This window comes from Cryptomeria japonica, chromosome 3 (assembly GCF_030272615.1).
Source record: "Cryptomeria japonica chromosome 3, Sugi_1.0, whole genome shotgun sequence".
Taxonomy (NCBI): Eukaryota; Viridiplantae; Streptophyta; class Pinopsida; order Cupressales; family Cupressaceae; genus Cryptomeria; species Cryptomeria japonica.
The window spans coordinates 263,308,015-263,380,103 of record NC_081407.1 but is presented as its reverse complement, the minus strand read 5'-3'; the positions used below and the strand labels follow the sequence as shown (position 1 = coordinate 263,380,103).

The 72,089-nt window shown below is 33.3% G+C and overlaps 1 protein-coding gene across 6 annotated transcripts; it reads right to left on the bottom strand.

The window, feature by feature from the left end:
- Positions 1-19,624: 19,624 nt before the first annotated feature.
- Positions 19,625-48,246, bottom strand: LOC131066809 (protein CURLY FLAG LEAF 1). Of its 6 annotated transcripts, none has more exons than XM_058001660.2 (3): positions 20,697-21,123; positions 20,320-20,434; positions 19,625-20,238 (listed from the first exon to the last, which is right to left on the bottom strand). In XM_058001660.2, the coding sequence occupies exons 1-3, from the start codon at positions 21,006-21,008 to the stop codon at positions 20,111-20,113; spliced, it is 555 nt and encodes a 184-aa protein (XP_057857643.1). In that variant the 5' UTR covers positions 21,009-21,123; the 3' UTR covers positions 19,625-20,110. The 6 variants fall into 6 exon arrangements, with proteins under 6 accessions (XP_057857643.1, XP_057857642.1, XP_059074203.1 ...); XM_058001658.2 differs by lacking the exons at positions 19,625-20,238; positions 20,320-20,434; positions 20,697-21,123 and adding exons at positions 46,970-47,284; positions 47,369-47,483; positions 47,748-48,196; XM_058001657.2 differs by lacking the exons at positions 19,625-20,238; positions 20,320-20,434; positions 20,697-21,123 and adding exons at positions 46,970-47,287; positions 47,369-47,483; positions 47,748-48,181.
- Positions 48,247-72,089: the final 23,843 nt, after the last annotated feature.

Genomic DNA, 72,089 nt, shown 5'->3' with positions numbered 1-72,089 from the left:
TTAGCTGGTATTCTAACTCTATATATAGGTAATTGTTGCCATATACATAGTGTGGTTGCGAGCTATCATAAGCATTATGGGAGACTATGTTTATTGGTTTTATTTCGAGAGTGGCAGCAAGCTTTATCATTACCTTTGCTCTCTCACGTGGGATATGGAATACACACTTTGATTAATTGTGATGTGCCTTGGCTTTCAATATATGATTACTACTATACTGTTTATCGACTTTAGTGGAGATAGTATGGTATTTCTCATAGAGGTGATTATGAGGTTTAATGTCTTTTTGGCTCACCCGAGATGCATTTCTTACAATGATTTTTTGGAGACTTGTTTTTTCGCATGAGCGGATCATTCATTATTATGAAAGGTGGCAACATTATTATAGGCCTTTGTTGTTATTTGATCAATCAGGATGCATTCCTTGGCATACTTTTTCTTGGCTCCTCACATGGATGTCATTCATTACAATGTATGGTGGCCAATTAATTTAGTTTTCTTTCGGCTATTTATTAACTCTACTACAGAATGTCTTTGTTTTCCCTCATCGACGGTATCTAAAGGATTTCTTCTCTCTAAGGTAAAGGTAAATAATCCTCATGTCTTTTATTCTTCCGACTTATTGTGTTATAGTATCTATTCCTAAGGAAGACATTGTTGACAACTATGGTTATGTTTCTGAAAAGCTTGGGAGAGTTTTTGTTTTGCATAATCTGGAGTTGGAGTCTGAAATTCGCAGGGTGGTGGGTAATTGTTGGTTGCTCTCTCCTTCTTTTATCTCTTTTTTAGAAGTTTTGTCTCATTTTTTTACTATATGTTATGATCTTCTATGGGATAAAACTCCAGTCCAGCTTATTGCATCAAAATTTGTGGTGCCTCCAATGATCATCTTGGGTCAGCTTTGGATAGTTATATTTTTGATATGGGTACTCTTCCTTATGGGGGTTTTCTTTCTCTTCAAAATCTTTTGGAAGATGGGCACTATGGGCATTTGCTCTCTGAAATTAGAATGGGCCTGATCTGTGATACTATTGATGAAGCTCTAAAATCTGTGGAAAGTTTGTCTAGTTTTATATCTCCCCAGGTTTTGGTCAGAGCACAGGAAGTGTTAGTTGGTCTTCATGCTCTAATTAATTTATGTTTTGCTTCATTTTCAACTCCTCTCCCCATGATCCCTATATAGGCATTGGTTCCTTAGAATGCCTGACCTTCTCCTCCAGAGGAAAGCTCGAGTAATTGGTTTTTGGACTAACTGTTCCTACCTTTGCAGATATCTCATATTTTTTGCAGGATGTTTTTTGAGATGGATTTTGGATAGTTCTCATTTTCTCAATTCTATGGAGTTGGAGATTTCCGGTCTGTTCCAGTCTAAGTCCTCCTTGGTTTCACTTCTTGGTATCTCGGCATGCTCCTCTTCTTTTTATATATGACTGCTGTTATCAGTTGATGGGCTCTTGGTTCTTCTTGTTGTAAACCTTTTGGCAATTCAACCCCACTTTTGTAACCAACTAAGTTTTTTAATCAATTGAGATATACGCCCTATGGGGTCTATATACATAGGGCTTCTATATGGGTATGGGTGAGTTTTTGGGTCATCAAGATCCTCATATTTTGTAAGGGTAGTATAGTTTCTTTCTCAAGGTGACAACCAGAGGTTTTCTTGTGGGTTCTTTCCTGTCGGTATGCCTTTTTTTGAACCCATTGTAAAATCTTTTTAAAAAATAATATAATAAAGTTTAGTGGCTATGCCACTTTTATTGAAAAAAAATAAAAATTAATTTATAGACGCAAGATTTAATCAAGTTATAAAGGTAGGGGGTATTATCACAAATGGAGGAAACTCATCAGGAGATAAATAATTATTTTTGAATCAAGTAATTATATTAATGACTATTAGTAGAAGTTGATCTAATTAAGAATTATAAATTGTAACTGTAATAAAAGGGACATTCTATGTGAATATATTATTGTCCTTATAAATTCATTTTGTTTCGTTTGTTTATAGGAGTTATCATAATTTGTTATGTTAGGAATATCCCAACTTTGTCGTCTAGGAGTTTTATAGAAACCTAAGGCTTCTAGATAAATTTGTTCTATTCATCGCTCATGTTAGAAAAACATTTTATTATAAATTAAGGTTCCACTTGGAGCAACTTGTTAAGTTGTCACATCTAATTAGCATAGGTTGCATGTAATTAAGTGTTCAAACAAAATTTGTTGTGTGTGTTTTTTGCCCAAAAGTTTGGGCTTGACACTTAGGGATGTGACAATAATTGGGGAGGGTAATTAGGCTAATTAGGAATGGTTAGAAGAATTTAGAAAGTGGTTAGAAGAGTCTAGAAGGGGATTTAGGATTGCAAGTGGGTTTGGTGGGTGAGGGAAAATAGGATTTTCATTAAAAGAAAATTAATTTATTTCAATTGTGGTTGCAACCTGCATTTGTAGGAGAATGCAAGTGGGGGGTATCTTAGGGATTTAAATAAATATTTAATTATTTATTTAAAAGAGGAAAGGCGGTTAAATTAAATAAATATGCACTTTTTTTATTTAATTGATTTTGAGTTTAATTTTTTAAATAAATTGAATAATTTATTTAATCAATAGGAGAAGGCATTGATGATGAATTGATTAAATATTAATTTAATTAACTGATTATTGATGGTTAAATAATCAAATAAATAATAAATATTCATTTAATTAAGTGGACATATTTATGTGACTACACTTAGATTGATTGAAAAGTTGGGAAATGAATTAATTTATCACATCATTGTATTTTTAGGGCTTTGTCACATGATTATCTCAAAAAATCTCCAACTATGTTTCACTTTGGTCTAGATTTTGATTACATAAATAATCTTGTTTGTAGACCTGAACCTATACTTATTGGAATGAAATGGAAAAATGATTTAAAATTTATTCAACTTGGTCTTTTGATATCTATATTTAAGTAATAATTATTGGTGTTTGCAAAAACCTTGAGTAAATCAACTAAATCATGAAGATCATGTTCTCCTTAGCAAGACTTCTATTTTTCTTTATTCAACTACTTTTAAATAAGGATCCAATATAATAAAAATCATGTAATTGATCTAAAGTGATGTAGGTTGATACAATGCTCAAATAATGTTATGATGATTCTCTCATAAATTCATTTCAATGATTCCTTGTTTTGTTTGAAAATTATATGTTTATTATTTAAAACAATGAATGGATACATTTAAATACATTAATAAAATACATAAATCAACACATACATGTATTTGATTGGATCACAATTTATTGTGTAAAGGTTGGCAAGGTGTTACATTTAAATTCAAAATTCAAAATTTTAAGCTTTCAATTTTTGAGTATAAATTTGGTTGGGTCAAGTCTACACCTATTGATACTAGCTAGGGCGATGACTTATGATTGAAGGATATATTGAGTCAATGTTTAGGGATGAGTGATAATGGGATCAATATTGGATGATGTCATGAGATAAGTTCATCCAAGAATATGTCACATATTTATTAATCATTGTATTAATGTACACTCTAGTTAAATTAGGTTGAAAATAAGGGAAATAGACATGAGTATGTAATTTCAGCATTACAAGTTTTATCTCCTAATATTTAAACTAGGGTGATAGATTGATGTATAAAATAAATATTATAAAGTTATTTAATTCCTTTAGAGAATTGAATATAGTTATCTCCTAATAGAAAAGGAAAACCAATTACATAAAACTTTCATGACATTTGTGTGCATCAAATAATCTTAGCTAATAACATAAAGAGAGAAAATATCTAAGCTTCAAAGTACATTACCTAAAAAAGTGAAAAATTGATCATCCTTCCAAATCCACTACCTACCAATTACCATTACCTACTAATTACCATTATACTCATGAGTACATATTATATAATGAAAATGGAAGGATGTGAAGGGAAAAACCTTAGGTAGTGTTAAAAATGTTTTATTCATAAAAAATAGGAAATAAACATCAATATAAAATTTAGAACTATTTGATTAAATGATAAATTAATCAATGAATAATCAAACCTTATAAACAATGAGTTGGGATTGATAGCTTCAAAAAGAGGGTATATAACGATGAGTAGAAAGTAAACATAAAGTAGTAAATATTTCTTGTCCTAGACATATTTAGGTATTCAATACATTCCTTATGGTAGGATTTATTCTTATTTGCATGATCATGTCCTATGTGGAAGGACCATCTTTATTGATAAGTTGAAGGATAACAAATGTGGGTGATAGGAATTGAGATCAACTTAAATATAAAATAAAATAGTTTTAAGTATAATGTAAAATCATGCATAAAAAGGGTAAACATTAAAAGGATAGGGCATACACTTTTCTCTTACACATTTAAAATAAAATAAAATAAAATAATTTAAAATAAAAAAAAATTAAAAGGATAGGGCATACACTTTTCTCTTACACATTTCTATTCTTCTATATAATCTTATATGTGTTATAAGAACTATTATAATTATGTAAGTGGAGAGATCACCCTCTACAATTCCCTTAACTGAAATAATAATATTTTGGTAGTTGAATTTTTTATGGCTAAAACTAAGTTACATAGATATTAGCATCTATGTTTTAAGTAGTTGATTACAATATGTTGAATAACCAGATACCTATGTCAAATGTTTCCTTCAACTAAACTATCAAAACTAAATAGATCCACAACCACAACATAACTATTAAAATTTATACCTTGATTCATGTCATGAATCATCATCATCCTCATGTATTGAGTTACAATTGCTTCAACTAAAAAATATAATTACATAACTACAAATATCCATACATTCATAAGAAAATAAACTCCTCATAACAAAAGGCCCTTGTTTAATTTATATAAAATTATTAACATATATTTTTTCAATATATCTACTATACTTATTCAATTAGTCTAATAAAATAAAATGTATTCGGTATGAATATGGTTGTTTCTTATCCATTTCCCCTTTTGTAGTGTGAACATGGTACATTATCTAACTAGTTCCTAGTTAGGACCTTTTCACACATGTTCACATGTTAAGTTTAGTTGCTGATGTAGGAATCTTTCTAGAAGGTCTTATGTGTCATGTGATCTTTTAATATCTTATTACTAGTTGTCATGTGACATACAATTAAGGTACTTGTCATCATCCGAGTTAAATTCCTATCTCTCAATCTATCTTTAACGAGGTACTGTATGTACATTTCATTGTATTGCATATATTGTATATGAATATCATTCATCATATTGATCTAATATATTTTGCATCCATTATAGAACATGTATTCTCTTACTTTTATCTTACATAAAAGGTTAATTTGGTTTTTGTAGGTGATATTTGGGAGCTTGAGTACTTCAATGACTTTAATATGGTATCAAAGATTTAGATATGCAATCCAATTCTTAGATCTACGTGGTAATCATGCATGATCTATTACTAGGGGGAAAATCTTGGTGGATATTAAATATTTGATTCTGCTCTTCTCTTGGATCATATGATAACCCAGGGCATCCTAAAAAACTTGATAGAAATACAAAATTTGAATTTTATTCTTTGTGGGTTTGTATTGGAGTTTAATTTCTACATATTTGAGATAAAAATAGACCCTTCCCTTGAATTTATAAGGCCAAGGAAACCTTATTTTCATATTTTCACGGAAAAAATTCTTTTTAGCATTTTTCACATGCTATCTTAACTTTGATAGCAAAATGACTACCAATAGGACACTATCTTAAATTTTATGGACACATTAATTTCAAAATAAACCATGTTAAATTTTATGTCCAAATGACCATCAGTGGGTCACTCCAATCTACTATCTTCTCCATCAATAGTTTTGATTTTGCAATCCAACTTCAAATGGTCATATCTCAATCATCTAGACTCTTTTGTCAAGGAATATCTATAATGGTGCAATTAAATATCAATTTTTATATGATATTTTTAGATTTTGTAGATTATCATAGTTGTTGCTGAATAGTTCTCATTTTGGGAACTTTGAAGGCAACATTCTAGCTCCTAAGATAACATTTTTAGTTCTCATTTTTTTAAGTGCATTATTTTTATTATAGTTTTAAATGGTGTGATAAAATTCACCTCATTCTATGTAAAGAATAAAATTTAATATAATGGCCAAATTTAGCATTCACATGTACAAAGACCAATTCTAGTTTGTTGTTTTTGGCATCTAGCATCTATAACCGAATTGAATATAAAGGATCATGATTTCATATTTCTAGGGGAGATCTTTGATTGGGTGAATTTTGTGGGATTTCCTTGCAATTTTGGTTTCATCCCTCTTGATTTATGTCTTTCTTTTTTTTCATCATGGAGAAATCTCCAATTCCACTTCTAACACCTTAGAAATATCCTAAATGGAAATAAAAAATGAAAAAAATACTAAGAGTAAAAATATTGTATAGGATATTTTTGTTATACTTGTGTGAATAATGTTGTCATTGATGTAAAACCAAACATTCGATTCTCTATCGGACATTGTATGCAGCTCCGAATATCAGTTCAACCATCATGGATGCTATGGATCTTATATGGATATATTTATGCAAGGACTATATGCAGTCAGTATGTATATGCAGTTCAGGTGTTACAGTTTCAGTATGAATGAGCAGTTTAGGTGTTGTGGTTTTTGGTTAGAAGTTATTATGCAGCATGGACAACTTTGGATGCATCCCGATGTTAAGAATTTTTGTTGGTTTGGTAATTATCAGAAGTATCTCTTTGTGTTTTGTGATTGCAGTTTGCTTGGTATGTGTGGAGTCTATATTTTGGAGATATTGGACTTAATCTTGAGACAATAGGTTCATTCTTTTGGGTCCAGATGACCCTTGCCCTTTTTTCGGCAATCTCGGTATATGCATTGGTAATTGAAAGTATGTAAAGGAATTGTTTAAAAGTATTGTGGAGGCCAATATGAGATTATTGATAATGTGTTGGTCTTAGCCGACACACTATTCTATAATTGTATCCTCTGGTATATATAAATGTACATGAATGGTAAAAGAGATATCAATCAAGAGAGAGTGTGTGTGATGTGTGAAGATAGTTGGCAAGAAAAGAAGCTGTGTATGTGAGATTTGAAGACATTGAAGATAATCAGTGTCTCAGTAGTGTAGTAGTCCTTTACGAAACCTGCTGCAAAATAGTGGTGCAGAGATCTCTTACATGATCTTCTATAAAATCTAAGATTTGTAGTTTGAGCTTAAAATTGGATAGGATATCATGCAATTGGAGATGTAAATATTCTTAATTCAACCTTTTTCAGTTGTAGTGAGCATTCCTATAGTTAGCCGTTTCTTTTGTATCTGCATTGAGTAGTCTGATAGTAAGCCATTTTTTTAATCTGGCAGTGAGCCACCCAACAGTGAGCCACCTATTTGTAAAATCAACTATAACTAGTTATATTTTCCTAAGAGTTAATACTCTCCGTGGTTTTCCCATTTGGGTTTTCCACATACAAATTTTGTTGTTTATCTTGTGATTGTGTTCTTCTTTATTCTGCATTAACTATTTTACTTCAATCAAGTTTGTTTGATATTTTTTAGGACAAATTCAATTGGAAAAAAGTTTATTATTTTAAATAATTTGGAATACTAATTCACCCCCCACCCCACCCCTCTGAGTATTTCAGTGCTTTCAACCTAATCAACAATTTCATGAGCTTGATGGTGACTAAAAGGATGATGAAGATAAGAAGATCAAGTGTTTAAATAGTTGTGAAGTTGGCTATTTGTGCTTGCATGTTTCTCTTGAGGAGTTATTTTAAATTGAGAGACTAGATACACCTTTGACTCCATGCAACAAAATATATAATTTGTTGGGGAAATTAAAAGAAATTCAAGGAAATTTGTCAAAGGATGAATTAATAAATATCAATCCATGTACTTTTGACAACATGTAGGACTGCGTAACCAAATTCAATTCACTAATAACACAATCGAAGGAGTGTAAAATTCAAAAAATAGATATATAATTACAAAAATGTGTTCTTTCAAATCTAGGACTTGAATATTCAATATTTATGTCTACTTTCTATGCTATGGAGAATGCCTTTGGGAGTAAGTTTGATATGCCTTCTTTTGAGGATTTTTCTATGAAACTCACTAGGCGGAATATAAGCTTATTGAAATGGGCGTTTTAAAGTCATTAAAATTATAAGCCTTTATTGTAAAGAATGAGAAGTATTCTAGTGAAAAAGAGCAAGCCTAAGAAGAACACACAATCCACATGTAATTCTATAGAAGAACATGTAAAAATTCCTCTCCTAAGAGGGAATCATCTAAAATGGAGAAGCCTTCTTGCACATAGTATATTTAAAGAAGACAAGACATGAAGAACACTATTTTTTATAAGAAGGATATTGATGAATTGAAATATCTTCTTAAGAAGAATAGAATCAATTTTCCTTCTAAAATGTCTGCTTCAACTTCTTCTTTCAATTCCTAACAAATATAATTTTAGAAGAAAAAGAGACACCTTTTTGGGACAAGTAAGAACAAATGAAAATCTCTTTGTGCCTCCATAGTTTATGCGTCAAGGAGATGATATCTATATTTTATAGCATCTCATCATATGTATATAAATATAGTATATTTAATTTCATTTGATCCTTGTAATTTGACATTCATATAAATGTCTTATATGAATGGGCCTGGGAGGGTATCTATTGATATTGTAGATGGCACTTTCAATAATGTTTTGTACATGTACATCACTTGAGAAACAATCTTCTTTCCATCTATCAAATCACTCATGGTGGAGCAAGAAAGACTATAGAATTCACTCCTAATTTTTTTATCATTAGGGAATTAGAGATTAGAGAGGTCATTTCTCTTGGGATGTTGGATCATGTATAATTATTATACTCTTTTAAAAATCCTGTTCCTAATGATAGATTTGATCCTTTTCATGATGATCACACTTCTAGTGTGGACTTTTATTTTGGGGAGAAGTTTTAATACTTGAACTTGGATATTCACACATATGATCTAGTTCTTGAGCCTTCAAATTTCATCTCCTCCATATATTGTTATGTATTTGATTATGCTTGTTATGTGACAATCATGTCTACTTGTGATATAGTATAGTAAGATATACTTCCAAATGTGGCAACTTAGTAGAACAACTTGATAGACATTACAAGTTTATTTGTGGAGTCTCACATTAAAAATTGAGACACCATTGATGATACTCATATTCTCTTTGATAGAGATTATTCATTTTGACCCTCTTGTTCATTCTCAACACAATAATTCCTCATAGTTGACATGAGTGTACATATTTTGGCACAACATTTGAACGAGGCTTCTTTATCTTAAAAGGAAACACTGGATTCATTAGCCATTGTTGTTTATTCATCTTCACTAGATCTTGAATTATCTTTCTCAACAATGTAGCTTAGAATGCCTGATATGGAAATGGTAACTTTCACCATGAATATGAGAACACTTGAGAAATTGTCAAAAGTCTTCATACATTTTGATATTTCTTCCAACACTTTTCTTTTAATATTGACAATACATCATACATACACTTTTGGTTTTATTTCCTCCTAAGGGAAGGAATGTTGTTCAATAATTATGGATCATCTTTTACATCCAGTTTTAAACTTCTACCATTGGTAGATTTTCTACATTGAGGGGGGGGTTTGGGGGGCTTTACATAATCTCTCTCTTTTCCTCTTACAGTGGGCTATCAATTGTATCTGTAGTCACATAAATCTGTCCATTTTAATCAAATAAATATTTACTATTTATTTAATTAATAAACCCACTAGCCAACAGTTAATTAAATTAACATTTAATTAATTCATCTTCAAACATTCTCCTATTAATTAAATAAATTATTCAGTTTATTTTAATTAATTCATTAAACCAAATTCACAATCAATTAAATGAATAAATCATATTTATTTAATTTAATTCTCTTTCCTCTTTTAAATAAATAAATAAAAAAATTATTTAAATCATTAAACTCCCCCCCTACTTGCATTCTCCTACAAATGCAAGTTGCAACCACAATTGAAATAAATTAATTTTATTTTAATTTAAATCCTATTTTCCTTCACCCACCAAATCCACTTGCAATCCTAAATCCACTTCTAGACCCTTCTAACCACTTTCTAATAACTCCTAATTAGCCTAATCCATCCCCTAAATATTGTCACATTCCTAAGAAACTTGAAGTCACTTCTCAAAGACTCCAAAGTCTTTGAAAAGCATTTAATAATTTATGTGTTCAACAAGCTAACCCCTAAAGTCTTCCAAACCACTAATGGCTCTTACATGACCATTATTGCCTCTTACATAACCATTTATGGTTAAATCCACTTGCTCCCATGGTTAGAGACTTTACCTCTAACTCAACACTTATTTAACCCATGGGTCTCTTCAAGCATTTATTGCTTTGACCATGGTTATCCTCACTAACGCTTGCACAAGATTTTATCCATTCGATAAAGTCATTATTCCTTGAATAATGAATTTATTCACTCAACTCAACATTAACCTTACCTCCCAAGTTAACCCTCAAGTCATGTCAATCATTTAATGCTTATTCCCTCTCCTCTCAGCCCATCTCTTGTTGACATTTGTAATCTTGGGATTGGATTGAAATCCCTCACATGGACCAGAAACCCATCAATCTTGACCCTTGTTGAGATTACTCAATCTCAACCATCCATTTCTCCATTTTACCTATAAATAGAGCTCATTTCTTGATAATCCAGATCCTAAAAACTTGTATGCATCTAACTTATAGTGAATTTTAGAGAGCATTTAGCATAATCATTTACATTTACTCTTTTGGACTAAAATCAACACTAGATTAGATAATATCTCATTTTTAGCTTGTTCATGTTTGCATTTTCATGAGCTTTTATTCACAATCTTGAACCTCCATAAGACATCCAAAAAATAGTGCAAAAAGCTATTGAGAGCTACACTCATTTGGGAACTTGGAGAGGAGAGGAACAAGGGAGGAGCCACTATGAATGTTTTGGTCAGAATTTGGAGGAGTTTAGTTTACCTCTTTTGTATTTGAATTCTTTTCATTTCTTATTTAGCATCTCACTTGATATGCTTGATTAGGCTATTGTTTAAATTGTGACTTCTAACACTAACGCCTGGTTTTGTTGCTTGTTGTTTGTGTTCGACTTTACATTGTCCTAACAATAATCCTTTTTGCAAAGCATCAGTATCTTTAAGATGGATGAAATCCTTAGTGGTATTAATGTGTCCTCCATTCATTAATTCTTCTATCACTTGTACATGACTACTTTTTTTATCTTATTGAGCTCTTTTGGGAAGGGTTTTAGTCCCACTTGGTTTTCTCCTTTTCTTTGTTCGTGAGAGATTGTTCACAAGAGACACTATTATGATGAATATTGATGCATGAGAGATGTTTAGGAGTTGTCATTGATGACAACTCAGTTCATAAATCATATCTAGTATACACGTATTTGATTTACCGAAAGTTGCATTATTCATTAAGCATAAGTCTAGAAGGTGGAATACAGTATCTAGCAGAGTGTGAGTATGTTGTATAGAACTTGATTTTGTCTGTAGTAATAGAGGAAAATGATTCAAGGTTAGAGAAAAATTATTTTTTAATCCTAGTATCCAATGCTGATTCATGAGCGAGATTAAAGGTCTGGTATCCAATAATTCAGACAGAACATAGTCATTTTGATGTTGAGTGATGCAATGTGTGATCCAAAATCTTTGGGATGATTTAGATAGTTGTTGTTAAGTTTGAGGATATTGTGTCGACATGTGAAAATCTTGTTATCATCTTTTTTAGGTCCTCATATGAATTTATGGAAGAATTGAGTCGACTTGTTGGTGCAGATTTCATGTTGTGTGTTATGTGATTTTTGGAAGCTGACATATTGGAGATTTATTTTGGTGGTGCAGATATATAAGATCGACTTGTATGATCATTTTGTATGGTAGATATATGATACATATGAAAATGTTAATATGTGATGAGCGAATGAGCATTAGTATGTAGATTATGTGCTTCGGTATATGACTGTGTAGTAGAACAGAGGAGGACAGACAGATTGTGCTTAACCAAAATTGCTTTTTGGCATATATGTAGACGCTACTATTCAATTTGGACACTATTGTAATCAATTGTAATCATTTGTAAGGCAATGAGCCTTCCTCAAGGTTGTAGCCCTCTTTATATTTAAGCAGTGAGCTCTAGGCAATGTGCCTGACTGCAAGTGCATTCCCCTCTTGTAATATTATCATACTCCTGATCACAGTATAATAATATTATGGGTCTCAATTCCATCATGGTTTTTCCCTTTTACAGGTTTCCACGTAAAATTTTTGGTAGTATGGTTTTGTGGTTGATTGGTTTATGTTTTTGAACTTTACTTTCATTCTTATGCATTCAGTGGTTTAAGAATTACTTTAATAAATTTGTGAATTGTAGAACACCGATTCACCCCCCTCTCAGTGCTCATTGATTCCAATAATTGGTATTAGATCTTAGTTCCTTGAAAGGTGCCTAACAACTTGAGGAAGATCCAAAAGATTGAATCATTGGACTCCAGTTTGTAGAAGTAACTTACTGTGACACTTGAAGATCTTGATGCAGTGATGAAAGAAAAAAGTAGCCTGAGGAGAAGTATGTATTCTGCTGAAAATTTCATTGAATCTATAAAATAACAATTGAACACATCTAGAGAGAAGAGAAAGGAACTAATGAATAAACTCAAGGAGAAAGAAGAACAAAGAAATGCCAATCAAGCCTTATAAGACAAGAAAAATGAATGTGAGAAGCTTGCTAGAGATAATGCAGTCCTAAAGAATGAGATGCAATCCATTGTGATGAAGTTGACAAAGGAGATTGTCGATAGGAATAAGAATGAGGAAAATCTGACTCGGTCATTAAAGGATAGATTTGATGAATGTTGTAGGTTGAACTATGAGAATGATCAGTTGAGACTTGAATTGGTTCAATCCAAGAATGATGGGCAAGAATTTGAAAGGCAAACATAATTCTGAGAGATGAAATTTCCAATGGTAATGAGTAAAAATAAAAATTCAAAGCTAGCTCAGCCAGGATAGATGAGATGCTAGAAAGTCAGGGAAGTGGGAAAGGCATGCGAGGACTTGGATATGAGAAAGGAGAATCTTTCGGTTCAAGACAAAGAAATCATAAAAAAAATAAGACCTTCGGTAAGATAACCTAATGCTTATAAATTCAATGGTAAATGTTTTGTTTGCAATAAATTTTGTCATATGGCAACTCAATGCAGAGATAGGATGATTAATAATGGTCCTACCTTTACCGCTCAATGTTTCAAATGCAACAAATTTGGTCATAAGTCAAACATGTGTAGAGCAGTGGTGAACAATTTGTCCAAAATAAGAGATTATATGCTTGTGGAATGTTTGGACACATTTCTAACCAATGCAGGATGACACCAAATTAGATGAACTTTAGGCCTATGCAAGGAAATGTTATTTTATATGCATGCAATAAATCTGGTCACATTACAAAATATTACAGAAGCAAGAATGTGAGAAAGAATTCTCCCATAGACAAGAACAAATCAGATGAAAAGGGAAAAGCAAAGGTTGAAGAGGTTAGAGAGCAGCATAAGAAGATGTGGGTTAAGAAGGAAGATTCAAATTCACAGAATGGCTCCACACCTGATTTTGGTGCTGGAACCTCATCCAGTAACTAAGGTATTTGACCTTAGGGGAAAGCTTTTCATGCAAATCCTTAAACCCCCTTTCAGAGATCTGTAACCAGCTGAGGAAGGTGGCAGATGATTGAGATTAGTTGTGTAGTTGATATCTAGAAAATTACATGCCTATCTCAGAAAACGGTGATGAATTCTTGGGAAACAGGGTATCCGAAAAGCCTTTAGGGTTGTGCATGTATTACAACTTAAAGTTAGGCTTTCAAAGGATAAAAAAGAATTCTATCATTCATTCTTCACCATGCGAATATAGAGAAAGAGAAGGAGAGGGAGGAAAATGAGATTAAGAAATGATAACAAAGCTTGAAGCAATCCGACAGTGATTCCTAGCATATGGTTGAAATTAAAAAGGTATTTATCCATGTTCAAGCTATTTATCATACCCTATTTTCAAAATGGCATCATCATCTGGTGTAGCAACTCTATTGGTAGTAGAAATCATTGATAAGGAAAGGCCAAAATTCAAGAAACATCTGTTCAAATCGGTCGAAGATGATCTGAATGGAACACTTTCCTCTGTACCATATGGAGTGTTGTATAATGAAGATATTAGGGCATATATTCACTACAATATCGAAGAGCTTGGGAATGTAGACATGCTATCATTATACACCAAGAAAATGATGAATGAGATGGGGAACCTAAAGCCTAGTTTCAAATCATTGCAAGTCAAAGGTTTTATCCAATTTTTTAACTTTTTGGTTTTTGATGAACTTGAATGGATCAGGTATATCTTGAGAAATCCATTCAAGCCATTCAAATATGCTTTAATTTGAATCCTTGCAAGAAATTCAAGTGATAACCTATTTAAATACAATCAATGATATCCTTGGTCTAAGACATGTCAAGAATACAACTATGATAGAGGTAACCAGATCCCAGCGTGATAACCAATCAATGATAATTAGTGATATAGTCGAATATGATGTGATATTTTCTTTAATGATGACATGATATAAGGTGTACCAGTATACCAGACAAAATTGAGTATTCATTACTGCAATATATGTAGCCTATCAGATACTCAAGGAGGACAAGAAATATGATCTATGTGGAGTGCTTCTTAGTGAATTAATGTGCAATCTAAAGAAGATTAAGCAAGATAAGAAGCATGTTTTCAAGTTTGGTTCTTTGATTATTTGTTTGGCACTTTACTTTTTGAATGAAATCCTTGGTGTAGGAAAAGTATAGTGGGTTTATGATAAACCAATCCTAGTTCAAATTAAAGAAGGTTTGCAAGGATTGGGTGATATGGTAGCATATAAATCTGCTTTGTGGGGTTATTTTAAATTATTTTAGGATATGATGCAAAGAAAAGAGAGGATTCTAAAGGACATTGTAGAAAAATATGAAGATACCATATGCTTTATGGTAGACAAAGATCAATGCCATATAGAGGCAGTAGAACCAAGAACAGTATGGATCATGCCCATGGGGTATGAAGTAGATGGAAATACTCTTGATTATTATGCACAACATCTTCTAAGTAAACCGGTAGATGAGAAGAAAGAGAGGTTTGGCACTTACAAGGAGAAAAGTCTAGACCTGCATAAAAAATTCACTAAGCCTAGCAAAAAGAGGAAGGTCAGAAAAGAAGTAGAAGAGCTTGCAGAGAAAATGGGTATAACAAAGGAATTTGTTCAAAGGTCCATAGGGAATATAACATTCTAAAAGAGGAGGACATGGTAAAGCCTAAGAAGACAAAACTGGTCTCCACTCCTCCTAAGAAAACCAAGCCAAGGCAAACCAAGTCAGCACCTACCTCTAGTGTATAGAAGCATGTTTCTCCACTTGAGCTACAAACCAAGTTAGCCAATGGAGAAAAGAAGAGGAAGAAGGAGAAGCCTAAAAGGGTTTATGTTGCAGCCACTATTGAAAATCTAGAGACAAAGTCTTATGAAGCAGTGAGAGAGGTGAAGAAGACTGCTACCTATGCTAGGGTAGTGAAGAAGCCTCAATCCAGTGGAGCCCAACAAGCCAAGAAGCCAATGATAGGAGCTGAGCCATCTAGTATACCTAGATCCAACATAAAGTCAAAGTCTGAGCTTGGTGAAGCTCTGAAATCTAGTAAAATAGAAGCTACTTATACTGTTGTGCCCCCAATGTAATTAAGTGAAATAGTTTATGAAGTGGTAAAGGAAGGTAATCTGAAGAACATATCTGTATATTATGAAAACTATGATGATAATGATCAAAGAGCTTTAGAGGAAGCTATTGTACAATATATGAATATATACAACAAAACATTAATAGAGTTATCATCTATGATACCTAAGAGCCTGTATGAGATTTTGGATGCAAGAAGGCATATAACTAGTCTTGAGGATGAAAGGTAAAAATAATATGTTTTGGTTAGCTTCCGATCGGTGATATCAAGAAGTGAAATAACCAGACTATTGAATATTGCCAAGAGTAGATTCAGAAGTAAGCATAGGGTTAATAAAATAATGTTTGGAAAAATTTATGAAGTAAGGAAGGAAACAAAGGCTATTATGAAGCAAGTTTTGAATGAGAACCAGCATCAGGTCAATCTGATGAAAGATGACACCCAACTGGTAGAGAAGACACATGAAGACACTTCCATTCTAAAAGTACAAATAGCGGTTCCTGATGTGCAAAAAGTTCAACCAACTGACTTAGTCGTTCTTATAGAGTAGACCAATGAGAAAAGAAAAGTTGTTGATGATGTTGATTATCAGAATGTTGGACTAGTCTTTGCTGAAGCTGAACAAAATACTCCAGTGATAGAGATTGACTCTGAAAAGGCAGCTGAGGAAATTAGAAAAGTTGATGAAAGAAAGGAAGAGGTTGATGATGAGAAGGGTCAAGATGTTGTGAAAGATGCAAGTGAAAAGGTGGTAGAGAAGGAGAAAGGAAAAGAGAAGGATAATCAAGCTCCAATGATAGTGGAAAGAGACACTGTAGCAGACAAGGGAAAATATATTGTCACTGACTCAGATGATTTCACTCAAGGACCAATAGATCTAAGTTCACTATCTCTCATCCAAGCACTGAAGCTAGCAACTCTTGCACAAGAAAAAGCAAGTGAGGACTTACTCAAAGTCTCATACCGAAGACAAAGAGTTGATGACGTTGACCATGACTGTATTAGAGAAAAAATTTCCATCCTTTAAGCATGATTCAAGTGATACTCCCTCCGACAAGATTAGAAGCATGATTAATGCATACAACAGAATTTTATTTTGTATCTTTGGAGAGAGCGGCAAATCATAAAGTTTCGACTCAGTTTAATGCTATGAGATTGAGGACAACTTTAAAGATGATTGAAGGAGATAGGGTCAGTTTGATAACTACTATGAAGAACATACAAGATGCATTAGATAAAGGTAGTCAAATTTATGTCATGTATAATTTTACCTAAGTTTACTATTGGCATTGACAAGAAAATAAAAGAGTTTGAAGGACGGTTAGCTATCTTATCTCAATCCTATGCAACTCAATCAATCTCTACTAGCAATTTTGAAGCTCGAGTTATGGGTATACTTGATAAGATTAAGAGCTTAAATCAAGAGAAGGATAAAATTTTGGGTAGAGTGGGAGAATGAAGAAGCCTTATCAATCCCTGACTAGATACATTGATCAGTAGTAGGCAAGATGCAATGAATGCTCTGAATAAGAGTGTTCTGGAAAATAGTAGAGGAGAAGAGATTCACACCTATCTTTTTCAGTGCTCTCATAAACATTTTGGATAACCTTAAGGAAGGTTGGGATAGGCACCTCAAGTCCTTGAGGAGAATTTTTGATGATATCTTCAAATTTTTGTAAGCCATTGTATATATCCCTATACATAAATTTTGGCGAATTCCTATCTTTGGCATTGTTGTAAAAGGGGGGGAGAGAGAAGTGAAAAATAGTTTATATTCTCAAGGGGATCTTGTTGAGTCTTGTTGAGTCTTGGAGATTTTTGAGTTTTGGAATTTTGCAGTTTTGAGTGTAAAGTTTCATTTTTCATAGTGTTGCCATCAATGCCAAAGGGGGAGATTGTTGGCAAGAGACATTGTTCTGGTGAATATTGATTCATGAGAGATGTTTAGGAGTTGTCATTGATGGCAACTCAGTTCAAAAATCATATCCGGTATATGCAGATTTGATTTACCAGAAGTTGCACTATTCATTAGGCATAAGTTTGGAACATGGAATGCAGTATCCGATAGAGTATGAGTACACTGTGTAGACCTTGATTTTGGTTGCATACATTTTATTGTGGTAATAGAGGCAGATGATTCAAGGTTCGAGGCAACTTATTTTGTATTCCTAGTATCTGGTGTTGATTCATGAGCGAGATTGAAGGTCTAGTATCTGGTAATTCAAGTAGAACAAAGTCGTTTTGATGTTGATTGATGTAACGTGTGATTCAGAATCTTTGGGATGATTTTGGTGGTTGTTGTTAAATTCAAGGATATTGTGCCAACATGTGAGAATCTTGTTATCATCTTGTTTAAGTACGCATATGGATTTGTGGATGAATTGAGCCAACTTGGTGCACGTTTCACATTGTGTGATACGGTTTTTGGAAGAAGACATATTGGAGCTTTAGTTTGGCAATGCGGATATATAAGATCGACTTGTATGATCATTTTGGTATGGTAGATGTGTGATAGATATGAGAATGTTGATATGTGGTGAGCGAATGAGCATCAGTATGCATATTTGGTGCTCTGGTATATGACTGTGTAGTAGATTAGCAAAATATAGGAAGATAATTAGATTGTGCTTAACTAGAACTACTTTTTGGTATATGTAGATGCTACTATTCAGTTTAGACACTAATGTAATCAATTGTAATCATTTGTAAGGCAGTGAGCCTTCCTTAGGGTTGTAGCCCTCTTTGTATTTGAGCAGTGAGCTCTAGGTAGTGTGCCTCAATGCAATTGCATTCCCCTTTTGTAATATTATCATACTCCTGATCACAGTATAATAATATTGTGGGTCTCAATCCCACCATGGTTTTTCCCTTTCTGGGTTTCCACGTAAAAATTCTACACTTCACTTTCATTCTTATGCATCTAGTGGTTTAAGAATCAATTTAATAAATTTGTGAATTATAGAACATTGATTCAGCCCCCACCTCTCAGTGTTCATTGATTCCAACAAAGATTATAGTGCATTGCACTTGTATAGTTTACTGTGTTAAGAATCTTTCTAGAAGATCTTAGGTGTCATGCGATCTTATCCTATCTTATCACTAGTTGTCATATGACAATGGGTTTAAGATAATTGTCATCATCCTATTAGTCCTATCTCTCAACCTTGTTTATAATGTACATTTTATTGTATTCCATATGCACATTATTGATCATATTTATCTAATATATTTTGCATCCATTATAGCAAATTTCTGCACTTTTTTCTCTTTTGTAAAAGGTTGTTTTGGTTCTTGTACATGATCTTGGGAACTTGATTCATTCAGGGACTCTAACATTATTCTGAATGTTTCCTTCAACTAAACTACCATAACTAAATAGATCCATAACCCACATCATATCTACTGAAATTTATACCTTGATGGATGTTATGACACATCATCAAATTCACCTATTGAGCTACAATCATAGAACAAATTTAATTACATTATTAGAGATGTCTATACATTCATAATAAAACAAACTCCTCATAACAAAATTCCAATGACTTTTGATAAAATTTAAAAAACAAAATGCTTCAATAAATCTACTAAACATAAAAACATAATTATTCCAACAAATTAAAATACCATGAGACATACTCTTTAATTTTTCTAAAGAAATTTTTTTTTTTCTCATTCCAATTTTACATCAAAAAAATCAGATTTACACTAAAATAATGTTTATTAAAGAGCCGTTCTTTCAATAACCTGTGAACACCTATGTAACAATAACTACTGATCATATGCATGCATTGGCTATTCTAACTTTTGAGATTTCTCTCTAGCCATTCCAATCAGGGTGAAAGATAGATACATCACATTAAAACTGTAATGGTAGGCAATTTCTCCATAGCAATAAATAGTATTTTGTCCTCAGAGACAAGGAAAACAATTGACAGATGACCATTATGATTTGTTGCCCTGTACTGAATAATTTAATAACAGAAAAAGAAAAGAAATGGCCACCTTCCAAATCCACCACCTACCAATTGCCATTATGTTAATGAGTCCCTTTTGAATTTATCCAAATCAAAAAATCAAGCCCACATTTTATTCAATTCAAAGCTCAAACTCATCTGAATATAGGAAAAGGGATCGGATAAAATGATAAAATGCTTGCAAGTTTGGACATGTCGGCCTAACACCTCCCCCCTGGTAGTAAATAACCAATATGGAAAAAGCAAAAACAAAAAAGAAATACTCTCTGATGAATTATTCAGGAAAATCTAGCAGTGCAGAACCTTTGCACTTTGGACACTTGAGATCTTGACCAGACACCATGAAATACATTAAACATGTGAGGCACCCAATAAGCTTCATGGCGGCAGACTCAGCTTCTTCTGTAGCAATATCATCATTCATTTTGATTCCAGATTTAAAAGTTTTTGAGATGGATAAATTCATCGCAAGATCTAACCTACCTTCATTTTCATCTTCTTCTTCAATGGAGCTGAATTTTGAGCTCTCCTGAATTGAAAAGACCTCAGAGCTTGTTTCAGTTGCTTCTTCTGAACTCGGGTAATAGACTTCTCCACTCTGCACCACAAGAATCATGCAATATTTCAGAACTATAAGAATACAATGGTAGATCAATATTCATGAAAATAAATCCCCATAGTCACTGCAGAACATGAATATATTAACATAAAATATAGTTTCAAAGTCTTTCCTTCAACTCTCTATCAAAATTTTGATTAAAAAATTTGTACATAAATTAATCTAGAAACTACGACAATCAGAAATATAAATTGTAAAATTCTGATATCATTAATTATATATATTAACTATATTAACTTACCTTCAAATCTAGGGATTTATCCCTTGCTGAAGAAAAGCACTGTTCTTGACCCAGTTCCATAGGATCAAAATCGATTGATTCAGACCCAAATGAAGAAGAGGATGATGCTGTATTCCTTGCGTTCCTTCCTAGCAGATGAAGAGCTGTTGAATCTCTCTGGTCATTGAAATGTCTCAGCACAAGCTCTGATACTTTCACCTCATCTTTACCCCAACCAAATATGTTCTTGTTAACACTCTCAACATCCATGCTCATCAAAATCTGAAAACCGTCAAGTGCAGGAGAAGTACATGATTTGAATTTAGAGGGCATAAAATATATTAGGTCAACTTGTGCTTCATAAATTTGAACGCCGCTAGTTGTTGAATTCTTTTGTGTTCAAATTTGAGAGCAGGTTCTGAGTCACTTGTCATACTAACGCGGCAAATTAAATGAGAGCCAAACAGAATTAATGGAGTGTTGAATTTGAAGCATGTTTGTAATAGGCATGGTTGTGACATCTCAACGGTACGTTCAAAATTTAACGCTTCCATGGTAGGGAAAACTTGATGGGAGTCCTTAAAATTTTGAACTCACAGCCAAGCACGTGTAAGGAAATCATTTAACAGGCGAAAGATGAAGCTTCTTCTGCTTAGGTATGACTTAGGTCTCATATGGGTATCTTTCTTTTTTAGAGGATTTTAAGAACATTATTATGAGCTTGATTTAAATTTGTCAGCGTAGATATCTTACATAAATTTGTTCAACAATATTTTCTTGCACAATAAATTTATAATATAAATATGATAGATATATTTTAGATATTTATGTTAATTTATCTATAAGTTTAATAAATTATTCATTTCGTATCTTAAAGATATAATTATTCAAAACACAACATAAAACAAGAATATAAAATACAAACACAATTACCAAAAATAGTTAAATGGTGACAGCAAGAGCAAAAGGAGGATGAGGTGGATCTCAATCATTTGGTTTGTCACTTTCATCAATAGGATATAATGTTTCCATGGAAGGATACCTTTCATCATTTTGATCTTTATCATTATTATCTTTTTTATCTTCGGCAACATGAATAGGAGAAATAGCAAGAGCCGACCAAGGGAACTTACCAAAATTTAACCAAACAATAATCCCACCAAAAAAATTTGTTGGAGAAGCCAAATGACTATTAGGATGTTGTGATCACCCTTGCTGAGATTGATATCTTCTTAAAAGAGGCAAAAATGCTTGAGAATGGGCATCCTAATTATGATCACCCTTGCTGAGATTGATACCTTCTTAGAAGAGGCAGACATGCCTGAGAATGGGCATCCTAATTATCACGAGCTAAGCAGTTGCACCCTTGATGACACACATAAAATGAATATTGGCATATGCTAGAAGTGGGAACTAGAGAGACTTTGACAATGACACATAGAACATTACTTCAATGATCTAGCAACACTTAAAAGTTAACAAGTTCAAGTGCTAAAGAGAATCTTCACCTTGCAAGCATGCTAGATTTGAGTGTTATATTATGTTACTTGAAAGTTATTTAAAAATTACTCTATTATAAGATAATTCTCAAATTAGGATAATTGGGTCGAATGCATTACTATAACCTTGTATGCATGAATTACCTTCCACCTAGATGAAAGTAAATCTAGTTAAATAGTATATGTTAAAAAAGAAATAGTATTGAATAATATATACATTAATTGCACATATAATAGTTGTAGACACCCAAAAATGGTCAACGCTTGCGAGGTCATACTTTAACATTTGCGCATTGCCTCATTTTAGGTTTTTGCGTCGCATTAACATTTCTCCTATGTCACGCACTTGATTTTTATCATTTGCGAACATTGAGTCATTCTTCTACATTCTTCAATCATCTCGTCTTCGAATTTGGTCTTGTCGACAACATTATCCAGTCATGATTTTGATCGATTTTACTTTGTCACATCAATATGCGTATTCATTTGTCATCATTTTGGACATCGTCAATCCTAATTAGGGTTTTGTCCTATTTTCAATCTTATCAGTTGGCGATCGGTTTATCAATCTTGTCGATTTATCATCAATCCTTCAATCTTGTCATCTTGCGATCGATTTGTCATCGATCGTGGTCATGTCTAATCTTGTCATCTTGCAATCTATTTTGTCAATTTTGTCATTTTTCAACCGATTTGTCATCGATCGTTATCTGTCTCAATTATGTCAATTTGGATCAATTTGTCATTGTTCCTCATTAATTGGCGCATTTTCTCAATCATTTTGTCGCATTGGTCATTTATCAAAATCAAATCATGACATTAATTATCCTCAATCAAGACCTAATTGTCATTTTTGCATTTCTAATTCGTCTTCTAGGGTTTTATGATTTAGTCATTTAACCTAATTCGCCATTTCTTCCTCTAGGATTACTAAATTATTTATTAATCCTAAGTCTTCTTATTACAATTAAATCTTTATTTAATTGGCTAATTATTCTTCTTTGTGAATTGATTAATAAATGAAAAATTATTAATTAATTCACTAATTCACTAAATCCTATTTTTCATCAATTTCTAATTCCAATTTCCTAATTGGTCATCAATTTCAATTTCCTAATTTTCAAATTTCTAATTCTTTTTCCCTCCTATTTCATCTCCTAATTCTATGGGAGTGGCATTTCAATTTGTCATGAAATTGTCATAATTGATTAATCAATCAATTTTGACATGAAATGTGTCATAATCAATCAATCAAAATTGTGCATGGAAAGTGCATAATTTGCATAATTTGTCATAATTAACATATTGATTTGCAATTTCCATTTGAATTGCATCATGCCAATCTTGTCACTTCTCCAATTTCTCTATAAATTGGATAATTTTCTTCAATCAAACCCTTCGAATCCCTTCAACCCCTTTGGAACCCTTCTTCAATTGCTTCAATCACTTCATGAATTCTAAATTGCTAACAAACTACTGAATTTTAGTTCTAGTACTCTTGAGCTTTTTGCTTTCAATTGTGAGAGCACTTGTAGGTGAGATCCACAAAATTATTGAAGAGGAAAGAACAACAATGGAGCCGCATGGAAGGAGTATTCAACTTTACGTCTGGTTTGCATAATTTTACTCTTGAAGGCTTTGTTTTCATACCTCCATTGAATGTGCTTTAGAATTAGGTTCATTTCAATGAGTTTTCTTATGATTGAGCTATCATGTTTAATGTTTTGATTTGATCTACTTATCTTGTGATGAATCCTAATTCTTATGCTACAATAGTAATTATATATCTAGAGATTAAAAAAACACATATCTATAGAACAATGTAGACATATAACTGATATCTTTTGACTTCTTTTACATAGATTTCTATTTAAATTGAATGTGTTAGTTTGATAATAGATTTATTGATAAAATTATAAATCCTATATAAAGAAACCAAAATAGCAAAAATACAAATCAACAATTTATATTTTGATGAAAACAAACGAGCTATTCCATTTTTCTACATCAATACTAAATTTTAATGTTTATAAATTATTTTATTTTATTTGTACTATTTCTTATAGTATGTAATTATTAATTTTACTTGACCTTTTATTATTTCTCTAATTTTTTATTTTTTATTTTTTTCTATTAATAGCTTCTAAGGGGCAACACCCTTGTATTATATCAACAATTTTTTACATGTTCTTGCACGATCATATAACGACACTCCAAAATGTCCTTCTGAGAAAAACCTTCTACCTAATATCGCCTACCATGCAACTATAACATAAATAGCTATCTCCTAAATAGTGCATGGCCCAAAATAGGGGAAAATATTGACCCCTACTTATCACTATTATAGAAACTAAACATATAAGAAAACCTATCATAGCTTAATTATATGACCACCTTCTTGTTGTTGTGTGCATCCTTAGCAACCCTGGCCTTGACTAGACAATTTGCATCACAATCTACATTGGAAGACACCTTAGCCACACTTAACAGGTATAGTCTACACATAATTTCTTTGTCTGAGTACTCATCCCAGTCACTTCATCATCCTCTCCATCACTTACTAGGTCATCTATCACCAAATACTTTTGCAGTCATCCAGCTCCACCATCCTTTGATGAATCTAGCAATTTATTAAAACACAATGTATTTCCTTTCACCACCTCATGCCTCTAGTCAATGGTTGAATCATCCACCAAATTGAGAATGGGATACTTCGCCACTTCCTTCCCATGTCTATGAATCACATAATAGTCTTTTTACATGGGGATCAATTTATTTTAATCTGCATTCTACATTACATTGTCCAATTCCCCCAAATATTAATTCTTCATTTGCTTCTTACATAATACACTCACCATTTCCTTCATTTCCCCAAAGTTCAGAAGAACTACAAAAAACATAGCAGTGATGTCAGTATTTACCCTATACATATGCTCCACCTTTAAGAACTCATCTCCCACAATTCTCTACACTACATGCATCACCATCCCATGATCAAATTTTAGCACACATCTCAACATCTTCTCTAAAATATCACCCATGAAAGAAATATGTCTTTTCCTACAAAATAACCACACATGTGTATCCATACTAACAAAGAAGATGCTTGAAATAGAAGCACCTAAATGGTTTTTCCATTGGTTTGTTTCCTAAATAGAAATCCTTGCAATATTACATGATTTCAAGATCCCATTCCCAAGGTACTCCATTTCATAATAACACCTAGTTCCACATAACTCATTCACCACCTAGAGTCACAATGTTTAATATTGTGGGGTAGCTAAATTGCCCCTTCACATGGTCCAGGAACCAAATTTTATAGATTGACTAATAATGTTGGCCAATGCAATGGCTGATACATCATTGTCCTTCCCCACTTCAATTATATCCTTGCTTGCCTAATATGATCCTAACCTGGATTCCTCCACCTACAACCATAAATGTTACTAGTACATTACCTTCCTCCAAATTTTCCATTGGGTATGTGCATTCAATCAATCCTGTGAGCTTGCTGCAAAATGATTAATAATTTGTACCATCATCACCACCTTTGAGAGGAGGGGTATTCACCACCCTACCCTTTATTGACCTCTCATATAAACCGTTCATAGCAGTCCTTTTTGCCAACTCATCTGTCATCTAATTAACCTCATGATAAATGTGAGTGACATTGAATTCTTCAATTTTTCTTATCAAGGCTTCAATGGGTTTTAACCACTTCCCTTACTTCGAGTTTGAAATCACACTCTATCGAATAACATTAACCATTATTAATGAGTCCCCTTCCAAGTGAATCCATGTAGCTTTGATTGATATACCACACTTTAGTCCCATTAGTGTCGCTAAAAATATTATCATATTATTTGTGGTATCCCCTAAGAATTATGCTTTCTCACAAAAGGTTTTTCCCAATTGTTCTCTTATCACACACTTTGTTCCACTCGACCTCAAGTTCCCTCTTGAGCCTCCACCAAAATTGATCTTAACCCACCTATATTTTTGAGAAAGATAAACAACTTTTACAGGGATTGAAACCCAAAGTATTAGAAACCAAGGCCAACAACCAACCAGACCAAAAAATAAGCAGAACAGGGGACAAACCCCACACAGATCGACAACAAAAAAACAAACAAAAAAAAAGATGAACCAAAAAATAGGATCACACACTCAGCTAAGAGAGTGCATCAATTCAATATTTTTCTGAATAATACTCCTATTAATTTTCTCCAAGTCCTCCATGATGAATCCGGAGGTTCCCTGGTCCTGGATCTAGCTCCTGGTTCTAGTACATAGACCCGAACTAATCTTCCCACCAGCAACACTCTGTCCACCTTTCGAAGCAGTCTTTTTTTGCTTTTCTCCCATGGGAGGGTCACTGGCGATGGTCTGGGTTCTATAATCAGTCATCATGGAATTAATCTTTTCCAAACCATCAGTGCTATTTTTCATCCCCTGCCTATTGATTTCCACCAAATTGTTCAAGCTTTCCTTGGTCTCACTCACATCCTCTTCCAGCTTCTCAATTTTGTGCTCTTGGTTATCCTTCATAGTTTCCACATCCTGAGAAATTTTCTGGATCATACTCATGATCTTATCAGATTTATTGGGCCCAGGGGACTCTATGAAAGTGTTAACAATTCCTTTAATCCCATCTTTTAGGGATTCAATTTCCTTCTCCACCCACTTCCAACAATTCTCTCGACTTCTCATAGCCTCCAATAGAAAATTTCGCATCACCCTCTCCTCCTTTATCTTGCCTTTATTTTCTTTACTCGCAAGCCCCTGTTTCTCATCATCCACCTTCATAGGGATGTCCAACCTAATCTCATGGTCCAAGCTTTTAGACCCACTAGATTTGGTAAGTTTCGATTTCTTTTTGGTGGGTGGCTCCAGGTCTTGCATTTTCCTGTTGCTAGATTTGAACTTACTAGCCACCCACCTTGGAGGATTGATTTTCCTACTTCTGGTAGATCATGGGGTCACCATAAACTCCACTTCTTTCTTTGGTCTATACTTAAGGTCCTCCATATCCTTGATATCATGCTAATCCATGGTCATGCCACTATCATCCTTATCCATCTCCGTATCAAAAACCAACTGCATATCAGGGTTAGAAGAGGAAATATGTGTTTTATCCTTGGGGGAGGGTTTCACTTCATGAGCTCGGGCATATTCCATAATCAACAAGATAAGCCCTTCATGAATCACAGGGTTATCCTGGTTTTCAGAATGTTTAACTAAACTATTCTCCAAGGATGAAACCAAATAAAAGGGAATGGAAATCAATCTACCATGCCTAAAATGGTTTAAGATAGTAAAATGATGAGAGAAAATACTAGTATATCTACCATCTAGGGTGATGTAACTCATGATGAATTTTGCCATATCAGCCTAGAGGGAAATCAACTCTTTCTTGTTATAGCCACTGTCTTCCATTTTTGTAACCCTTAGTCTTTCCTTCTCCTTATCATAAAAGACAACAATAGCCTCCTCACTCGACTTCCTATCTCTATAGAATTTTCTACCTTTCATATCCAGACCAGTAACAGTGGCAACCATATTTTCATTGACTTGAAACTCCACACCAAAGGCAGCCAGCACACCCTTATTCCAACCTTTAACAAAGCTTTCCATAACAATGTCAGAATGACCATGCAATCTATCCAAAAAAGGGACCATACTGTCATCATAAATTTCATCCCAAACCTCCCTGTTCTTCTGCCACTTATCATAGGTTGTGGGTTCAAACCTATTCTTCTCACCACCCATTCTGAAGCTTGAGAAAATTAGAGATTCCAAAAAAACCAGGAGGAAAGTGAACCATAAATAGGGCAAACTTAATGTTCTAACACTTCTCAAAGTGGTAATAATTTGAAATACCACCCCAACAGCTCCCATCCCATCATAAATTTCATTGGAAAGGCCGAAGATCTTGGCATTATTTCTTGCTAGGTCGCACAAGGTTTTCGAGAAATTTTCCTCTCCTCCCCACCATTTAACTGCCTTGTTACCCACCGCCAAGTTGGCCAAATGATTTGCCAGTTTGTTTCCTTCTTGAAAAATGTGCGAGATCTTGAAATCCTCTAGACCGGCTATCATTTCAAGACAATCTTTGATTAAGTTTGAAATAGTCCAGCTAGGCACCGTACATCCCTTAAAGAATTTGATGATGTTAAGCGAATCACTCTCTAGCCAGACCCATTTGAACCCATCCTTTCATGCCATGTGTAGCCCTATGTAGGCAGCACTAGCCTCCACAAAATGGTTAGTCTGGGTGCCCAAAGGGAGCGCCACCGCAAAGACCAACAAAACAAATGGTTCCTCTCCGCTCCCCCACATCCAACCACCCCAGGATTTACTTTGGCCTCCCCATTGATATTAATTTTGATCCACCCCAAAAGGGGCAGATTCCAAGAAACATGCTCTCTGGTATGTTTGATCTTATAAACAGGGAAAGATATATTCCATCTTGTCTACCACCACTTGATAGTATCCCATTCCTCCTAGAAAGACTCAAGAGGAGGATCATCTTTCCTACCAGGATAGTAATTAAGAAATTTTTCCTTAATAGCATTCCTTATTCTGATGGCCACCATGAGAGCATTGGACTCCAAATCTTTGAAGACCCTATTATTTCTTTCCTTCCACAAACCCCAAGCAATATGAGGTAGGTTTAACCCACCTATGTTTATGTTCCTTCCACACCACATTTTCATTGGGATTGTAAGGAAAATCATCCTTCTTACCCTCGTTATCAAGGTTTTTATTTAATTTTTATTAAAATTATTTGTAAATATTAATATATTTTCTAAAAAAAATCATGTCTTTTCCACACATTTTTAAATTAACAATCCTTTCACCATTTATTATTTTCGTTTTTATTTTTTAATATATTTAATTTATTAAATTTTATTTTAAATTAATAAAAATATTTTAAATATATTTATATAATATTGTTAGAGACTAATATAATATAGATTATTCTAAATATATCTAGTCAAATTATGTGGAAAATTTATAATATTATATAATTAAAATAAATATAAAAGTGAAATTTGTATACTTATGGTATTTCCTAATTAGTTTTTTGTTCAATTTGAAGGAATGTCTTAAAAAATATGCATATTGATAAATAGTGTAATTTTGTGTTATTTTGGATCTACTCCCTATTTTTTTTGTCTATCTCTATTTATCTCTATGTACATACTCTTGCACATTTCTTCAAACCTTATCGCTACATAGGCACATTTGGATATATTCACCCAAAGCATTCATTTATTACATGTATCCATGCACCTATGTCAATTTATTTGTTATCCACTTAGATCTAAACCAATTTTATAACTAGGACCATTTCTAAGCTTATAAAATTGATGTTGGCAATTGACACTCAATTGGTTGGTTTCACTATGTTGTCATTGATGGCAATGTGGGAGCTTATTCTGACATCATGTTTTCATTCAGTTGTGTACTGGCAAGCACTTCACAGACACTTCACCAACACCGGCACCGATGGGATGAAAGGATTTCTTTGGTTACAAGCAATGCAGACCAACATGGTTTAGAATAAGGTTAGCAGTATTGGATGTCGACATCTCTTGGATTTGACATTGGCAATTGTTTTTGATATTCATGTATTTATGTTATCTAGCCAACATATATATTGATATTATAATTATCTTTGTAAGCCGACATAAGGCATGATAAATTGTATAGGGTATATAGGTTAGTTGGATTAGATCATTTCGATATATACGATATAATGCGAATATGTATTAGGAAGGAAATAATGAAGGAGATCGAAATATATCTGCGAGATCATGTATGTGAGGATATTTGTGTGAAGGGGTATTCCAGTAAAGGGTTTAGGGTTTCAGACCAAAATAGATAGAGCTTAACGAGAACTATATTCAGGCATAGGAGATCCTATCTTTTGTAGTTCAACACTTCTTCGGATTGTAGTCTGGATTTGTATGTAGTCAGTGAGGCTCCTTTTGTGATTGAGCATTGTGCTCTAGGCTGTAAGCCTTCCTGCAAGTGCAGGCCCTTATATTTTATAATATCTCTTCATATGGCCAGTAAATTGATATTGTGGGTCATAAATCCCACTTTGGTTTTTCCTCTTTGAGGTTTTCCATGTACAATTATGTGTCTTATGGTTTTCATTTATGTGATTGGCTTATTGGTTTCTTTACTTTTTTCAATTTGTATGTACCGATATACCGGTTGGTGTATGCATGGTTTAATAAGGCTAAAATTGATAATTCTGGTATAACACTGATTCACCCCCCCCCCCCCCCCTCTCAGTGTTATTGGATTCCAACAATTGGTATTAGAGCCTTGTGCCTCGAAGGAAGTTTAAGCTTGAGGGAGATCCTAAATCCAGAATCCATGGATATGGGTTTGGAAAAGCAACTTGAGATGGCACTTGAAGATTATGATGAAGAACTTAAAGCTACAAGATAAATTGAATTCTGCTAAGGAATTCATTCTTGTCATACAAGAGAGGCTATCATATGTTCAAGCTAGGAAGAAGGAACTTTTGCAAAATCAAAATGATGAAGAAAAGATGCACTTAAGGAACAGTGTCAGAAACTGAGTCAAGAGAACATGGTCATGAGAAATGAAATGCAAGCTATAACTATGAGAATGTCTAAGGATATTGAAGACTGCAAGAAAATCTTGTTGTATCTTTGAAGAAAAAAATTGAAGAATGTGGTAGGTTGGTTCATGAGAATGATATGTTGAGAATTGATTTAGTACAATCCTAGAGTAATGAACAAGAGCTTGAGAGACAAATGATAATTCTGAGAGAAGATCTGACTATTGCAAGTGAGTATAAAGAGAAATTCAAGATTAGTTCAAAATAGTTAGATGAGTTATTGAAGAGTCAAAGGTAAAATGGAGATTCCAGTGGACTTGGATTTGAGCAAGGACGAAGTTCCGGTATTGCAAATGAAGATCAAAACCATAAGGCATCGTTAAGGTAGTTTAATGCTTATAAATTTAATGGTAGATGTTTTGTTTGTAATAAATTTGGTCACATGGATAGGCAATATAGAAACAAAGCAAATCAGAACCCTGATTCTACTCCCGGTCAATGTTCTAAATGTAATAAGTATGGTCATAAGATAGAAGATTGCAAAATGAATGTAAAATGCTATGCATGTGGAAAATTTGGACATATGGCTAATCAGTGTAGGTCAAGAAATTATACTGGTTTTAGCAAAGTAATTCAAAAGAACAATGTTACATGTTATGCATGTAATGAGGTTGGACATATCACTAAATTCTATAGAAGCAAAAATCCTTGGTAATGGAGGATCCAATGAGAAAGGGAAAGAAAAGGTTAATAAAATCCAACAAGATGATACCCAAAGATAGGTTAGGAAGACAGAAGATCAATCTGCCGATGGGAATGCACTGGGTACTTATCTGGCAAAAGAGGTTGCTCCTGCACTGGCAGGAAGCTCATTCGGTAACTAAGGTAGATGCCTTAAGGGTAGGAAAAAATTCATGAAGATGTTGCATATGCCCTGGGAAGAGATTCTGGAAGATGTTCCATACATTGGAGATGCTTCTCCGACACGGATATGTTTTTTTTGAGATCCGCTATCTTTCACCAGAAGTCATTGATGTCAATGAAAGATTAGGATTTTACTTGGAGGATATAAGGTTTGATCTACTTCATTTTTTATCACCTTACATTCAGAGTGATTAAGTGCGATTAAAGTCGATTCAGTGCGATCAAATATCTTCTTGAACGATTTCACCAACGACCGGAAGAGTTTGTTAAGGGTTTCACTGACAACGATTAATAGGTACTTATCTTTAATCATGGAAGAAGGATCATCATATTTTCCTATCTTTGTTGCAAACCCGATTGTTGTTGAGGTCAAGGACTGTCCCAAGCCAATATTCAATTGGTATCCGCATGTGGCTACCTTGGAAGATTTGGTTGGAGCATTTTCTCATGTTCCAGAAGGAGTTGTGTATGTCGAAGATTTTAGGGCATACATACATTGTCACATTGAGGATTTGGGGACATCTGATATAAAAGGCATGTACATGAGCGATCTTATTGGAGATTCTTGAAAGATCAAATCTAAATACAAGCACATTAAAGACTTAGGGTTTACCGACATTCTGGACATTCTGGAATTCAAAGATGAAATCATTAGGTATGTTTTAAGCAAAGTACATTGAGAGTTTATCTGGTTAGATAGACCTTACAAGATCACCAAGGAAGCCATCAAGGCACTCATCAGTTTACCATAGGTTGGGCAATGCCCAAATAAGAAGGTTTCTAATGATTATGTAAATAAAATTACCGGCACAACATCAGATAGATGATGCATGAGAATATGCACTATTACTGACACAGACATTAGATTCGATAGCATGATCATCAATTTTAAGGTAACTCAGTCAAACTGACTGAATTTTGTTTCTAGCTCCTGCATTTTCGTAGCTTATAAGGTGATGAGAGAAAATGAGAAATTGGATCTATGTGGTTGCATGTTAGATGAACTATTGATAAACCTAGGAAAGATTAAAGGAGAAAAGAAAGGAACTTTTTGATATGGCAACTTAATTGTTTTCTTAATGCTATTTTTCATGAATGGGACTCCCGGTTTTGGGAAAAGGCAATGGGAATTTGACGTCCCGATAGGGAGGCAATTAAAATAGTCAATTGCTACATTAGGCAGTCAGAGAGATGATAAAGTATGGGGATATTTTAAGGTATTATAGAAGGCTATGAAATCTAGAGAAAGGGTTCCTAAGTACATTGTTGAGAAATACTCAACTGACATATGCTTCATGGTAAAGAAAGATGAAACACTCATGGAAGTGGTCAAGCCTCAAAAAATATGGATTGAGGAGATGGGCTATGAAGTTGATGGACATATTTTAGATGCTTGTGCAAAAATTTTGATTGATGCACCTATTGATGAGGCTAAGAATCCTTGTGGTACTGCTAAGTAGTAGACACAATATGTTGAAGTAGAGTTCAACCAGAAGAAGAGAGAGAAGCAGGAAGGAAAGGCAAGCAAGTTTGTGGAAAAGGTCTCATGGGACATCAAATCCTTAATTGATGTTGTCCTGGAGAAAGGGAGGAAGAGAAAAGGACCAAAAGTGTTCATTGAGTCTATTACAATAGAGTCTACATCTGAGGATGATACACCCTTGGCTTTCAAAAGGGTTATAAGGAAGAAAATAGAATAAACCAAGGTAGAGACTAAAAAGAAACCGGTTAAGAAAGTTACATTCAAGTTGTCGGCACAGAAACAAGCACCAAAAGTAACACCTTCAGCTCCATCTGGTATTGGTAGAAGGAAGAAGAAGGCTGACATTGATACGACAATTGAATCTGGTAATGTAACTATCATTCTACCAAAAACTTGTGTAGAGTTAGTAGATGAAATAACTAAGGATGGAAAGTTAAATAATGTATAGTTTTATTATGATCGTTTAGAGAATGACGAACAAAGAGAGGTAGAGGAAGTTGTATTGTTATATTTGGATATTTATAAAAAATCTTTGATAGAAATTGAAGACCAAATACTGGCAGAATTGTATGATATGTTAGATGCTAGGAGACTATCAGCAATGCAAGAAGACAAGAACATAAAAATTCAAGAGTTGTTATCTATTTGTGTTTCTATTACTCTAGAGGAGATGGATAGGACACTTCAGCTTGGAGTAGAAAAGTCTTTAACAACAAACATAGAATAGCCAGTCTGATGCTAGAAAGGGTAAATGAGATAATCAGGGAGACACACAAGGCATGGGTTAAGTTCTTTGAAGAGAACCGAGGTTTCTTTAATTCACCGGAATCAAAGATAGACACTGCAGACATCTCGGTTGAAGGAAAAGGAAAGGGTATTATGGGTACTTCACCCTCAATTTTGAAAAACATTAAGATAATAGAAATTAAGCGCCTAGTAGATACAAATGTACAGGAAAATGTTGAGATGCTGGAAAATACATAGAGTGTAAAGGTTGATATTTTATAGGATACTAATGTTGAGGACAACAGTCCTCTGGATACAAATGTATAGGATGAGGTTATAGTTCCTACAGAGGAACTAGCAGTTACAGAGACTGCACCAAGTGGTGAAGCCACCGGTGCAAATGAGGAAGCTATAAAGGATAAATCATCAAAGGAGAAGAAAGAGGAATCCGACAAAGAACCGGTAGTAGGTCCATCATTGTTGTTAATTAACACCTCACATGTTGAAAATAAAAACATAACTGAGATGAGTTCCACTGAACTCATGATGATGGCTACATAGAAATTAATGAAGGAGGGATCTACGGATAAAGGGATTGATCAGTCCATCACTGTTTTATATAGACTAGTCCCGAAGTGCAAGTTTGACAGAGAAGCGAGCCCATCCGACAAGCTTAAGACAATTACATAGCACATTTCAAAGGATTTTCAATCCTTTCAATAGATTTCAAACAAGCAAGCACTGGAGAGGTTCACACAGGCTAGAAGAGTTGCATTTGATCAGATGATTGAGTCTGAGAAGAAGAAAATTGATGAAAAGTTTAAATTAATAGACAATTCTTTAAAGAAATGTACAAATATTTATAGGGTATGTTGTAACACAAATATACTTACAGTTAATATGAATAAGAAGATTAAGGAATTCCAGGAGAAAATTGCAAGTATAGCCAATTCCTTTGATGGATTGAATTCATTGACTACATCCATTGATGGTCAAATTTTGGTTTTGTAAGCTCAAATTTCTACCCTTGAGAAAGAAAAAGACAAAATCAGAAGAAGAGCCAAAATTCTTAGAGGTTTGGTGAGTCCCCGATTGGATTCACTCAATGTACATAAAAAGGAGTGTATAGATCTGGTTGGAAAGCCCACACGGACAAAACTAAAAGAGAAAGAGTCATTTGCCCATATGCTAAATGAACTTGCATCTATTTCCAACACTTTCAAATTTGTTTGGGATACTTACCTTGAGCTTTTGGAGAAGGCATACCCAGATATTTTCAAATATATTAAGCTCCGGTAAGATATTTTTGCGATATTCATTGTACAATATCTTTCATTCTTTGTCCCAGTTTTGGACCTTTGGCATTCTTTTTTGAAATTTTGATGGCATTGATGTCAAAGGGGAAGTGATATAGATGTGAAAAATAAAAGGAGTTGTATACATTAGAGGGAGTATATAGATGGAAAACTATGGAAGTATGGATTATTTTGTATTGATGAATATTCAGCTCAGGAGGAGCGGGCAGGATAAAACCAACAAATGAAACCATGATCATTTTTCACTTGAGTGTTGCCATCAATGCCAAAGGGGGAGATTGTTGGAAATTTACACTCAATTTGTTGGTTTCACTATGTTGTCATTGATGGCAACATGGCATCTTATTCCGACATCATGTTTTGGTTCAGTTGTGTACCGGTGGGCACTTCACAGACACTTCACCAGCACCAACACTAGCATGATGAAAGGATTTCTTTGGTTACCAGCAATGCAGGCCGACATGGTTTAGAATAAGGTTATCGGTATTGGAAGCCGACATCTCTTGGATCCAACATCAGCAATTGTTTTTGATATTCATGTATTTATGTTATCTAGCCGACATGTATATTGATATTGTAATTATATTTGTAAGCCAACATAAGGAATGATAAATTGTATAGGGTATATAGGTCAGTTGGATTAGATCATTTTGATATATGTGATATAATGCAAATATGTATTAGGAAGGAAATAATAAAAGAGATGTGAAATATATCTAAGAGATCATGTATGTGAGGATATTTGTGTAAAGAGGTATTCTGGAAAAGGGTTTAGGGTTTTAGACCAAAACAGATAGAGATTAACTGGAACTATATTCAAGCATAATAGATGCTATCTTTTGCAATTCAACACTTCTCCAGATTGTAGTCTGAATTTGTATGTAGTCAGTGAGGCTCCTTTTGTGATTGAGCAGTGTGCTCTAGGCTGTCAGCCTTTTTGCAAGTGCAGGCCCCTATATTTTGTAATATCTCTTCATATGGCCAGTGAATTGATATTGTGGGTCACAAATCCCACCGTGGTTTTTCCTCTTTGAGGTTTTCCACGTATAATTTTGTGTGTTATGGTGTTCATTTATGTGATTGTCTTATTGATTGCTTTACTTCTTTCAATTCTATATGTACCAGTATACTAGTTGGTGTATGCATGGTTTAATAAGGATTAAATTGATAATTCTGGTATAACACTGATTCACCATCCCCTCCCAGTGTTATTGGATTTCAACAATTGATCCATTCTTTTTTTAAAGTTACATGTAAATTTTAGATAAATGTACCTAATTATTTACCAACTCTAGGCTAATTTTATTTTATCTACTTATATTTAAAGGAATTCAATTGCATTCATTTCATTATATCTTCATCTTATTAGTATTATTCACAAGTCATATTTACATATGAATGAAAACACATTAATTTTCTACTTAAATTAAATCTAGTCTACACATTCATCATTGTAACATTTGTAAGGCTAAAATGAATTGGCTTCAATCTTTTATAGATGTCTTTAAGAGTTGATCTAGGAAAAAATGTCCAATAGGAAAATAGTGGAACTTCTTAGTAGGCATTTTTAAATACTATTAGTCTCTAAATATCATATAGTTGATGCAAAAAAATAGAGATAAATGACGTGAGCTACAAAATATAAGTAAACATTGACTATGATTAGATTCACACATAAATAATGGGTTAATAACCATATGATAAATTTAACTACAAAAAAAATTGATAATGGGCATGATATAAGCTAGATGCAAATTTAATGGACAAATAAAAAATGAGTATCATTTTTAAAGAAAGTATGAGTTGAATACTATAATTTTCAATAGGAAATCATTCCTTAGTCACAAAGATAAATAAATTTATTGTCTTCATTTATTTCCATACCATAGGACCTATTTCATTATAATTTATCTTATAGTTATCACCAATTTGATCTCGGTTTATCTACATTTATTCATATGCATCATTTTGGTTTACCCTAGACCACACTTATAATTTTGTTTTTGTTTAAATTTTTTTGAACCAATGTGATCCTACATGAATTTATTTTTTTCCTAGGGCTCCTTGTCACTATCATCTTTTCATATCTACATTTTTCCAATCTCATAGTTTATTTAGTTTTCCTTTTAAATTAGTTTTCTTCATTGACATGCAATCCTTACATTAGGTTTTAGTTTTCTTTCTTGCATATATCATATCTTTCACCCACCTTAACTATGCATGCATCTTCCTTAGGATTCACATTTCCTGTCTATTTTAGATGTCATTTGTAATTGATATTATTGCTTACAATAGATTCTACATTATTTTTATTTCATTAAATTACTATTTATTATTCTTTTACACCCTTCTTGCATACTCTTGTGAGCTATACATATACTATACTTGAATCATAATTTTCATATCATTGATTTCCATGGACCTATTTCCTAAGAATCAATTTTAAGATTAAAACAAGGTGCACAATACACTTTCTACACTAAACTGTTAGAGGATATATGTGTAAATAAACTAAATATTTGAAGACACAATAAAAAATACACAAAAAATAATATACCATAACATAGTAATTGTTGGCAATATGTGTTGTCATTGATGTCAACTTGATATTTGATAATGCATGTTGTCCCTGATTGTTGTCGTCATTTATAAAAATTGTAAACATTATTTAAAATAAAAATATAAAAGGACATGACATTTTCTTTTCTCTTACACATTTCTATTCTCTTATGTAATATTATATATATGTGCTATAAGAACTGCTGTAAATATAGAGATCACCATCTACAATTCCCTTAACTAAATGAATAACACTTTGGTAGTTAATTTCTTTTCTTTTCTTTTTTAATGGCTATAACTATGTTATATATATATATATATATATATGTTTTAAGTAGGAGGTTATAATATGTTGAATACTTGGATGCCTATGATGTTTTCTTCCTTCAACTAAACTACCACAATCAAATATATCTATAACCCACCCAATAACTAGTGAAATTTATATCTTAATTGATGTTACAACAAATTATCATCCTCACCTTTTGAGATACAATAACTTAAATAGATCAAATTTAATTATATTACTAAAAATGTTTATACATCATAATAAAAAATTCCTCATAAAAAAGACTAATTAGTTTTGATAAAATTTTAGAAATAAAATTCTACAATAAAATCTATTACAATTAAAATTGCAACTATTCTAAAAAAAAAAATGTATTTGGTGTGAAAAGGTTTTTGTAATCTAGTTTCCTCTTTTGTAGTGTAAAAAGGGTACATTACCTAACTAGGTCCTAGTTATGACCTTTTCACACATGTTCACATGTTAAGTTTAAATGTAGTAAATAAACAATATTTCTAGAAAGTCATAGGTGTCATGTGAATTATCTTATCTTATTACTAGTTATCACATGACATTAGATTAAGATACTTGTCATTATCCTATTTAGTCCTATTTCTCAACCTTATTTATCTAAACAAGGTCTCATATTTACATTTAATTGCATTGCATATATTTCATTTGCATATCATTTTTCATCCATTATTGTAAATTTATGCTCTTCTCTTTCTCTCTTGTACAAGTCTATTTTAGTTTTTGTAGGTTACCTTGGGAGCTTGAATCCTTGAATGACTCCAATATAGTATTAGAGCTTCAAATATTCAAGCCTCTTCTCATATTGAGGAGGTAATCAAGCATAATATTTTGCTAGGGTGATGATGCAATACCGGGCAACTCCCAAAACATAAATCAAAACTAGACACTAGGATCGAAATAACAATGCCGAACTCATGGATCAACATTGGAGCACCAATATCGGAATAGCAATTCCCAACAAGACAGGTCTTGACTACCCATCAGAATAAGACATAAAGGTAAAGCGAAAATTTCTAGTCATCTTGATAGAACAACCTATCCTAATATCATTGGTTTTGGTATAGCTATATCGATCGAGATAGTCGAAGGCCTATCGTAATAGCCCTACAAAGTCAGCTAAACTAGTTTTAGCAATCCTGATAGTAATAACTATCCCAATGACCAGTTTGACAACAAAGACACCTTATCAGGTGAACTATCCCAATCCCAATATTGATACCTTATTGGAATAACCTTTCAAAATCAGCCGAACAAAACTTTGCAAATCCGATAGTGTAAACTATCCTGATAGCAACAATGATACCCTATCAGTTTAACCTACCCCAATAATAGTAATGACAACTCTTTACAAAAATGACATCTTATCGGTATAACTTATCTCGACGACAACTTTGTCGACTATTTACAATAATGACACTTTATTAGACTAACTTCTTGACATAGTAGACTTTAGCTACACCCAACCACATGCTCTATTTTCAAACAATAATGATAGGAATTTCAAGGAAAACAAATTGCATCTACAGACTTCCTGATAGATTTGCGATAAAAACAAAACAAAATAATAAAAGGAATCGATAACAGATTGTATTAAGCACCCACTACATGAGTTCAGGAGTCATTGATAATAACCAATATGAAAACATGTGAACACCAAAGGATTAACTCAATTAATAGACAACATATAATGGAGGTTAGATTCAGTATTAGATGTTTACAAACAACAACTGTTCAGACACATATTCGGCTTCTGTGGAATGGCCTGACAACCTCTCTCCTTCTATCACATTCACACACTAACTTGTCAACAAAAAATCCCCTCGGTCGAATGAATCTGCTCACTCCCTTTTTAAAGCTTTTGTTTGCCTAGTCGATTCAATTTCTCCTCTAGCCACTCGATTTGTCCTGACTATTCGATTACCAACTATTACCTTGACTATTCAATTTCTCCTGACTAATTCGATATCCTTGCTATTCTCTTGCATCAAACTCCCCAGGAGATAAAAGAACATGTGTTCATGCACATGGGCTATTAGTCAATGCTTGCCTCTAACTGTTTCTTCACCCTTCATAAGTCTTCATCTGCCTAGCCTTTTCTTTGTCTTCTTGCATTTAGTCTTGCCTTGTCTTCATGCCTTTGTCTTTGCCTCTTTCAACAGGTTCACAACTTCATCTTCACAAGGACAAAGGGTTGTCCTTTCAACTACTCCCATAAACAATTCTCTCAAGGTTGCAAACTAAAAGGTTTCAAATATCCATCATTCATGTTGTTTCTTTCTCACATAATCACCAACATACTGCCATCTTACCCATCCAAGATCCTAGAAGATGCAGTACCACCCTTCCTCAATGATTTCTCTCTCTCTGCACCTTCTACCCAGCTTCATCTTGTTGGAGACATTATCACAAGCCTCTTTCATGTTTGTCCACACACCTACATAAACCTCTTTCTTACTGCAACCTTGATGGATCAACCTACAACCAAAGAACTTAGCAACACAAAATCTCAAACCTTTTAGCAAGGTCCTGGTGTAGATTGCCTCCTTCAGCGATCTATCTACACAATCAATATCTTCTCGCTCTGATATCAATTGATGCAATACCAGGCAATTCCCAAAACTAATAAATAAAAAATGGACACTGGGATTAGAACAACAATGCCGAATTCACGGATCAACATTGGAGTATTGATATCAGAATAGCAATAAGACATAAAGGCAGAGTGAAAATTTCCAGTAATCTATATAGAACAACCTATCCTGATGTCACTAATTTTGGTATAGCTATACCGATCGAGACAGTTGAAGGCCTATCGGAATAGGCCTGCAAAGTTAGCTAAATTGGTTTTAGCAATACTGATAGTAATAACTATCTCGATGATACTTTATCGGGTTAACTATCCCGATGACCACTTTGATAGAAAAGATACCTTATCAGGTTAACTATCCCAATGCCAATATTGATACCTTATCAGAATAACCTTTCAAAATCAGCCAGATGAAACTTTGCAAATCCGATAGTGTAAACTATCCTGATAGCAACAATGATACCCTATCGGTTTAACCTATCCTGATAATAGTAATGACAACTCTTTACAAAAATGACATCTTATCGGTATAACTTATCTCGATGACAACTTTGTCGACTGTTTACAATAATGACACTTTATTAGACTAACTTCTTGACGTAGTAGACTTCAGCTACACCCAACCACGTGCTCTATTTTCAGACAATAATGATAGGAATTTCAGGGAAAACAAATTGCATCTACAGACTTCCTGATAGATTTGCGATAAAAACAAAACAGAATAATAAAAGGAATCGATAACAGATTGTATTAAGCACCCACTACATGAGTCCAGGAGTCATTGATAATAACCAACACAAAAACATGTGAACACCAAAGGATTAATTCTATTAATACACAACATATGATGGAGGTTACATTCAATATTAGATGTTTACACATAACATCTGTTCAAACACATATTTGGCTTTTGTGGAGTGGCCTGATGGCCTCCCTCCTTTGGTCGCATTCACACACTAACTTGTCAACAAAAAATCCCCATTGTCGAATGAATCTGCTCGCTCCCTTTTTAAATCCTTTCTTTGCCTAATCGATTCAATTTCTTCTTTGGCCACTCAACTTCTCCTAACTATTTGATTACCAACCGTTACCCTGACTATTTGATTTCTGCTAACTTATTCAATATCCTTGTGATGCTCCTGTATTAGGTGCAAATCTTGCTAGATCTTAAAAATTTGAGTATGCACTTATCTTGCATCATATGAGGACTTGAAGAATTAGAAAAACTTGATAGAAATACAAAATTATGAGTTTTTCCATATGGATTTGTGTGGGAGTTTAATTTTTAAGCATTTTGGATCAAAATAGATCCTTCCCTTCATTTTAGAAGACCCAAAACCATTATTTTCATATATATTACTTCATATTATTGTTGAATTTTTTTTAGCATTTTAACATGACTGTCTTAAATTTGATGACCAAATGATTATCAAAAAAAAAAATGATAAATTTTATGTCCAAATGACAATCAATAGGCCACTTAAATCTACCCCTCTCTCCATCAACAATTTTGATTTTGAAGTTCAACTTCAAATAATCATATCTCAATCATTCAAACTCCTTTTCTTGAGCAATATTTTTCTAATAAATGGAGTATAATTTTGTACTCTTTGTAGTGGTGAAATCATATTTTTATTTTTATTTTTGATATTTTTGGAAATTGCATATTTCACAGCTATTGTTGAGTTGTTGTCATTTAGAAACTTGGGGAGCTCCATTCTTGCTTCTATGATAACATTTTTGGGTGTTTTCTTTAAAAAGTGTGCAATATATATTGGAATTTTTAGTGGTGTGATCAAATTGATCCCATTTTATGTAAGATATGTATTTTTATTTTGTGCCTGAATTTTCCATTGCATATACTAAAACTAAGTCTAGTTTGAAATTTTTGGTATTTTAGCATTTGTAATTGCATTGATTATAAAGTCCCAAGGTTCTATACTATTGAGGAAGATCTTTGATTGAGTTAATTTTGGGGGTGTTTTTTTTTATGGTTATGATTGCATTATTCTTGATTTACATCTTTACTTTTTGTTTTATCATGGAGTAATCTCTAATTCCACTTTAACAACTACAACTATTCTAAATGGAAATAAAAATGAACAAATTTCTAAGAGTAAAAGGATTGTATTGGATAGTTTATGGGCTTGATGTTTAATCAAAGGATGATGAAGCTAAGAAGAACAAGTGGTTGAATAGTTATGAAGAATCCATTGGCTATTTGTTCTTGTATGTCTCTTCTTAGTTATTTCACATTGAGATCTTGGATGCACCTATTTTTACATGGAAAAAATTGTTAGATTTGTTTCGGAAAACAAATGAAATTAAAGGATATTTTTTGTAAAATGAATTAATAATTCTCAATTCGTGCAATTTTGACAACAAAAAATACTTCATAACCAAATTCAAGTCACTAAAAACACAATTGAAGAAGAGTAAAACTGAAAAATACATACACAATTTGTTTTGAAAGCTAGAATCTAAATATTTAGTTCTTCTATACATTTTATATAAAAATTATTTAAGGAGTAAGTTTGACATGTCTTATTTTGAGTATTTTATATGCTACTCAGCAGGGAACAAGATAAGCTTATTGAAATGGGTGTTTTGAAATCATCAAAATCCAAAGCCTTGATTATAAAGGATGAGAAGTCTTCTAGTTGTAAATATAAGAAAAAAATAACAAGCCCAAGAAGAATACACAATCCACATGTAATTTTATATGACATTAAAATTCCTCTCAAAAGAGAGAATCGCCTAAAAATGAGAAGCCTACTTGCACACACATATTGCAAATAGATAGGACATGATGACAAATATTGTTATAAGAGGTTATGTACAAGATCATGAGGGGCCAAAAAGTGGCAATATTCTGACTAAAGTCTTGATTGATAGGGTGGTTGAAAAATATCTATAACTTTCAAACAATATCACATTTTTTTAATCTGAAACATGTGTCACATTCTATGCTTCGTATACTGTAGGATTAATAAAAATTAAATTCATAAAGTTTTGACCAAGTTATGGTGGTCAGACATACAAGTTTTTAATATTTTTAAGAAGTTGTATTTAAACAATCATAATTATTTATTTATTTTAAAAAGAATACAAAAAAAATGTGTCACATCCAAACATGAGTCTCCTACTTATATCCAAAATCTTATAAAAAAATATTATTATTTGATTGCGGTTAGGGTGGTTAGACAAACACTTATCTTTTTCTTTTCCAGACATGAGTCTCCTACTTCTTATATTTTTCCTAAAATTTTAGTACTACTACATTGAAATTTTAAATTTTCATTAAATTGATTTTTTTTTTTTTTCAGAAAACAACTAGTAGCTTAGAAACTACATTCAATTTTCTACATTCTATTCTTACATATTTTTCAAATAATGTTGAATTTTTTTTCTTCAAGTTGCCTAACTCAGTTTTTTTTAATTTTCATTACCACTTAAGGGCCTGTTTGGCCCACCATGATCCTTCACATACCTAAGAATGATATTGATGAATTGAAATAACTTCTTGAGAAGAATAGAACTAGTTTTCCTTCTAGAATTTATTCTTCATCCTTCTTCCAATTTCGAACAAATAAAATTTGAGAAGGAAAAGAGTCATTCTTTTGGGAAAAGTAAGAACAAATGACAAGCTATTTGTGCTTGTAGAGGTCATGGATCGGGGAGATGAATTCTAGATACAAGATCTTCTCCTCATAAGGCACCCTTTTAGCCTATTTTCTTTTCATTTGAGCCTAGTAATATGACACCTATTTTAATCAGCAATTATACTTATATGAATGTAATTGGCATGGGATATGTTGATATTGCTAATGGCACTTTAAATGATATTTTGTGTGTGCCTCACTTGAAAAATAATCTACTTTCCTTCTATCAAGTCACTCATGGTGGAGTTCCAACTATGGAATTCACTCTTGAATTAGTTATGATCAATGCCTTGGTGATTATAGATATCATTACTAATGGGATGGTGGATCATCCATCTTGATTATATTATTTTTCTGACTTTGTTTCTAATTATTATCTTTTTAATTTAGATGATGATCATGCTTAGCTTTAGATGATGATCACACTTCAAGTGTCAAATTTTATTTTGGGGAGAATTATGGTTTTTTGAACTTTTGTGTTCTCACATGTGATCCAATTCTTGAGAATTCCATTCCATCTCCTCCATCTATTGTTTCACATTGAATGATTATTGTGTTTCTGTAGTAATCTCTACTTTTGATTTAGTATCATAGGATACACATTGTCTTCTAATGTGGCTACTTCAGATGACTACTTCATACACATGTTGTTTTTTGTTTATGGAGTCCCACATTGTAATTTTTAGAGTGATATTTATATTCTCTTTGATGAAGATGATTCTTCTTCAATACTTATGAGGGAACACTTTACCCTCTTGTTCATTCTCCACATGATTATTCCTTATAGTTTGACATGAGTGTAGATACTTTGGTACAAAATTCAGAGAAGGCTCCTTTAAATATTTAAAGGAGACAATTGAGTCTTTTGATTTTGTTCTTCATTCATCTTCACTAGATCCAAGATTATGTTTTTTCAATAATGTGGCTTAGAACACTTGATTTGTAAGGGAAATCTTTCAAAATCAACATGGGGACATGAGAGTAATTTTTAGAGACTTCATACATTTTGAGATTTATTCTACATTTTTCTTTCAATATTGGGGAGACATCATACATAGACCTTTGGTTTTGTTTCTTCCTAAGGAAATTAAAATCATTCAATGATTGTAAACCATCATCTACATTTAGTTTTGAGCAATATCTACCGTTAGTACATATTTTACATTGAGGGCTACATCGTCACTCCCTTTCCCTCCTATTAGGGGTTATCGGTTGTATATTTGTGATGGATGTATTCCTTAGGGCTATCGACAAGCCCTCTATTCATAACTTCTTCTATCACTTATACGTGATTACCTTTTTATCTCATCTTTCTTTTTGGGAGGATTTTGTCCCACTATGTTATCTCCTTTTATTTATCTGTGAGAGATTGCAGTGAATTGCATTTATATGTGGGTACCCCCATCTTTACATATTTGCATCATTTACATTTGTTCATCATTCCCTCTAAGTTGCAGTTAAGGTGGGGGTGTTGGTGTGAACAAAGTGCTTCTTATCTATTTTTCCCTTTTGTAGTATGAATAAGGTACATTAACTAGCTAGTTTCTAGTAAAAACCTTTTCACACGTGTTCATATGTTAAGTTTACTTAGTGATAAATCTCTCTAGAATATCTTAGGTGATGTGATCTTATCCTATCCTATCACTAGTTGTCACATGACATACTATTTAGACACTTGTCATCATCCTAGTAAGACCCATTTTTGAATCTTGTCTCTATAAACATTGTCTCATATGTATAGTTCATTTTATTGCATATACTTCATACGGAAATAATTGATCATATTTATATAAAATGTTTTACATCCATTATTGTAAATTATGCTATTTTCTTGTATCTTGTGAAAGGTTGTTTTGGTTTTTGCAATTGATCTTTAGAACTTGGAGCCTTTGGTAACTCTAACACTATGCCAAATGTTTACTTCAACTAAACTACCACAACTAAATAGATCCACAACCCACACCATATCTAATGAAATTTATACCTTGATGGATGATATGACATGTCACCATCCTCGCCTATTGGACTACAATCACTTCAACAAACAAGTTTAAATACATTATTAGAGATGTATGTAGATTCATAATAAAACAAATTCTCAAAAGAGAAGTTCAATTAATTTGATAAAATTTTAAAAACAAAATTCTTCAATAAATCTGCTATACTAAAAAAATATAATTAATTTAACAAAATAAAATGTACTAAAACATATTTAATATTTTTTTTTTGTAAAGAACATGTTAATATGTTTTATTTTTATATTTGAAAATCCAATTTAAACTAAGCATTGGTAATTGTTTTAATGACCTCTGAATAAATAATTACAGATCATATGCATGCATTAGCTATTCTAAGTTTTGAGATTTATCTTTACCATTTACAGCAGGTTGAAGAATTGACGCATCACATTAAAATTGTAATGATAGTCTATTCCCCATAGTAATAAATAGGGTTATCTCCTCATAGAGAATGAAAACAATTGACAGGTGACCAGTATGATTTATTCTCATTTACTGAATTATTTAATAACAGAAAGAGAACAAATGGCCACCTTCCAAATCCACCACCGACCAATTACCATTATGTTAATGAGTCCCTTTTGAATTTACTCAATTCAAAAAATCAAGCCCACATTTTATTCAATTCAAAGCTCAAATCCATCTGAATAGAGAAATGGGATCATATAAAATGATCAAATGATAAAATGCTTTCAAGTTTGGCCATGTCGGCCTAGCACCTCCCCCCTGGTAATAAATAACCAATATGGGAACAGCAAAAACAAAAAAAGAAATGTACTCTCTAAAGAATTATTCAGGAAAATCTAGCAGTGAAGAACCTTTGCACTTTGGACACTTGAGATCTTGAGCAGACACCATGAAATACGTTAAACATGTGAGGCACCCAACAAGCTTCATGGCGGCAGACTCAGCTTCTTCTGTAGCAATATCATCATTCATTTTGATTGCAGATTTAAAAGTTTTTGAGATGCATAAGTTCATCGTAAGATCTAGCCTACCTTCATTTTCATCTTCTTCTTCAATGGAGCTGAATTTTGAACTCTCCTGAATTGAAAAGACCTCAGAGCTTGTTTCAGTTGCTTCTTCTGAGCTCGGGTAATAGACTTCTCCACTCTGCACCACAAGAATCGTGCAATATTTCAGAACTATAAGAATACAATGGCAGATCAATATCCATGAAAATAAATCCCCATACTCACTGCAGAACTATATTAACTAAAACATAATTTCAAGTCTTTCTTTCTGATTTTTTATAATTGTGATAATGGATGATGGATTGCAATTCAAAATTTTGAATTAAAAACTCTTACACAATCTAATCTAAAATCTACCACAATCAAAATTATGAATTGTAAAAGTCCGATATCATTAACTTACCTTCAAATCTAGAGATTTCTCCCTTGCTGAAGAAAAGCACTGCTCTTGACCCAGTTCCCTAGGATCAAAATCTATTGATTCAGACCCAGATGAAGAAGAGGATGATGATGAATTCCTTGTGCTCCTTCCATAGAGATGAAGAGCTGTTGAATCTCTGTGGTCATTGAAATGTCTCAGCGTAAGCTCTGAGACTTTCACCTCACCTTCACTGCCCCATCCAACTATGTTCTTGTTAGCACTATCAACATCCATGCTCATCAAAACCTGAAGACCCTCCTGAGAAACTCAATCGGCAAGTGCAGGAGAAGTACAAGATTTCAATTTAGAGGGCATGGAGGAAAATTTATTAGGTCAACTTTTGCTTCATAAATATGAAAGCCGCTAGTTGTTGAATTCTTTTGTGTTCAAATTGGAGAGCAGGTTCTGAGTCACTTGTCATATTAACGGGGCAAAATTAAATGAGAGCCAAACAGAATTAATTGAGTGTTGAATTTGAAGCCAAGGTTGTGACATCTCAACGGTACGTTCAAAATTTAACGCTTCCATGGTAAGGCAAACTTAATGACAGTCCTTAAAAATTTGAGCTTAGCCAATTAGGTGTAAGGAAATCATTTAAGAGGCAAAAAAAGGAACCTTCTCGTCATGTTTCATGTGTCTTTCTGCTTAGGTATGAGTTACGTCTCAGATGGATATCTATCTTTTTTTCGAAAGATTTGAACGATCGAGAATATTATTATGATTTTGATTTGAATTTATTACTGTAGATATGTTAAATCTAAAAGATGTTGAACAATATTTTCGTGCACATTAAATTTATCACATAATTTGGATAGATATATTTTAGATATTTATATTTTTTTGATGAATAGGTCTTCTCTATTAGATGATAATATTAATTTATCTATAATTTAATAAATTATTTTTTTCACATCTTAAATATATAATTATTTAAAATATAATATAAAATACAAACACAATTACGAAAAATAGTCAAATGGTGAGAGCAAGAGCAAAAGGAGGATGTGGTGGATATTGATCATTTGGTTTGCCCCATACATCAATATAGTATAATGCTTACGTGGAAGGATACCATCCATAATTTTCATCTTTATCATTATTGTCTTGTTCATCTTCATCAACATGAATAGAAGAAATAGTAGGATCAAACGAAAGGAACTTACCAAAATTTAACCCCCACCAACAAAAATTGTTGGAGAAGCTAAATGGTGGTTAGGAGGCTATCATCCTTGCTAAGCATGATATCTTCTTACAAGAGGCAAACATGCCTAGGAATGCACATCCTAATTATTATGAGCTAAGTGGTTGCAACCTCAGTGACAAACATAAAATGAAGATTGGCATATGCTAGAAGTGGGGGTTGGAGAGACCTTGACAATGACACAAGAGCATTACCTCAATGATCTAGCAACACTTGGAGGTGAGCAATTTCAAATGTTAAAGAGAATTTCCACCTTGAAAGCATGCTAGATTTGAGTGTTATTTTATTTTACTTAAAAGTTATTAAAAATTACTTTGTTATAAGATAACTCTCAAATTAAGAGACTTGGGTCTAATGCACATCTTATAACCTTGTATGCATGAATTACCCTCAACCTATATGAAAGTAAATCTAGTAAAATAACATATGTTTTTAAAAAAAGTATTAAATAATATATACATTATTTGCTTATATAATAGTAATAATATACCTAGAGATAAGTAAATATATCTATAAAACAATGGACATATGTAAATGATATCTTTTGACTTCTTTTACATATATTTTTATTTAAATTAAATATGTTAGTTCGATAATAGATTTATTAATAAAATTATAAATCTTATATGAAGAAACCGAAATAATAAGAATACGAATCAATAATTTATTATTTTATGAAAAAAGAAAGAGTTATTCTATTTTTCTACATCGATATTAAATTTTAACATTTACAAATTATTTTATTTTATTTGTACTATTTGATATAGTAAACATTTTTTAATTTTACTTCACCATTTATTATTTCTCTAAAAAAAATATTTTATTTATTTTTGCTCATTAATAGCTGCTAAGGGGCAACACCCTTGTATTATATCAAAAAAATTTTACATGTTCTTGCAAGACCATATAGTAGTAGTCCAAAATGTCCTTCTAGCAAAAACCTACTACTTGATGTCACCTAACATCAAACTATAACATAAACACCTATCTCCTAAATGGAACATGACCCAAAAGAGGAGAAATTATATACCCTAGCTATCATTGTTATAGAAATTGATCATATACATATCAAAATAATAAAACCTATCATACCTTAATCAAATGACCTTCTTCCCCTTTCCACATACATTCTTAGAAACCCTAGCCTTAACTGGACAATCTGCACTACAATCTGCGTGGGAAGCCCTCTGAGCCTCCCTTAACATGTCCAATCTAGACATAATTTATTTGTCTTCAAGTCCTCATCTCCAATCACTTCATCATCATCTCAATCACTTAATAGGACCTCTATCACCAAATACTTCTCTAGCCACCCATCTCCATTGTCCTTTGACAAATCCAACAATGTATTCTAAAACAACGCATTTGTTTTCACCACCTCACAACTTTTCTCAATGGTTGAAACATCCATCAAACTAGGAAAGGGATACTTTTCTACTTCCTTCCAATGTCTATGAATCACATAATATTCTTTCATCATGGGGATCAAATTATTTTCATGAACTTTCTCCATTACATCATCCAGTTCCCCCAAATAAAAATTCTTCATTATTTTCCTGCATAAGGAACTTACCATTTCATTAATTTCCCCAAAGTCTAAAAGCACTGCAAAAAACATAGAAGTGATGTTGGTATTTACCCTATACCTATTCTCTATCTTTAAGAACTCATCTCCCAGAATTATTTGCATTGCATGCATCACTAGTTGCACCCATCTTAGCCTCTTCTCTGAAATATCACCCTTGAAAGACATCTCTCTTCTCCTACAAATCAACCTCATAGGTGTATCCATACTAGAAAATTAAAAGCTTGAAATGGAAGCCCTTGAATGGCATTTACATTGGTCCATTACCTAAATATAAATCATCACAATGTAACATGATTTCACGATCTCATTCCCAAGGTACTCCATTTCATAATCACACATGGTTCCACCTAACTCATTCGCCACATAGAGTAAAAAATTTTAATTATCATGGGGCAAATAAAGTTCCTCTTCACATGAGAGGGACCAAAATCAATATATCAACTAATCATGTTGGTCAGTGCAATGGCCAACACATCATTTGTAAGGAAGTTAAGTAGCGGAACAACTTCCTACACTTACCTTGAGAGGAGGGTAATGGAAAAACTTTTACAGATCCTCAAAACAGTTATAGAAAATAGAAATAGATATAATAACATTCAAACCATAACATAGTGATTTACATGGGGAAAACCCTTTCAGGAGAAAAACCCACACTCCAAAAACTGCCCAATATTATTCAGCAATCAAAAACAGATTACAATATAGTTGCAGAGAAATCTCTTTGTAGGAGTACCACTAATCAGAGATTCAAAGATAACTCAATAGAAATAAGACTCTTACACACAACCTCTATCTCATGCACATCATATATAGGGAAAACAATATAAGAAACCATCAAATAGTATTATAAAACCATGGGATTAAACCACCCAATACGGTGTAGCTGACCTTATCTCCCTTCTATATGCCCTATGACATTTTAAAACACACATCAACAAATGTCCCTCCCTTTTACAATGCATTTATGTGTTCGGTGTATTTTATATTTCAAATTTCAGGATTACAAACTTCTGGAGGCCATAACTTGTGAACTGTGTGTTCGATTGACGAACCATTTGAAGCGCCGAAAAGCTCATGAAGTGATATATTGCCTCATAAACCACTACATCATTTAAGCCTAATTTTTAGGGTGTTTCGAGGCCTCTAAAGTCCTCAAAATCAAATTTAAACCTTTCATTGGACCCCTCCAAAATAGAAAATTTAATATCTTGAAAACTAGTTGCAATCTTGCAACATAACTTTACCAAAATACTTATCTAGCCAACTAGAAGCTTTGTGGAGAATTTTGCACCATTTTGTACCCAAATGAAAACTTACTATAAATAGTAACCTTATGTAAATGCAAGGTTGAGACACCATTTTCCCAACATCATCATCCTTCCCCACTTCTACTATATCCTTTCTTACCTCATATAGTTCTAACCTAGATTCCTTTGTCTACAATCGTAAATGTCACCAATATGTTACCTCCCTCCAAAATTCCCATTGGGTACATGTTGGATGGTTGAATGGACCAAAGTACTAAGAGGGGGGTGAATCAGTATTCCCACAACAATAAAAACTTTCCACAGATTTAACCTTAGCAATTAATCTCATCAACATGAAACAAAAAAATGTGTAATAAAAAGAAAGCATAATCACATGATAGACACCAGAATTTTATATGTGGAAAAGCCAAATGGGAAAAACCACAAAGAGGGTTAACTCTCAAGATAATATAACTAGTTATATGGTCTTTACAAAAGAGGTGGCTCAGTACTAATTTACAATACAAATCACTATCGGAATACAATAAGGCTCACTATTGGAATGCTTACTGCAATAGAATTAAATGAATTGAAGAAAATTGCATCTCCAAATGCATGGGGTTAGTTCCAAGATAAGCTCAAATATCAAAACAACAATTTACAATAGATCTGGTAAGGGATCTCTCTAACCTGTCTACAACTACTTGCAAAAGATCCGGTGAGGGATTACTACAACTATGTCTTAAATATATCAATCTAGCTACTTGTAGCTAACCCAATAAGAGATTACTTCAACTCTGTACTCACACTTTTCACACTTACACACACCTTTTCTCTTACACACTTCTGCTACTACTCACATACACTTTTTTCTCTATCTATCTCACCTTACTTGCACACCTTCGTATACCACTACTCAATCACTCACAGACTTCTATTCACATGCCACACTCATTGCATTACTTCTTTTTCATACATACACATACATATGTCATTCTAATATTTTCTAACAACTGATTTCCCAACAAATCACATAAATCAAAAATGACACCTTGCATAGCAAGCTTGTGTGCAACATATACAACAATAGCCAACGTAGAACCTTCTCTATTTCTAAAATAATTTAATAAGATATATCATATGCAATATACCTCACCACGTGATTGCTGGTATTTTGGTATGGTTTTTTCATTGATGTCAACACCTACTCTGAAGATCCAGCAACATTCACCGACAAGCAAGTAAACTGTGCAATAGTTATTGGTATATGGTTCACCAGCAGGATATATTGTTCACCGGTACCTGGAATGATATGGAAAACACTTGGTAATGTCGAAGACATCATGTGGACACTTTGTTTTGAAGAATTAATCATTGGTATATTCATATTTACAAATTTGCTTTTACCGGCAAATAGGTCTAGGCTATCTAGGGTTACACCGGCAGGTTTATCTTTTCTCGATCAGCATGGTACATTATGGAAGTGATTTATTATTGTTGTAAATGCATTAAGTTGACATGTTCAATCGGTTATTGCATTGGATATTATATTGTTTTTAAAATGTTTTTATTGTAATATCTTGTAGAGTCGACCTACTAAAATTGGTCTTAGGGTATTGTATAAATGTAAGATCTTATTTGTAAGATCAAATGTGGAATGCAAAAAAGAATTAAGTGAAGGTATATGCGAGATCAAGCCGGAATATACATGGAGACATCATTTGAAGGTGAAGTTAGGTTTTTGTAGAAGCATATCAACATTACACTGGTACTGAATCCAGCATATGAAGATGCTATTTTGTGCAGTACATTCTTATTGGATTTAACCATCCAACTATAGCCAGTGTGACTTCCATTTTGTGATTGAGCAGTGAGCTCTAGGTTGTTGGCCTTTCTACATGTGCAGACCCCATTTATGTACACTTACTATCTGTAGTAGTATCATCTGATTGTGGGTAAGGTTTCCCACCGTGGTTTTTCTCCTTATAGGGTTTCCACGTACAAATATTGGTGTCATGTGTTGTGGATGACTTTATGTTTATGTTCCATGCATTAATCCTTACCGGTATAGCAATTTACTGTTAACACTGTCTATCGGCATACTTAACTGGTTTACCAGTATTAAGCATTAAGTTGGTTAATAAGTTTTTGGTTTGAATTTATTAGACAACTGATTCACCCCCCCTCTCGGTTGTAGCTGTTATACTGCTTTTGTAGCTGGTTAGACGGCTCCAACTACCTTAGGTAAAGATGAAGAGAATGATTGCAAAGCAAGAGAAGCACTTTTGAGCACATTATCAAATCAACAAATCATGGGATTATCAGATAGCTCTACTGCTAAAGCTATTTGGGATCACTAGGAAACATTGAATGAAGGAGATTCCATAGTCAAGATTGCAAAACTTGAGAGCTTCCAAGTTAGGTATGAACATCTGAAAATGGAAGAAAATGAAAGGATTTCTGCTTTTATGGAAAGAGTAAATGAAATTGTTTTGGGTATTAAGTGTTGTGGAGGAACCTTGAGTGAGGATGAAATTGGTTCAAAAATCTTAAGAGGTTTGCCACCGGCATATAAAATGAAGGTTACTACTATAAATGAGTTAAGAACAATGCCTAATACATTAGTAACTAGGGATACATTGATTGGAAAACTTTCAGCCTTTGAAATTGAGGAATTTGGTCTTGTTGCTACTATAAAGACTGATTTGGCCTTTAAAGCATCAAAATCATCTACTCCATGATTTGACAAATCAGACTATAGAGCCTTTTATGCAAGAGAACTTGAAGAATCCAGAAAGAAGAATGAAGAGCTTGAAGAACTTGAAGCACTATTTGCAAGGAAAATGCCAAAAGGTCCAATTGGAAGTAAGTATGAAGGTAAAGCACCCTTTAAATGTTTTAATTGCAATAAGATTGGTCATATGGCTTAAAGATGCCCTCATAGACATGCTAGATTAAGAGAAGAAGATAGAAGAACATACAAGCCTAATCCTGAATATCAGAGATACAGATTTAAAAAGAACAAAGACAAATCTTGTTACATTGCTAATGAAGGTGTGACTGATGATTCTGATGAGGATCTAGCAGACAACGGATGGGTTTTTGTTGCTATAATAGAAGATCAACCGGCACCTACTGCTCAACTGGTAGAACAAGCCCTAGTAGCTAAAGTTGAAGCAAAGGATGAATGGATTATTGACTCAGGATGCTCACATCATATGACTGGAGACAAAGGTAAATTCTTGAACTTTCAAGAATACAATGGAGGTTTAGTAAGATTTGGAGATGACAAAGCCTATTCAATCAAAGGTAAAGGTTCAATATCTCTTGATGGTGAAGCATAACACTAACAATGTCTACTATGTTGGAGGATTAAAGCATAATCTTTTAAGTGTTGGTCAATTAGTTGAGAAGGGATTTCAGTTACAATTTAAAAATGGAAAATGCAAAATTATGAATAGAACTGGTTTGGAAATTGCAGCCAGTAATCAGACTAGAGTAAATATCTTTCATTTGAATAACAGTGAAAAGGCATGCTTAATTGCACATATAGATGAAAGTTGGTTATGGCATAAGAGACTATGTCATGTAATTTTTGATTGCATGGTAAAAATCATTACTTCTAAGGCAGTTAGAGATCTACCTAAAATTGTGAAACCTCATAATACAATTTGTAAGGAATGTCAATTTGGAAAACAAGTTAGAGCTAGTTTCAAAAGTATTCCAGAAAAATCAATTGATGCTCTTGATTTAATTCACATTGATTTATGTGGCCCAGCTAGAACTAGAAGCTTACAAGGTGATAGATATTTCATGCTAATTATTGATGATTATTCTAGAATGTGTTGGGTTACTTTTCTCAGAGAGAAATCAGAAGCACTTGGAAAGTTCTAACTATTCAAAGCAATGGTTGAAAATGAAACCGGTAAGAAAATCAAATGTTTAAGATCAGATCAAGGAGGAGAATTCACATCTAAGGACTTTAATTCATTCTGTGAAGTGAATGGAATTAGAAGACAGTTATCAGCACCTCGGATACCACAACAGAATGGATTTGTTGAAAGGAAAAATAGAACTATCTTGGATGCAGCTAGAAGTATGTTGTCAGAAGCAAATCTACCACATGTGTATTGGAGAGAGGTAGTTAGCACTACTATCTATACATTCAACAAAGTTCACATCAAAGGTGAAACCGGTAAGACCCCTCATGAACTATGGTTTGGTAATACTCCTACTCTTAAATATTTCACAATTTTTGGAAGTAAATGTTATATTAGAAGAGATGAGTAAATTGGAAAATTTGATCCTAGAAGTGATGAAGGAATATTTCTTGGTTATTCATCTAAGAGCAACGCATATAGATGTTTTAATAAAAGATTGCAAAAAATTGTTGAGAGTACAAATGTAAAGATTGATGAACATTTCAGAGGAACTTCAAGGTATATAGACTCTGAACCGGCAACAGAAATTGTGACAAATGAACCTATACTAAATCCACCGGTACAGAATGAAGATTCAGTTACCCCAGTATCATCAAAAGATTCCACAGTAATTGAAGAGCAACAACAAACTAAGACACCCTGGTATGTAAGATTGAATCATTTTGAAGATCAAATAATTGGAAACAAATTAAAAGGAGTTATGACAAGAGGAAGATTGGCAAATGAAGAGGTATGTCTTATTTCTCAAATTGAACCATCGTCTATCAATGAGGCATGTGAAGATAAATTTTGGATTAAAGCTATGGAAGAAGAATTAGGACAAATTGAGAAAAATAATACTTGGACATTAGTTCCCCGGCCTAAAGATAAAAATGTAATTGGAACTAAATGGGTATTTAGAAACAAAATTAATGAAGATGGTAAGGTTGTTAGAAATAAAGCAAGACTAGTGTGCAAGGGATATTCTCAAAAAGGAGTTGATTACAATGAAACCTTTGCACCAGTAGCCAAAATTGAGGCAGTTAGATTATTCTTGGCTTTTGCAGCTCACAAGGACTACAAAGTTTATCAAATGGATATTAAATGTGCATTTTTGAATGGAGATCTTGAAGAAGAAGTATATATTGAACAAGCTGATGGATTTTCTTTAATAGATGACAATGATATGGTTTGCAGGCTAAGAAAAGCTCTATATGGATTGAAACAAGCCCCAAGAGCTTGGTATGCAAGGTTGGATAAGTATCTTTTGAAGATTGGTTTTACTAAAGGAAATGGAGATAGCAATTTATATTACAAAATAACTAATGATGACATCTTGATTATTGAAGTATTTGTTGATGATATAATCTTTGGAGGAGAAGATGGATTATGTAAGGAATTTTCTCTTGAAATGCAGCAAGAATTTGAAATGTCTATCATTGGAGAAATAAAATTCTTTTTAGGTTTGTAGATTTCTTAGACTAATGAAGGTATATTTTTGAGTCAATCCAAGTACTTGAAAGAATTACTAAAGAAATTTGCGATGGCGAACTCTAAATCGGTAAGCACACCTATGACTACAAATGACAAATTATCTCAAAGGGATGAATCCACACCTGTTAATCCAACTAGATACAAATCTATGATTGGAGGTTTACTGTATTTGACACAAACTAGGCCTGATATTATGAATGCAGTATGTATTGTTTCTAGATTTCAGAGTAATCCTAGGGAAAATCATGAATCAGCAGTAAAAAGGATTTTTTGGTACTTACAAGGCACAACAGATCTTGGATTATGGTATCCTAAAGATGAAAATTTTGATCTATGTGCATACACAGATGCAAATTGGGCAGGAGATATAGATGATAGAAAGAGCACCACTGGAGGAGCATTCTTTCTTGGAAAGAGATTAGTTTCTTGGCTAAGTAAGAAATAGAGTTGTACATCTTTATCAACAGTAGAATCAGAATATGTTGCAGCAGCAACCAACTGTACATAGGTATTATGGCTTAAACAAATGTTGAAGGACATAAAGGTAAAATGCAAGGAACCTATTATTATATATTGTGATAACACTGCAGCAATTGATATATCTAAGAATCTGGTATTACATTCTAAAACAAAACATGTTTCTATCAAACTAAATTTTCTAAGAGAAAAAGTTGAAGAAAAAGAGATAAAACTAGTTTATGTGAATACTAAAGAACAGCTTGCAGATATTTTCACAAAACTTTTTCCTAAGGAGACTTTTGAGTATCTCAGAGATCAACTTGGAGTCATACCACCACCGGTAGAGACTTAGACGGTTGATGATTATCATCAATCGGCAGAATTAAAAAGACAAAACTTTTATTCCGGTATTTGATGAGGAAGCTACTACTCAGGGGGAGTAGTTGGTATATTGAATTGGTTGGTAGTTTGAATCAACTTGACTTTTTTTTTACTTTGGCATTTGATGTCAAAGGGGGAGAGATATCTATGGAAAAACACATTATCTTTTTTGGGGAGAGATTTTGAAAAACACATTTAAGGAGAAATTGGAATGAGAGATTGGTACTAAATCATTGGATAAACACATGTTACTCCCAGGGGGAGAAATGGATATTGTTGGTTTTTGTATTTGGCATTTCTGTTTTGCAACTGATGGTTTTTCCATCTTGTGTTGCCATCAATGCCAAAGGGGGCGATTGTTGGTATTTTGGTATGGTTTTGTCATTGATGTCAACAACTACTTTGAAGATCTAGCAACATTCACCGACAAGCAAGTAAACTGTGCAACAATTACAGGTATATGGTTCACTGGCAGGATATACTATTCACCGGTACCTGGAATGATATGGAAAACACTTGGTAATGTCGAAGACATCATGTGGACACTTTGTTTTGAAGAATTAATCATTGGTATATTCATATTTGCATATTTTCTTTTATCGGCAAATAGGTCTAGGTTATCTAGGGTTACACCGGCAGGTTTATCTTTTCTCGATCAGCATGGTACATTATGGAAGTGATTTATTATTGTTGTAAATGCATTAAGTTGACATGTTCAATTGGTTATTGCATTGGATATTATATTGTTTGTAAAATGTTTTTATTTTAATATCTTGTAGAGTCGACCTACTAAAATTGGTCTTAGGGTATGGTATAAATGTAAGATCTTATTTGTAAGATCAAATGTGGAATGCAAAAAAGAATTAAGTGAAGGTATATGCGAGATCAAGCAGGAATATACATGAAGACATCATTTGAAGGTGAAGTTAGGTTTTTGTAGAAGCATATCAACATTACACCGGTACTGAATCCAGCATATGAAGATGCTATTTTGTGCAGTACATTCTTATTGGATTTAACCATCCAACTATAGCCAGTGTGACTCCCATTTTGTGATTGAGCAGTGAGCTCTAGGTTGTTGGCCTTTCTACATGTGCAGACCCCATTTACGTACACTTACTATCTGTAGTAGTATCATCTGATTGTGGGTAAGGTTTCCCACCGTGGTTTTTCTCCTTATAGGGTTTCCACTTACAAATATTGGTGTCATGTGTTGTGGATGACTTTATGTTTATGTTCCATGCATTAATCCTTACCGGTATAGCAATTTACTGTTAACACTGTCTATCGGCATACTTAACTGGTTTACCAGTATTAAGCATTAAGTTGGTTAATAAGTTTTTGGTTTGAATTTATTAGACAACTGATTCACCCCCCCTCTCAGTTGTAGCTGTTATACTGCTGTTGTAGCTGGTTAGACTGCTCCAACTACCTTAGCTAAAGATGAAGAGAATGATTCCAAAGCAAGAGAAGCACTTTTGACCACATTATCAAATCAACAAATCATGGGATTATTAGATAGCTCTACTGCTAAAGCTATTTGGGATCAATTGGAAACACTAAATGAAGGAGATTCCATAGTCAAGATTGCAAAACTTGAGAGCTTCCAAGTTAGGTATGAACATCTGAAAATGGAAGAAAATGAAAGGATTTCTGCTTTTATGGAAAGAGTAAATGAAATTGTTTTGGGTATTAAGTGTTGTGGAGGAACCTTGAGTGAGGATGAAATTGTTTCAAAAATCTTAAGAGGTTTGCCAGCGGCATATAAAATGAAGGTTACTACTATAAATGAGTTAAGAACAATGCCTAATACATTAGTAACTAGGGATACATTGATTGGAAAACTTTCAGCCTTTGAAATTGAGGAATTTGGTCTTGTTGCTACTATAAAGACTGATTTGGCCTTTAAAGCATCAACATCATCTACTCCATGATTTGACAAATTAGACAGGAGAGCCTTTTATGCAAGAGAACTTGAAGAATCCAGAAAAAAGAATGAAGAGCTTGAAGAACTTGAAGCACTATTTGCAAGGAAAATGCCAAAAGGTCCAATTGGAAGTAAGTATGAAGGTAAAGCACCCTTTAAATGTTTTAATTGCAATAAGATTGGTCATATGGCTTCAAGATGCCCTGATAGACATGCTAGACTAAGAGAAGAAGATAGAAGAACATACAAGCCTAATCCTGAATATCAGAGATACAGATTTAAAAAGAACAAAGACAAATCTTGTTACATTGCTAATGAAGATGTAAAGGTTCAATATCTCTTGATGGTAAGCATAACACTAACAATGTCTACTATGTTGGAGGATTAAAGCATAATCTTTTAAGTGTTGGTCAATTAGTTGAGAAGGGATTTTAGTTACAATTTAAAAATGGAAAATGCAAAATTATGAATAGAACTGGTTTGGAAATTGCAGCCAGTAATCAGACTAGAGGAAATATCTTTCATTTGAATAACAGTGAAAATGCATGCTTAATTGCACATATAGATGAAAGTTGGTTATGGCATAAGAGACTATGTCATGTAATTTTTGATTGCATGGTAAAAATCAGTACTTCTAAGGCAGTTAGAGATCTACCTAAAATTGTGAAACCTCATAATACAATTTGTAAGGAATGTCAATTTGGAAAACAAGTTAGAGCTAGGTTCAAAAGTATTCCAGAAAAATCCAATGATGCTCTTGATTTAATTCACATTGATTTATGTGGCCCAGCTAGAACTAGAAGCTTACAAGGTGATAGATATTTCATGCTAATTATTGATGATTAATCTAGAATGTGTTGGGTTACTTTTCTCAGAGAGAAATCAGAAGCACTTGGAAAGTTCTAACTATTCAAAGCAATGGTTGAAAATGAAACCGGTAAGAAAATCAAATGTTTAAGATCAGATCAATGAGGAGAATTCACATCTAAGGACTTTAATTCATTCTATGAAGTGAATGGAATTAGAAGACAGTTATCAGCACCTCGGATACCACAGCAGAATGGATTTGTTGAAAGGAAAAATAGAACTATCTTGGATGCAGCTAGAAGTATGTTGTCAGAAGCAAATCTACCACATGTGTATTGGAGAGAGGTAGTTAGCACTACTATCTATACATTCAACAAAGTTCACATCAAAGGTGAAACCGGTAAGACCCCTCATGAACTATGGTTTGGTAATACTCCTACTCTTAAATATTTCAGAATTTTTGGAAGTAAATGTTATATTAGAAGAGATGAGTAAATTGGAAAATTTGATCCTAGAAGTGATGAAGGAATATTTCTTGGTTATTCATCTAAGAGCAAGGCATATAGATGTTTTAATAAAAGATTGCAAAAAATTGTTGAGAGTACAAGGGTTAGGAAACAATTGCATTTACACGAAAATCAATGCAAAAGCACAATAATAAGTATGCACAATTTATTTATATTATCTAAGCTACACATTGCATATCGGTTAATCTACCATTCAAGAATGCCACAAAGGAAGTCAATCAAGGTTAAACGGGTTTTAAAAGTCCGACTAGGGTATGGGCATTACATTCTCCCCCCCTAGGTTCCGACTTACTCCTGGAAGTCGCAAAGTTAAACGGAAGTCCTGCAACACTTATTAGTCCCTAAACTCAATTAACAATTTTCATTTTGCACAAACAACTATTTTGTCAAAAATTTAAAACATTATTCACCAATAAAAATGCATCTAACATCATTCACACCTTCAGACATTCTAAAATCTACACTCAATCATAGCAAGGATACGAGACTTTTCCCCTTTATTTCACCAAATTTAAAGCAATTAAAATATATAAGCACAGTCATCATACTCATTTATCAAACATGACAAGAAAATATGCTCTCAAGGTCAATTTCTCTCACCAATTCATCTTTTTCACAAAACTTTATCGCATAGAACTAGCTTCACATATCAATTTTACAACCAAGTTAACTTTTCAACATATAAGAACAACATAAGAACTCAATTGTTTACACTTTCTAGACATACAAGAACCTTTCCAATGACTATGCCCCATAACATAGTGACAAGTTAATGCCATTTAATCCATGATCACACATAATATCCATCCACAAGACTGGTTTACACAACACAATAGGCCACATGTGAGCATGTCAAATGCTCGGTCAAAGGTAACATATATGATCCACATCTCTATGTTTGCTCTCAGAATAAATACATGATCAACAATTATCCAACATCTCACTCAAGGGCTTGATGGTGCTAGGGTACACCATAGCGGTGCCACCTTCCATACAAGTCCCTCGTGAATATCCCTTGTTGTGTAAGGTGTTTAGCCTCCAAGAGATAGTCACCACTCATAGGTAGGTAGTGGATCCTAGCTGTTTTCACAGCCTCACATACGTCCATCCTCAAGGTTCCTTGCGTCTACTTCCTCGTATACACTCATCCAAGCCCGTCTCCTACGTTCTTGGAGAGGAATTCACATTACAACACAAGACCAGCATACGAAAACAACAAGGATAAACTGGTTTAGCCACTAAAGTACAAAAGATTAAAGGTAATAATTGTCAATTCCAACAATAAAACAAGAAAATAATTTTCGGATTTGCAACATCTTAAGATCGTGGCTAAACTGTCAAGGTCAAAGTAAAATAAATTGCTGGCCCACAAGGAAATAAATAAACAATTAAAAGAAAATCATAATTGCACATTACATCACTACGTGACTAGTAGCTAGCCACCAACGAGGAAGGAAGGAACAATCGTCTAGCTACCCTAGTAGCTCATCATGTGGTGTGGCCAAGTCACACACCCGCATGGCATGGCAGTGTGCTCCTCGGCATCACCTCGCATCACGTCGTCACGTGGCATGGCTCTACCCTATACCTATTGGTAGGCCGCATGGAAATGTCTACTACATCCCGCATCGTGTCTCAGCACGGCATGGCAATACTCCAAGCGGACAAAGCACACAATGGATGTATCCCGCATGGAAGTGTACCCCGCGGATAAGGCACGCGCTGGTCACACTTCCGCATAGCGATGTTCCTCTCAGGATACTCGCCGTAAGCCAGAGGTATACATGGCTAAGGTCTACCCATAAGTCTACCAACACTAGCCAGTTGGTAACTTATGTAGAACAATAACACGCCTCTCATGAAGACAAGGCAACAAATGCTCCAATATGTAAGAAAGTACCATGCCTCTCATGAAGACAAGGCAACAAATGCTCCAATATGTAAGAAAGTACCACACCTCTCATGAAGACAAGGCAACAAATGCTCCAATGGAATCCAACAATATGCTGAAAAACTGTCATCTATATGCTCAAGATAAAGGATAGGAATAAGGCTGGCACACATGAACCTCATAAATCGGTTCATCACAAGGGGAAGTATTGAGTACACCTATGTTATACTTTCATTACAAAACCATGCTTTTCCTCGAAATAGGGAAGCTAAAGTTGCTTCGCGTCGACATTACTCGTACGCTTTTCATTCTATTTCAAGGAACGGTGACTACTACTACTACCCCTTACATACTGACTTATCAACAACCCGTGGGTTGGCACTCAGTAAGGGAAACAACAAGCAACATCACATAGATAGGTATGGGTTCCCATACTCATAAACAAACACATTCCCCATGGTTGATTACTTCACCATCCCATGGGCACACAAAGCAAGTACGGGTTTTCTCACAACACACACAGAATAGCACTATTACTGGTTTAGTCACATTTACGGGGAGTGCTTTACATTATGCTAACATATACTTAAGGGAAATTTTAATTATGCTTTACACATGAATCACCAAACAAAGTTTACTCTAGATCCACGTACTGATATTTTCAACAATTCAAATTTACACAAAGTAATAGCATCATTCTGATATCTTTCTCAATCTTCCTTGAGCATTTTCACTCACATTACTAACTATGCAATTTCCCTTTTTTCAAGATGCAAAAATGTTCCCCTTTTAATTAGAAGCCCAAAGCAACATAAAATTTCATATGCATTATAAGAATTTCTTTAAATCACTGCATTCTAAATAATGTTTCAAAAAAAACAATTCCTATATTTTAGACAAGAGGAGGAAAAGAGTTGGAAAATCAACCATTTCCTACGAATACACAAGGATTTCAAAATCACACCATATGCTCGGATATAAGTTTATCATTTGAGTTGCACGGTCTTCATTTTTCTATCTTTTAGGAAGGTTCCAAAACATCCCACATGACATTCCTAATCATTGTTGCTGCACTATAATGTTCTAGTTTTCCGAACAAGAATTCAAATAACCAAATTTTCTTTTTGTAATACAAGCCTTCATGAGGACAATCACCATTCATGATATGATACAATACAATAAAACATAGAATCTAACATTGAAAATTTATAATACGACAAGGAGGTAATGAAGGGCTATCTACTAGATTTTACACATTTAGTGCATACAATTCCACAAGTCTTTTATTTACTCCTTTCGAAACATAATAAGGCCATTATCTAATTCCAAAACAAGTTAAATGGTGCGTCATTTAATAGGTCCTAATCACACTATTTGAATAAGCACATAATACAATCTTTTGAGGAGCGCATCAATACATTCCTGAAGCTACTACGACATGTCCTCTTTTGGTTTTCCTTTCACATCAAGCAATCCTCACAAAATCAACTTTACACATTTTGAAGCACCTTACTTAAGATGAAATTTAATTATATTACTCCTACCAAGCACATGGAGCACCCTTTAATGCAACCATACAATTTTCTATCATTAACCAAAAATTAACTCCTAAATCAATCCTTTTCACAATCTAAAGCACAAAAACGTTATGAAACTCACACAAGGCTCAAGAAATATCATCCTTTCTCTTGCAATTAGAAAACTTAACTAAGAGGTAACTACACATAGCAATTACTTTTAATTTTTCCAGAGATAGAAGAGGAAGAGTCATAATCTCTAATTTTTTCTACATAATAAGCATTAATATTTGTCATACTAGTCCTTAAAGTGGACAATCATTAAAATATAGCCAAAACCACAAACAACCCATTTCGTACTTTTAAGTTCAAGATATTAACATCCAACTCAGGTGGATTAGTCAAAGAGTAAAACAAAGCAAGAATGAAGGTACATACAAATCCTTTTCAAAGAAGAGAAGTCATAGACCAAGACCCCAATAGGTAGACAAAACACCCATAATTATTTCCAAAACACCCACATCAATAAGGTGAAAACAAAGTGTGAATCACACATGTTACACACAAGTAGGGTTTGTCAAATCACACTCTCACATCAAGGTGGACAAGCATACAACATAAGATAGATACACACACACCAACTAAGAGCACAAGTGAAACCAGAGATCCCAGTGTTGCAACATGGGCTCTGATACCAAGTGTAATGCCCCGCCAGGAAACCCCTAAGGGTTTAAGTTAAAAACTCTCAATTAGAGTGCAAATTTTATTTTTTTTAAATAATAATTAGGAGCGTTAATACAAAGTTACAACATTAAGATAGTTTGAAGTTATCTCAGTTCATAATTAGACACAACATTAAGATACATTGGAGATTATCTGTCAACTTAGTTATCACAGCAGAAGGCTCAACAATCCTAAGGAGTTTCCTAACGCGATTACATAACCTTACACCTAGCTCAACTTGCGTCATTAGATCCATTAAACTAGATATCTTAATTACGAGATAACGCATAGATCTTGGCTAATGGTTTGGCATCTTCAAATTTTAGGAATCGATCATTTACTTCGGGTGGATAGGAGGCCCTTGATAGGTTATTTAATTAATGCACTTAATTTTCATAATTTTCATTAAGAGGTCTCCCAAAAGGGTTCATGCTTTTAATATAGTGAGGTTCATTCTTTGGGTTTGAGGTATCCATTCACAAATGATTTCATCCTTTAATGTTTAATAATAGGCTTAATGAGATTCATACATTTAAGGTTAAACTACGATTAGTAAAGCGTGGTTTCCTTCATTTGATCTTAGGATATTCACCCACACTTGATATCTTTCTTAAATATTAAAAGTATGGTTCATAGGAAGAATTCGTTCCTTAGGGATTAACTACAACAATCAGAGTGAGATCCCTTCATTTGGTTCCATGCGTAGCCAACTGATGGGTTGAAAATTCTTATGATAGGTATAGTGTGAGTAGCCATGGGAATTCACTTGAAGTTTAAAAATAATACTACTAGATGGCTAGAATCATTACATGAAAAATGTATTTGAGCCACAAGAGTTCATCCTTTAACTTTAAGATATAGTTAGGAAGATAATTTTTAACATTTCAAGATTAAAGTAATAAGATCATAATGACGTTCTTCTATTCGGATTAAAATACAAATTATCTTTTTGCATATCTCTTGTTTTGTTCTCTTCTTGTTAAATGATCTTAAAATGAGAGAGATACTTTTACTAGGATTTAATGTTTGAACAACAAATCAACTACTTTTCCATTTTAGTTTAATTTTAGCAATCATGAGGGATTCCTTTTATAAGGGATTAAAAATATGGATATTCAATTGATTTCACCCAATTATAAATGTAATCTGGTGAGGGTTATTGATTATAATTACAACATGGATTAATAAGTATATCCATCCAATATACAACATGGATGCCTAGTTGAGTCCTCACGAATTATCAAATTAATCTGATGAGGATTATTGTTAAGATTTAAACGTGAAATAACTTATCAAATTCATACAATGTAATGAAACATAATTGACATGGCGTGATTCATTTACTAAGGTAAACAGATAGATATTTATATGATGTTCATTCTTTAGTTTTAAATCTAGGAATTATGACATAAATTTTAACTTTGTTTCCTTTTTACATCCATTCCATTTATATACTTAATATCAAGTTAATCCAATAAAGTAATTCTAATTAAATTTCTTCCACTATTACATTTTAAAATTAACATTACCAGTTTACTTTTTTCCACACTTTAATTTCAATATTTAAATACCATGCCATATTCATAATTCACAATGTTTTATGAACTTGAATAACTACGTTTATCCATATAGAAAATGTTATACATTTAAATTTGAATTCATTTAATTTACACTTTACACTTTGCAAGAATACCACCATTCAAGATAATTTAAAACATAAAACAAAGTACGCTATAAACACCGCATAACACAGATATGATCTCAGAGTTCACCCCGGATGGGCTACATCTCCGGGTCTGCTCAACTGCAAGACCCTTTTTTGGCATTTAATATAGTTAAAGTTACTTATTTACATGTCTTTTACATCTTGCCACTTAGGCGAATACAAACAATATACAACAGACATCTCGGTCGGGAAATACATAATTGGTCCCTTCTAAAGCAGATCCGACTTGACAATTCAGAGCAAGTACAGGTTCTAAGGACTGACGTTACTTGACTATGCACGTATCTGGCTATGACCAACACAAGAAAACAAATGACAGAGTCCAACAACAAACCTAGCAAGAACTTGCCAACACTTAACACCAGCTAAAAACATAAAATGAACTTGCCATCTTTACCATTATATATTTCACATCACCGAGGGGAGGAATGACTAAACTATTTGTTTTTCTAAAAGAAGGTATCATCTACTTCCGAACCTCAAAATGACACATTATTAAGTTTTCTGATGATCTCGTTAGCATATCTGTTGAGTTCTTCAAAATTTTCAAAATGAACTTATAATACCTTAACATTTAGATTTCCTATTTCTAAGTTCACAGAATGAACAGATCAAATCACAAGTTGCTGCTGAATATCGGAATATTTCAAAGGTGAAGTCACCAATTGTTAAAACGCATATAAAATTTCCTTCAAAAATATATATATATATATATAAATCATATTGTTTAATAACTTTCAAATTTCAAATTTATTATTTATTAATAATATAGCAATCTCCACATTAAATGTATATATTAATAAAATTTAATCATTATTTAAAACTTTATAAAAAAAACTATTATTAAAACCCAAATTACTATTTTAATATATATCGTGGAGATTATTTATTTTATTTCCTTTTTTTTTTAAATTAAAATAAATTTAAAACCAAATTAAAAAAAACTACGAAAGCACTGGGGTGGGGGTTCCACGTGGACTCCACGTGGCCCCCAAGGTGCAGCTCACGCTACCATGGGTAGCGGCTGCTACCAAAGGGTAGCAAGTTGCTGCCATGGCAGCGCTGCTACCATTTGGTAGCAGTCCGCTACCATGGTAGCAGACACTACCCTCACAACCCCGTGGTGGGGTTTATACCCGCCATGGGGGTTTCTATTTTTTTTTGTTTTATATATATTTTTTTTTGAAATTTTTCTCTAAAAAAAACAATTTATTTTTACTGTCAAAAATAAAAGAGACACACAGCAAAAAAAAAGAAATACAGTCTGTAGAAACTCCATTTTCCAACAGCTTCTCTTCTTTGATTTTTTTTTTTTTTTAAATATTGAAATAGATCAAAAGGGATTGACAAAAGAAAAGAATGTAAAAACCCCATTTTTGAAAGACAAATACAGTCACAACCATAACATGAATTTTTCAGATTTATGCCAAAATCTTCATTATGGGAGGAAATTTTCTAACAAGTTTAAAATCACAAAATCCATCAAGAAAAAAGATTGGTTTCAAGAACAACCAAAATTTGAGAGTAAACTGAAAACTAACCCCAAATCATTCATAGGTAAGACCATTTTTTTTGTATTCAACAAATAAATAAGGTAGTGGATTCGAATCCTACCTCATAGTGCAAATCCGGGCATGTATCTTGAGGAAGAGCTTCTCCAATCTGCTGCTTCAATGCAAAATTTCTCCAATTTTCTCCCAAAAAACTCCCAAGCCAAGAACCCCCAAAATGTCTCCAAAACTAGGTTAAAAAGAAAAAGCCCTAATTTTGCCCTAATTTTTAATTTCGAAATTAGGCATTTATTTTTGAAATAAAATGAATGAAAATGAAATGGAAGTCATTCATTACCATTATTTATTAATCTCATATGTTTTCCCCTATTAAAATTAAAATGCTTCTTTTTCTTATTGAGTTTTAAATTTTAATTTCTTAATATCGATTTAGGCCTACATTTATATTTCAGGTCTATTTACCGGGTAAGGCGTTTTGATTAAATTTTAATTTTCTAAAAAATAATCTTTTTATACTATATCAACTATACAAGTAAAAAGGAAATAATTTCGTTTAAATAATAATAATTTATCCCTTTTCTACCAAAATGCGAAAATGAGTAATTTATTTCCATCTCCCAAATGACTTTAAAAAATTTCCTTCTAAAATGCATAATTTATTAAAATCGTAGATATTAAAATTAATTATTAAATTAACTCGCTATAACTTAATAAAGCGACATTTTTAAATAAATGACTAATCTAATGCAAGAGTCTTGTTTATTCAAATTTCTCAACTACAAATGCATAAAAGTTACAAATGCGTAAATGAGCACACTAACCCCAGTTAAATACCTTAAGCTTGCTACAATAACACTTTAAAGCAATCTCTTAAATTAGTGATTAATCATATAAAAGAAACTACCTATTTAAATTTCTAAATTTCTAATGTGCTCGTCTACTCGTAATTTTGAATTTAATACTTAGAATCACAACCCTCACTTACCTCGCGCATGGCACGCAAATCGAGGAAGTCCTTCGAGTCTCTCGACATGCATCCCAATGAAACGCAAGCCCCACGAATCCACACACGATGCTCACCTAACCATGGCTAAGGCAAGACGAGAGTTATATGACCACTAAATCCGAATTCAAAAGATGAACGAGCATACTCAACCTTGCAAATTCCAAAGGAGATGAACCTTGCCCTAAGCGATGTTGTACCTGCAATCTCCTGCACCCATGAATTCATACAAGCATGCATATACAAATACATATTCAATGAAGACGTCAGCTCAAGATTTATCACAAGGGTTAGGAAACAATTGCATTTACACGAAAATCAATGCAAAAGCACAATAATAAGTATGCACAATTTATTTATATTATCTAAGCTACAAATTGCATATCAGTTAATCTACCATTCAAGAATGCCACAAAGGAAGTCAATCAAGGTTAAACGGGTTTTAAAAGTCCGACTAGGGTATGGGCATTACAAGATTATTCTTGGCTTTAGCAGCTCACAAGGACTACAAAGTTTATCAAATGGATATTAAATGTGCATTTTTGAATGGAGATCTTGAAGAAGAAGTATATATTGAACAAGCTGATGGATTTTCTTTAACAGATGACAATGATATGGTTTGCAGGCTAAGAAAAGCTCTATATGGATTGAAACAAGCCTCAAGAGCTTGGTATGCAAGGTTGGATAAATATCTTTTGAAGATTGGTTTTACTAAAGGAAATGGAGATAGCAATTTATATTACAAAATAACTAATGATGACATCTTGATTATTGAAGTATTTGTTGATGATATAATCTTTGGAGGAGAAGATGGATTATGTAAGGAATTTTCTCTTGAAATGCAGCAAGAATTTGAAATGTCTATCATTGGAGAAATAAAATTCTTTTTAGGTTTGTAGATTTCTTAGACTAATGAAGGTATATTTTTGAGTCAATCCAAGTACTTGAAAGAATTACTAAAGAAATTTGCGATGGCGAACTCTAAATCGGTAAGCACACCTATGACTACAAATGACAAATTATCTCAAAGGGATGAATCCACACCTGTTAATCCAACTAGATACAAATCTATGATAGGAGGTTTATTGTATTTGACACAAACTAGGCCTGATATTATGAATGCAGTATGTATTGTTTCTAGATTTCAGAGTAATCCTAGGGAAAATCATGAATCAGTAGTAAAAAGGATTTTTTGGTACTTACAAGGCACAACAGATCTTGGATTATGGTATCCTAAAGATGAAAATTTTGATCTATGTGCATACACAGATGCAAATTGGGCAGGAGATATAGATGATAGAAAGAGCACCACTGGAGGAGCATTCTTTCTTGGAAAGAGATTAGTTTCTTGGCTAAGTAAGAAATAGAGTTGTACATCTTTATCAACAGTAGAATAAGAATATGTTGCAGCAGCAACCAACTGTACATAGGTATTATGGCTTAAACAAATGTTGAAGGACATAAAGGTAAAATGCAAGGAACCTATTATTATATATTGTGATAACACTGCAACAATTGATATATCTAAGAATCTGGTATTACATTCTAAAACAAAACATGTTTCTATCAAACTAAATTTTCTAAGAGAAAAAGTTGAAGAAAAAGAGATAAAACTAGTTTATGTGAATACTAAAGAACAGCTTGCAGATATTTTCACAAAACTTTTTCCTAAGGAGACTTTTGAGTATCTCAGAGATCAACTTGGAGTCATACCACCACCGGTAGAGACTTAGACGGTTGATGATTATCATCAATCGGCAGAATTAAAAAGACAAAACTTTTATTCCGGTATTTGATGAGGAAGCTACTACTCAGGGGGAGTAGTTGGTATATTGAATTGGTTGGTAGTTTGTATCAACTTGACTTTCTTTTTACTTTGGCATTTGATGTCAAAGGGGGAGAGATATCTATGGAAAAACACATTATCTTTTTTGGGGAGAGATTTTGAAAAACACATTTAAGGAGAAATTGGAATGAGAGATTGGTACTAAATCATTGGATAAACACATGTTACTCCCAGGGGGAGAAATGGAGATTGTTGGTTTTTGTATTTAGCATTTCTGTTTTGGCACTGATGGTTTTTCCATCTTGTGTTGCCATCAATGCCAAAGGGGGAGATTGTTGGTATTTTGGTATGGTTTTGTCATTGATGTCAACAACTACTCTGAAGATCTAGCAACATTCACCGACAAGCAAGTAAACTGTGCAACAATTACAGGTATATGGTTCACTGGTAGGATATACTATTCACCGGTACCTGGAATGATATGGAAAACACTTGGTAATGTCAAAGACATCATGTGGACACTTTGTTTTGAAGAATTAATCATTGGTATATTCATATTTGCATATTTTCTTTTATCGGCAAATAGGTCTAGGTTATCTAGGGTTACACCGGCAGG

What these genes read in the sequence shown, in the direction of transcription:
- LOC131066809 (XM_058001659.2), bottom strand. Translation starts at nt 21,008, where the DNA reads ATGCCCTCTAAATTCAAATCATGTACTTCTCCTGCACTTGACGGTTTT. An exon ending in ATAAATCCCTAGATTTGAAG is followed by an intron (nt 20,435 to 20,696) that starts GTAAGTTAATAT and finishes CTTGTGGTGCAG; the next exon opens with AGTGGAGAAGTCTATTACCC.